The 67,589-nt window shown below is 42.3% G+C and overlaps 7 protein-coding genes across 16 annotated transcripts in view; 3 read left to right on the top strand and 4 right to left on the bottom strand.

The window, feature by feature from the left end:
* The window catches only part of LOC120787501 (regulator of G-protein signaling 3-like), a 39,788-nt gene extending 35,409 nt beyond the window's left edge, over window positions 1-4,379 (top strand). For 3 of the 5 annotated variants that reach the window (XM_040123184.1, XM_040123182.1, XM_040123183.1), the window contains exons 20-27: window positions 343-509; window positions 611-1,208; window positions 1,685-1,908; window positions 2,432-2,478; window positions 2,554-2,652; window positions 2,937-2,998; window positions 3,117-3,283; window positions 3,373-4,379. In XM_040123184.1, the coding sequence (XP_039979118.1) occupies window positions 343-509; window positions 611-1,208; window positions 1,685-1,908; window positions 2,432-2,478; window positions 2,554-2,652; window positions 2,937-2,998; window positions 3,117-3,283; window positions 3,373-3,606 (1,598 nt within the window). In that variant the 3' untranslated portion in view covers window positions 3,607-4,379. Of the gene's footprint in view, window positions 1-342; window positions 510-610; window positions 1,209-1,684; window positions 1,909-2,431; window positions 2,653-2,936; window positions 2,999-3,089; window positions 3,284-3,372 lie in introns of all 5 variants that reach the window. The other 2 variants (XM_040123186.1, XM_040123185.1) reach the window with 2 other exon arrangements.
* A 2,751-nt stretch (window positions 4,380-7,130) lies between these two features.
* Window positions 7,131-7,953, bottom strand: LOC120787499 (myosin light chain 1, cardiac muscle-like). The gene has a single exon (XM_040123181.1). The coding sequence runs from the start codon at window positions 7,928-7,930 to the stop codon at window positions 7,337-7,339; it is 594 nt and encodes a 197-aa protein (XP_039979115.1). The 5' UTR covers window positions 7,931-7,953; the 3' UTR covers window positions 7,131-7,336.
* A 2,334-nt stretch (window positions 7,954-10,287) lies between these two features.
* ak5l (adenylate kinase 5, like) lies at window positions 10,288-21,868 on the bottom strand. 3 transcript variants are annotated; one of them, XM_040123169.1, is made up of 9 exons: window positions 21,700-21,868; window positions 14,471-14,679; window positions 14,091-14,233; window positions 12,871-12,987; window positions 12,405-12,577; window positions 12,216-12,329; window positions 11,639-11,848; window positions 10,991-11,075; window positions 10,288-10,784 (listed from the first exon to the last, which is right to left on the bottom strand). In XM_040123169.1, the coding sequence occupies exons 1-9, from the start codon at window positions 21,730-21,732 to the stop codon at window positions 10,711-10,713; spliced, it is 1,158 nt and encodes a 385-aa protein (XP_039979103.1). In that variant the 5' UTR covers window positions 21,733-21,868; the 3' UTR covers window positions 10,288-10,710. The 3 variants fall into 3 exon arrangements, with proteins under 3 accessions (XP_039979103.1, XP_039979101.1, XP_039979102.1); XM_040123167.1 differs by lacking the exon at window positions 21,700-21,868 and adding an exon at window positions 15,891-15,999; XM_040123168.1 differs by lacking the exon at window positions 21,700-21,868 and adding an exon at window positions 15,891-15,999 and having other exon boundaries at window positions 11,657-11,848.
* Window positions 19,185-28,007, top strand: gpsm1a (G protein signaling modulator 1a). 2 transcript variants are annotated; one of them, XR_005706939.1, is made up of 5 exons: window positions 19,185-19,393; window positions 24,013-24,433; window positions 24,846-25,043; window positions 26,027-27,686; window positions 27,812-28,007. XR_005706939.1 is itself a non-coding variant. In XM_040123170.1 (4 exons), exons 2-4 carry the CDS (start codon window positions 24,077-24,079, stop codon window positions 26,237-26,239), a joined length of 768 nt encoding a protein of 255 aa, XP_039979104.1. In that variant the 5' UTR covers window positions 19,185-19,393; window positions 24,013-24,076; the 3' UTR covers window positions 26,240-28,007. The 2 variants fall into 2 exon arrangements, 1 of the variants encoding a protein (XP_039979104.1); XM_040123170.1 differs by having other exon boundaries at window positions 26,027-28,007.
* Window positions 28,008-28,591: 584 nt separating this feature from the next.
* Window positions 28,592-38,849, top strand: LOC120787514 (transcription termination factor 1-like). 3 transcript variants are annotated; one of them, XM_040123207.1, is made up of 11 exons: window positions 28,592-28,686; window positions 29,661-30,353; window positions 33,251-33,375; window positions 33,473-33,658; window positions 34,116-34,194; window positions 34,335-34,459; window positions 35,398-35,593; window positions 36,434-36,526; window positions 36,884-36,949; window positions 37,340-37,425; window positions 38,358-38,849. In XM_040123207.1, exons 2-11 carry the CDS (start codon window positions 29,755-29,757, stop codon window positions 38,531-38,533), a joined length of 1,731 nt encoding a protein of 576 aa, XP_039979141.1. In that variant the 5' UTR covers window positions 28,592-28,686; window positions 29,661-29,754; the 3' UTR covers window positions 38,534-38,849. The 3 variants fall into 3 exon arrangements, with proteins under 3 accessions (XP_039979141.1, XP_039979142.1, XP_039979143.1); XM_040123208.1 differs by lacking the exon at window positions 28,592-28,686 and adding an exon at window positions 28,711-28,970; XM_040123209.1 differs by lacking the exon at window positions 28,592-28,686 and adding an exon at window positions 28,711-28,975.
* A 1,861-nt stretch (window positions 38,850-40,710) lies between these two features.
* Window positions 40,711-48,278, bottom strand: endog (endonuclease G). Its single transcript, XM_040123200.1, has 6 exons — window positions 48,065-48,278; window positions 45,706-45,899; window positions 44,669-44,810; window positions 43,762-43,871; window positions 43,589-43,670; window positions 40,711-43,501 (listed from the first exon to the last, which is right to left on the bottom strand). Exons 1-6 carry the CDS (start codon window positions 48,233-48,235, stop codon window positions 43,304-43,306), a joined length of 897 nt encoding a protein of 298 aa, XP_039979134.1. The 5' UTR covers window positions 48,236-48,278; the 3' UTR covers window positions 40,711-43,303.
* Window positions 48,279-49,597: 1,319 nt separating this feature from the next.
* Window positions 49,598-65,283, bottom strand: LOC120787508 (netrin-G2-like; the record flags this gene model as incomplete). Its single annotated transcript, XM_040123199.1, has 11 exons — window positions 49,598-49,719; window positions 49,808-49,897; window positions 50,097-50,240; window positions 50,510-50,677; window positions 56,773-56,783; window positions 59,102-59,284; window positions 59,528-59,766; window positions 60,022-60,167; window positions 60,929-61,187; window positions 64,840-65,073; window positions 65,189-65,283. Coding segments are annotated over 11 exons (1,691 nt in total), but the record flags the coding sequence as incomplete, so codon positions are not given.
* Window positions 65,284-67,589: the final 2,306 nt, after the last annotated feature.

Below are 67,589 nucleotides of genomic sequence, written 5' to 3'. Positions count from 1 at the left end.
TTACTGCCAGGCTGTTGTACAAGGTTCTTTCTGATTGTGAGGAGGAGTTTTCTTTTTTCTTGTACTTTCTGATGACTCATATTGCGAAAGTTAGATTGCATTGGATGTGCTGATGTTGTTACATCTTACCTAGACTTAATTGTTAAAATCAGTTGAATGAAATCTTATGTGAAAGCAGTTTGCTGATGTTTGCCTAACACCAGACTAAAATGTCCAGAGTTTAAGTCAACTAAAAACTGACCAAAAGTAATGTGTGTTGTCGTTGTCATGTGTTTTTGTTGTATATAACATATGTGTGTTGTTGTTCTGGTATATACAGTAATGTGTTGTCGTTGGGTTCAGTGTCGTCGGAGCCGCTCCACATCTACTTCGTGCAGACCTCTCAGACGTGTTGCCGTTTTGTCTTCAGTCTGGAGTCTTTCAGCATGGAGCAGAAGGTCAGAGTCCGTCTCTGTCTCCATGACAACATCCACCAGCTGGTTGCCACGGAGACCGCACACAGCAACCAGGTACAAGAGAGGTTTGCTTTAACTCTACACCTGTGGGCTCTTTGAGACTCTTTATATTAATGTGAACCCTCCTTTCCCTCCTCCCCCCTCCTCCTGCTCAGCTCTCAGACCTCCCCTCAGACTTTGGCCTTCTCTCTCTTGGTCAGTCTGACCTCCTCTATCGTCCCTCCTCTCCTTACTCCTCCCCTGATCCTCCCCTTGTCCGCTCCTCCTCCCCCTACTCCTCCCTCTGTGAGGCCCTCAGACCTCCCTCCCCCTCTCCTTACTCCCTCAGCTCTCCCTTCTCCTCCTTCACTCCTCCTTCCCCCGCCCCCTTCTCTTCACTTTCTCCATATGCCTCCTCTTCCTCCTCACCTCCTTCCAGGGCCATTACTGCTCTACCTCATCTCCTCCCCCCACCTCCGCCATCCTCCTCTTCCACCCAGAGGAGTCCGATCTGGAAAGAGAGAGGGAGAACAGAGGATGAGGAGAGGAGGAAGAGGAGGGAGGAGGGGGAGGAGGTGGAGGAGCGGCAGCAGGGGGAGGGGGAGAGTGCCTCAGAAACATCAGAGAATGTGGGAGGTGTGGGGGGGCGGGGCATCCTGCTGAGTCCCCACCACTTCAACACGAAGGAGGAAGAAGAGGAGGAGAGTGGTGAAGGTGAAGAGGAAGAGGAGAGAGGAGGTGCCGAGGAGTTCACCTCCGCCTACAGACCTGCAGGTCAGTCTGAGTGTGCACTGCTGAAAACCTGCAGCTGAACAATGGAACAATGGAAAGAACGTGTCAGTTCAACTGACAGGAGTAAAATGAGTTAAACCGGTCAGTTAAACCTTCAATCACTGAAAGCAGTTGAAATGTCAAAGTGTAAGAGATAAATCAAAGTGGAAATGTCAGTTTAAGTTCAATTCCTGAAAAAACAAGTGCTAATTGTTTTTCGTCATTCAAACCGGAAGATCTGAGACCTGAAAGACTTTGAAGTGTCAGCAATGAAAGCAGCTGAACTGTCATTTAAAGAATAAGAGATCTAAACAGTTGAAGAGAAGTTGAAAAGGAAATACAAACACCAATAGAAGTTGTAATAGAAGTTAAAACAGAAGTTAAGTGTCATTTTAAATGTGAGTTCTCAGCCTAGAAATATCAGTTTAAGTAATCAACTCAACCCAAACTCATTGTTTGTCTCTTTATTTGATGTTCAGTTCTGCGTCGCTCGCTCTCCGAGGGTTCTCTGCTGCAGGAACCTCGATCGCCCCGCTTCCTGTCCGACAGCACCATCCACCGACTCACCCGCCCCATGACCTTTGACCTAGGCCCTGGCTCGAGCCCCACCCTGCAACCCCTTTCCCCCCACACTCTGAGGAAACAGCTGACTAGAGAGGGGGGGTCTCTGCAGCACATGCTGCTGCTGCTTAACGGCACCAAGGTAGAGACCAGTAGAGTCCATTATGGAGCAGGACAGACTAGTAAAAACCAGAAGAGAACAATACAGAATAGAGAAGAACAGCAAAGACTAAGGACAGAGCAGCATAAACCAGAACAGACCTGGACAGAGCGGTACAGACTAACAGAGAGCAGTATGGAACCAGTAAAGACCAGTACAAAAAAATAAGAGAGCAATCTCAAGTGAACATGAGTCCAGGAGAGACCAGGAGAAATGTCAACAATAAAGCCAAGTAGAGCCCAGTAAGGACCAACAGCAATAGAGTTTAGATGATTCCCATAGAGTCCAACAGACATTAACACATTCAAGTATAGACCTGTTGAACCCAGCAGAGAGCAGTAAAGACAGTAGAGTCTAGCAAAGTCAAGTAGTGACCAGAAGAATCCAGTAGACACATGAAAGTCCAGTAGAGCTCAGTAGAAAGCAGATTAGAGACTCTGTTAAAGAACAGTAGAGTCTATGGGAACCAGGTAGTGTTTGACAGTTTGTTATTTTGTTTGTTCAGGACTCGGAGCTCAGAAACCTTCAGCTGAGGAAGAAGACCAAGAGTCTGTATGTAAACACACGTTTGTTTTTGTTTTTGTTTGTACTTCCTGTTTCTCTGACTCGTCGTCTTCATCTCCTCAGGGCTGCTGATGTCCGGAGTCGCCTGGCGTTTTTACGGCGACGGAAAAACAGTAGCTGTTTCCACGGTAACAGTTTGGAGAAAGCTCTGAGAAACAACAGGTAGGAACACACATGTCGGTACTGTCATACTTGTGAGCACCTCACTGAGATAATACATTCCTAGACCTTTACCCTGGACCGGAAGGACTGGTTCTAATTTGTGTATATCGAGTACCTGAGTGCCAAGGTCTGCTGGATCCTGCTGGTTCCAAAAGGGTCCTACTGGTTTCATGTGGTTCTAATTGTTTCCACCTTTGTCCTACTGGGTGTAGCAGGTTCTTACTGGTTCTGTTTGATTCCTGCTGGTTCAAATGTGTATGAGCTGTGTTTGTTTTGTCTTTCAGACCATCTCCACAGGAGGTGCTGAGGTGGGCGGAGAGTCTGGAGGCTCTGCTGACCAATCAGTGTAAGACAGTCTACTTCCTGTTTGTGTTCAACCAGTAGTCAGTGAGGGGAGGAGCCTACATGATGACACTGTGTTTTTATTGGCTAAACAGTCTCCCTGCTCTCCTCTCATTGGCCAGACGGTCTGACGGTGTTCCGTCACTTCCTGAGGTCAGAGTTCAGCGAGGAGAACCTGGACTTCTGGTTGGCTGTAGAGAGATTCAAGAGGATACGCCCCCTTAGCAAGATGGCTGCCAGAGCTGCGAAAATCTACGACGAGTTTATTTCTACCAATGCAGCGAGACAGGTGCCTGCCTGCCTGCCTGCCTGTCTGTCTGTCTGTCCTGTGATTAGTCCAGTGACTGGTCATGTAATGTTGCCTCCCTCTGTCTCCAGGTCAACGTGGACTCATCTGTAAGAGAACTGACAAATCAGAGCCTGCGTCTCGGTGTTAACCCCGCCTCCTTCCAACTGGCCCAGGATCAGATTTTTGGCCTAATGGAAACCGACAGTTACCCACGATTCCTCAGATCCCGCCTCTACACCCAGCTGGCCAATCAGGGCACACAGACAACCACCGTGTTGGCCAGTCAGAGCGGAGCTGGGTCTGTGCCTGTCAGCCAATCATGAGTGAAGAGGAGGGGGATGCGGGCTCAAGTGGAGATACTGAAGCTCAGCCAATTGGAAGCTCTGATCAGATCCTGGCCTCCGATTGACTGGCCGTCCGGCTTCTGTCATCTATTCAGATTTAAAAAGGCCCAATAAAAGACACTGTCTATCCAGGTTTAATCCTGGTTTTAATCAATCTCTCACAACAACTTCTACTTCATATTTTTTAATATACTTATTGAATCACTTTAGTGTTATTTAAATAATCAATTTATAAAAACTCATGTTTATCCCACTGAGTGAAATGTTTGTTTGTATTTTACTGAAGCTAAGTTCAAAACTCTGTCAGATTTCAGGCTGATCTCAATCAGATTTTAACTTATCATTTATTTCAACATGAGAAGCTTGATGTGAACGTAAATAACACCAAGACATCTTCTGTTACAGATCTTTGTTCTTTGAAAATGTCTGAAGTGGTTTAGAAGTTATCTTTTTAGTCGGTTTGTCACTTTGGTCAAGACTGAAATATCTCAACATCTACTCGGTGGACTGGAAAAAAATCAAACAGTCATGTTACCAGTCGATGAATTCCACTGACTTTGATGATCCTTTCACTTTCCTTCTAGCGCCATCATCAGGTCACATTTTTATTTTTCCAATACTTTGCTTCACAACCAGATACCTGCAGAATTAATGATACTCCCATCAGCCTCAATTGTACGCTGTGTTTACTGCTAATGAGCTAATGTTAGCATGCTATCTAGCTAAACTAAGATGGTGAACATGGTAAACATTATACATGCTGCTAAACATTAGCATGTTTGCACTGTCATTGTGAGCAGATTAGCATGCTGATGTTAGCATTTGGCTCAAGTACAGTCTCACAGAGCTGCTAGCATGACTGTCAACTGGTAGTCTGGTTAATTTTTGTATGCATGTCGTCAGACACTATCACACAGAACATCCAAGGTTGAAAAATAAGTTCATTTTTACTTACTCTGCATTTCCTGCATTAAAATCAGGAGTAGAACCAGCCGACGTCTTGAAGCTCGGATGTCTGAAAATGAGGACTCTGGTTTTCGGAAAATAAATAACAACAGTTTGTTTTTCAGTAAGTTTTTCAGATATTTTCATTTATTTTAATACAGATTTTAACACAAAAATAAGTGAAGTAGATGTGTGTTATCGGAGGATATGACTCAAACGGTTGTTACTGTAACAAAAGATTACTTAAAACTGTAACTGAACCTCTTGAGGTTTGTCTGCTCACCTGTTGGTCAAACAGAAAACATGATAAAGTCTAATTGTAACTGTTTTACAATAAAGAATGACTTTGCTGGACCTCCTGCTTCTTCATAAGTTTTATTTGCTTTAGCACCAGTGCTTCATTAGATACTCACCGTCCTCCAACAGGAAGACTGAAAACCAGCAGGTGTTGTGAGTTTACAGGTGAGACAGACATACAGGATGTTTTTAAATGAATGTATAACCTGAAATTACATTGACCAGAGATTAGAAATCCAAACAGGTGTAATAAGGTAACAACAGCAGGTGATTTAAATGTTTCTGTAAGTTTATGAATCAATCTGAGGTGGAACAGCTGAAGAAGAGTCAGATTTTTTTCAAAGGGCTTAATTTAGTCTTTTAAAGACTTGGCAGGTTTCTCTGAATTTGACTGCTCTGTTAGCTGAACTGAATGTTGACTCTCTTCTCCTGACTTGATTCACAAATAGCTCAACATCTACTCGGTGGATTGGCAAAAAAATGTGGTCCAAACATTTACATTCCCAATCGATGAATCCTACTTAATGAATCCTACTTTGATGATCCTTTGACTTTCCCCTCTAGCGCCATCATCAGGTCACATTTTAATTTCTCCAATCCTTTGGTTCATGATCAGATACCTGCAGAACTAATGATATTCCCATCAGCATCAATTGGACGCTGTGTTTACTGCTAATGAGCTAATGTTAGCATGCTATAACGCTAAACTAAGATGGTTAACATGGTAAATATTATACATGCTGCTAAACATTAGCATGTTTGCACTGTCGTTGTGAGCAGATTAAGAAAGTTTTCTCAGAAAGTTTCTTCTTCATTTCACAAATAAACACTGCTTGTTCTGTTTAACCTGTTGTAAGATGCAGTGGCACCTAGTGGCTCCTCTGGATATAGTATAGAAGTTCAAGTGCTGACCCGTTACTATGGATGATACGTTTCATTAATGAACGTACTTGTTTTGTCCGCACTTATAAGTTGAAAGGTGACAGGTCTGTGTTGAGTGTGAAAAAATCTATTCATCAATGGGCAGCAGATTGAGGAACGCATTCAATTAAAATAGACAGACAGACAGATGCATAGACGGAGAGTTAGTCATCTAACCTCAGACTTAGGAGTCACTTTTAGAGCTAAAATGCTTTGTGAATCACTCTCAGACCAAAAACTTAGGTATGTTACAGTAAGTACTGACTTGCCCTTATTTTTAGGAGTTTCTTCTAACTCTGCCATTTAGTGTTAAGGTGCAGTCAGCCCAAAAACCCCCGGAGGGCTATACTGGCGTGTTGTAGTTAAAAGCAGAGGGGAATAGGAAATATTGTGGGTAGGCTTGTAAACATAAGCTGTAATAAGTAGCAGTCCTCAGAGCTGTAAATGAAACAGTGTTTAATATAACGTACTGTCATTAAAGTGGAGGGGGGGCAACTTGCAGTGAATGTGTCTCACCCTGTTTCACACAGACATGAATGGGAATTGGATTTTGTTCTGACTGCATCATTAGGATGTTTGTTGAACACTGCCCCAGATTTATGTTTACCACACTGCAATATATTCCTGCCATCAACCATCACCTAAAAAACCTTCAAATCCACAGCAAATCACTGCACACAACTTCTACAGAAAGGCACGGATGACAATACAGTATTAATGGAGTTAAAACAACAAATCATTTTCGATGAATTGTAATTTTGACAAACATCTAACAGTTTAGTTCATCTATGTAAAATAATTCTGTTTATTCACCATTTTATTGTTAGTTGTGTTGGTGAAGGTGTCCCACTTGAGTTTTCTAAGTGAGATATTTTATCATGTTTACAGATGTTTTTCATGTTAATTTATAAACCCCGCTATTTTCAGTTGCTCTCGTTCCCATTAGAGCAGATTTGTTAGAGACTGTATTTAATGCACCTGCATGACTTGCCTATATATCACTGTATCTGGCAGAGATCTATGAATATGAAGGTCATGATTGTTAAATAATTAATTGTCTATTTGTAACAAGTAAGTCTGTCTTCTTTATAGTTTCATCCTTTCTTCTTGTCAATAAACCTGTTGGCAAACACATAACTGTCCTCAGACTCCTGATGCGGAGGTGTTCAGCTGCCTCTCAACATAAACACAGCATTTGTAAAGAGGACATCACACGGCTGTTTTCCTTTCCCCGTATAGTACTGAAAATTAAAAGATAAATTGTAAACATATTTCCTGTTAGAAAATGAACCAAAATGGGAAACTCAAGAAAAATAAAACAGGGTGACATGGACAAAACAAACAATTATCACCAATGTAAGATTTATTCTGAAAATCGTTTAAATGAAAACACTGAGAAGGACTGAAGATAATTTATAAGAGAGTGAGTGAAGAGAGACATACAGGACGAACATTCGAAACAAGAGAGAGATCTCAAATTGACCCGGGTACACTCAGTCCATCATATAAAGAAAGTGGAAGCAGTCGAAATCAGTGTTGGTGTTTTCTACCCGGCCAGGATGTGTTTGACAAACTCGGTGTAGTTGATGTGTCCGTTGGCGTCCTCCTGTCCCACCATCAGTCTGTCCACCTCGTCCTCTGTCATCTTCTCTCCCAGCGTGGCGAGGACATGGCGGAGCTCAGCCCCCATCACCGTGCCATTTCCCTCCTTGTCGAAGACCCTCAGACCCTCCACGAAGTCCTCGAAGTTCCCCTGCTCTTTGGAACGCGCCACGTGCTGCAGCATGGGCAAGAAGCTGTCGAAGTCCAGCAGCTTGATGTTCAGCTCCTCCGCCTTTGGCCTCCCCAGCAGCTTCAGCACCTCCTCGTTGGTGGGGTTGTGACCGAGTGCTCGCATCACGTCTCCACACTGGGCGTAGGTGATCTTCATCTCACCTGTGGGTGTCTCGTCAAACAGCGTGAAGGCATCTCTGAATTCTTCGATTTGGTCTGGAGTAAACTCCACCACGATACTCTTCAGGTCCACCTCCGGAGGTTTGGACTCTGGCTCTGCAGGTTTGGGAGGTGGAGGAGGCTCCTCCTTCTTTACCTCCACCTTCTTCACCTCTGTCTTTTTCGGTTCCACTTTCTTTGGAGCCATGCTGCTGCAGAGTGGAGGACGGACGGAGGTGGGCGTTTTATAACAGCCCGAGGTGGGGCGAGTGAGGCAGGACAGGACGACAGAGAGAGAGAGAGCGGAGAGAGCAGCCGACCAAAGATGGAAGAAAATTGGAATAGAAACACTCAAAGAGAAGATAACAGACAGAGGATAAGAAGCTTCCAGAACCAACTGAACCAGTTTGTACCAGAACTGAGAGTCAGCCTGAGTCCAGTTAGTGTGCTGGCTCAGAGGCTCTGAGTCAGTGCCTAAACACTTCCCAAACCCCATCTTTTTAAATGTTTCTTGATGGGGGAAATACATTCTACATTTCAAAAGTTCAGTGATACTCACAATGAGTTATACTGAGAAACAATGTAGGCTGTGGAAAGTTTACCTTTGACTTCACAGATTTCCTCTTCATATGTGGGTCATCCATCGTTTTGCTTCATGGAGGCAAAAAGTCAGGAAAAATCTGTCACTTCTTGTTTTCTGAGGATTCAACTTGATTATTTAGTGAGTTTGAGCAGATCATGTTGGGGCACTGCAAATTGTTGGAGTTCAAATAATGCAAGTGATTTTAAGTTTGAGCCACTGAACAATCTTTGGAAGGCTCTTTCAAATCCAAATTCATGCCCATAGGTAGACGCAGTATTGTATTGTTACATATCATATAAGAGCATTAAATATTCTGTTAAAACTGGCAGAATGGAGTCAGACATGTGTAAGAGGGCTGGTTTAATATAATTAAACTTCAAACTTAAAATATTTATGAACTGTCAAAATAATTAAACAATCAGATATCTTCTGTTAAATACTCAAATGTCTTGCTTGTAGATTACATAACTGGTAATGTTTTATTTTACAGGTCTGTTTCCTGAAATGTTTCCTGGTACGTACACTACCATTAGTTGTTAATTACAGATATCGAGACAAACATCTGAGACATTCGCTACTTTTAAAAATTGTTATTACTTTTTCAGTTATTTCCCCAGTGTGTGTGGGGCCCCTGGGATGTGCGTGACCCCTGGTGTGTGGCCCCAGGGAGACAGTGTACTCAGAGACGAAGGAGGAGTCTCTCAGCTGCACTCGGACACTGGGAAGTGGCTGTTACCAGGACGACCATCTGTCAGTCACACCGACTGTTGATGATGTCAGCCACATTCAATTTCTCTCTTTATTTCTTTCATCTCTCCCTGTCTGAAATCTCTACACATTGAAGCGCTATATTTCATGTCCTCCATTTGATCTGAGTGTAAATGTTTCTAGTGCACATTTCTCTGAAACATTCACACAACAGAATACAAATGTTAGGGGGGAGGGGTCTCTGTCCTCAGGTCTCTTCAGTCTATTTCAGTCTCTTTATCTCATGAGGTGTCGGTCATAACATCAGTGTGTCATTAACATTCCCCGCTGTGATAAGGACAGTGATTATCTGTGATGCTCTGTGTGTCCTTCAGTCTTTAAATACACCCAGCTTCTACCCCCTCACCCCCCTCTCACAGCCTGATGGTCTCCAGACCTGCAGGGGTTTGAGTTTAAAATAAAAACCATCTGAACAGCAGACCAAACACAAAGTGTCCTCATACAATTCTAACCTGTCCCTTAAAGCTGCTGAAAAACAAACCCACCGTTCAGTCTGACTTTGACTTGAATATCTTGTTACTACACTCATCAATACTAGCTTATTATTTTCAGTTTGAGCTCTTTTCTAACAGAACTATTTTAAAAAGGAGGAAAGGATCTTAGAGACACTGAGGCCAAACTTTCTCATTACTCAATTCTCTAATAATTGAATAATTATTTATTTGAATGTTTGTTTTATGTATGTCGACTTTAAATCTCTTGCTGGAGTTTTCGTCTGAAAAAGTTTCTTTTTATGTTCAGTGTTTCTCACTAAAATTCTAACAAACACGTTAAATGCGTTTCCTTCATCAGAAAAACATTTGGAAAGACGATTTGTAATTGTAGTACAATTTGGTTGTACTGTGGGGGTGCGTCATGGATGGATTATGTGAAAATCGGCCCCTGGACACACACAGGTAAAAACCCCTCCCACCCTCCTATATAGTGCCCCTGAAAGAAAGAAAAATGACGACTAGATGACTAATCATGTCATTTGTTGTTGTGGTGAGTCTCTTTGTGGAGGTTGTTTTCTGTCTCTTTGGGGTCGTCTATTTTACTATCATAGATAAATGAAAACCTGTTAGACTGACTATGTCTGTATCTGGTTAAATGATGAGAAATGATCAGCTGATCTCATGTCAGTTTAAGTTATCAGATCAACATTGAATGTGATCAGTTTCATGGTTTTTGGAGTATTTGTGGAGCAGGTGAAGTTCAGGAAGCTGCAGCTTTTCATTTAATCTGTCACATATATTTTATCTACAGTTCAGATCTTTTGCTTCTCAGCTCAGTTTCAGGTTGTCAACAGTTAAAACTGGAGAGTTTCTGATTCTCTCACAACCAAGATGATCTGTGACTTATTTTAGACTTTACTTACTGACACATGTTGGAAAGTTAACTCATGAGATTCAACAAGTGGTTTTAATACTGGATTCTGACCAGCTAGACTATTCCCAACTGGTTGCTTACATAGGTTGCTGTATCATATTTCACATGCATGAAACATCCAGTTGAACATTGCATCATCAGACAGACTGACCATGACACACATGATTATTATCCAGTAGGAAAAGACTGCTAAGAGGCTGCTCTGGGTCCATACTGATCACTGATTACTTCATGATTCTAGACAGTTTTACAGAAAGATAAAATGTATATTATTGATTAACAGATCTGATGTTAAAGGGGACATCAGGGACAACACTGCTGCATTCTGGGATACCGACGGGATCTGGAGACAGAGAGATAAATCAATCAATTAATCAATCAATCAATCAATTGGTGGTTTAATTGTCTCTATCATAGAAACCACTGACCATCTATTATTATAAACAGCTGACTGTGTTCAATACAGTGACATATCACACTCACATTACTGTAAAGTGAAATCAGAAACAGTTTCATAACACATCACTCATATGGAGAACTGATCAGTACCTGACCGATCCTTCAGCTGCAATTTTTCTCTTATGACTGAACTCAGATCAGCAAATACCTCATCCTCGTCTCTGTCTGCATCCACCTGCACGCACACAAAGGACTGATTGTGACTGTGAATTCGCTTGAAGTCAACAGGTGAATTCACCTCAAAGTTCATTAAAGTTAAACCTGATGTGAAACATACTGAATAATTTCATTCTGTGAGTGAATCCATTGATCACTGAGATGAGATTCGAGTCAAGACTTCTGTGGGAGATCTGACTGTTTTAAATCTGTTTTAAATGCTGCCGTGACCTTTGGAGACACACCTGTCATACCTGTATGAATAGGTGTATCTGTGTCGACAGGTGTACCTGTATCAGAAGGTGTATCTGTGTGAATAGGTGTACGTGTCAAGTGGTGTACCCGTGTGAACAGGTGTATATATGTCAGCAGGTGTACCTGTATCAGAAGGTGTACCTGTGTGAATAGGTGTACGTGTCAGCAGGTGTACCCGTGTGAACAGGTGTATATATGTCAGCAGGTGTACCTGTATCAGAAGGTGTATCTCTGTCAGCAGGTGTACAGGTGTGAACAGGTGCACTGGTGTGCATATGTCAAGTGGTGTACCTGTTTGAACAGATGTACCTGTATTAGCAGATGTACCTGTATCCGCAAGTGTACCTGTGTCAGCAGGTATGTCTGTCTGTAGTATCTCCTGATGGAGACGATGTCTCTCCGAAACGTGTCCAAGCGTCTCCGGAAGGTGTGGTTACTGTCTCCCAGGAGACCGAGTCGAGCAGCTCGTTGCTGCAGACGGCAGTTCAGCGTCTCATTGGAGCAGAGCAGCAGTATCACCAGGTCAGGAGAGCCCATCTGATTGCAGGGAGGGCAGGGGTGATGGTTCCACTTATCATCGTCACTGCTGCATTTCAACATTACTGTGTATTGTTTAATTATTGTTTATAATGTTGTCCATTAGTTTCCCACTGGGGCTGGTCTGTTGTGTGGAGCCCCTGCAGAGTTGAGCGGTGAACCCCAAACTGAGTTACCAACCTATTGTCTGCTTGTGGTTGATCTCAAATAAAGTTTGTTTTCGTATTTCAGGTTGAGGCTGTGCGGGTTCAAAATGATTCAAACAAATGACCTGTATCTTTAAAGAGTAACAACCTTTCTACAGATATGTATGTACAGAAATCTTGAGTCCTGCTGAGGTACAGACTACTCTCTGGTTAGTCGGTACCTGCTCCTGGAAACTCAGAGCCTGGTGGACATCTCGAGGAAATCCATCCACGATGAACCCTCTGATGTGCTGCTGACCAATCAGCTGCCTCCTTAGCTCTGAGATTGTCTCCTCCTGCAAGCACAGATTTCTTGACAGTCTCGGGGATGATTTCAGGTTCAGGTTCAGGTGAAATGTTTTTGGACTCACCTGTGGTCCCAGCTCTCCATGATTCATCATTTCTGAAACAACCTCCCACTTCCTGCTGGGGGAGGCATGGCTTAGCAGCTGCTTCCTGAGCAGGTTGTCCAATGAGACGACTCTGAGGCCGAAGCAGTGAGCTAACCTCGCTGTCTGACTTCCCTTCCCACTTCCTGGTCCACCTGTGGACATAATAGATACCAGTGACCCCCGCTGCCCCCCCAGCATGCACCGCAACATCCTTGCTTTGTCAGCAAACATGAACAGGAGGTCAGAGTTCACAGAGGTTAATAAACATCATCATAAGGTTTAATTGAGTCTTGGTCTAAGAAGTTATTATCAAACACAGGGATAATTTTTGAGACAGGGTTCAGAGCTCTTACTGGTTCTGGTGCAGACCTCTTACTAGTTCTGGTGCAGACCTCTTACTGGTTCTGGTTCTGGTTTGTACTGGTTTCGTGTTTTTTTCTCTCACCAATGATGAAGAAGATGAGGGGGCGTGGCCTCTGGGGAGGTAGGATGCTGACTTCCTGCAGGAGTCCAGAACTCTCCGTCATGTCAGAGTCCGAGTCTATGGAGAGCTGAGACCGGACTGGAGGAGGAAGAGGAAGAGGAGGAGGAGGAAGACCAGGAGAGGGAAGACCAGGAGGAGAAATACGGGGGTGTGGGGGATTCAGCAAGTTTTTTTTTCTGCCTCTGCAATATATCTAAATCTAAATGTGTGGTCAGAAATAACTGAGGTACTGCAGAAACAAAGTCCTGCAGAACTTAAGTCCTGGAAAACCGAAATCCTGAAGATTAGGTCCTGGAGAACCAAAGAAGTGAAGTCCTACACAAGAGAAGTCTTGCTGTCAGATGTATAAAACTCTGTGTAGATTCAGGACTAAAACTGTGTGTTCACACTAAGACAGAAATATACAGACACGTTCTTTCCATCAGATTCATAATGCTGTGTGTGTACGACTGGTTCTGTTTTAAAAATCTCTGAAACACGGTCCCAAGCTTTGACAGAAGTTATATAGTAACTCTCTCAAACATCTGTTTGCATATCGATACCTGTGCTCCACTGCTCATTAGACCTTTCAGTGAGAAGAATGACAAAGAAGAAGAAGAAGTGCAGTTTGCAGTTTTGACTGTTACATTGGTGAGGTTCTCCAACAGAACATCTGTCATTACAGATATGGATATTTATGGCATCTGTACCAATGATTTATGACATGTACCTGTAAACTATCACCGCGGTAACTTCTCAGTCATCATTGTTAAACATCAGGGAGACGATATATGATTCATTTGTAGAGCTTATACTGAAACAGGCCTCTCAAGAACTGAGGATAAATGAAAAGATCACTGATGGAGAGATGACATCTCCAGTGTAAATAAAAATAATGATGAGGCTCATCGTGAAATTTTGGTTGAAATTGTACAGATTTCTGTGCAGATTCACAACCAGGGGAAATGTAATCTTACTGTAAACAAACAGTGTTTTACTATAAGTTTACGTCTCATCTTATATTTAATCTACTCATCATTTCACCGGCAGATATCTCCAATAAACTGTGTGTACGCTTGTCTGAGGTCAGTTTGAGGTGTCGCATTCTCACCCAGATGCTTCTTTATATACATGTATATTTGTTTTTTACATTTGACCCCTGGACCTGGTCTTTCTTGACTTTTTCCAGAGAAATCTCTTACCCTCTGAGCTGACAGTCTTTGTGTCTTCTTCCTTCACCTCAGCGTGGACAGGAAAGGGGACAGGTGGAGTTCCTGTAGGTCCAGGTGGAGCTGGGAGGAGGACCCTGCTTGCAGTAGCTGTTTGGGGGGTTCCAGAGGGTGTTCTATCGTGGATGGAGGAAACTGAGGTTGTCAGTGGGGGTAAGACAGATGTTTTGGGTTTAACGGAGGGAAATTGTGGCCCAGAATGTGTCAGTGGGGTGACTGTGGATGTTGGGGCTACTGGGGGGATTATGGGGGGTAACATGGACAATGTTTGAAATATTGAGGTTGATCTTTGGGGTGTAGTGGGTGATTTTTGGGGTATTGGGGGTATTATAGGGGGTGTTGTTGGGACTAACATTGGTGTTATAGTGGGTACAGATGTTGTTCTGGCGGGTCCTGGGTGTGTTTTGCTGGGTTCAGGTCTCAGCTTGTCTCTGTCTAGGTGGATAAAGGTTTCCCAGGTGATGACCTGCGGACCCCCCAGCTGTCTGGTCCTGATCAGGCAGCTCTGCAGGAAGCTGATGGGGTCCTCAGGACGATGATACAGAAGACCTGTCAACAGACTCTGAGAGACAGATACAGTCAAACACCTGTCTCACTACCTGTCTGTCTGTCTGCCTGTCCTGCTGTCTGACTGCCTGCCTGTTTGTCTATCTGTTGTCTGACTCATGACCTGTCTCTCAGCCTGCCTTCCTGTCTGTCTGCCTGTCTCTCTTTCTCACTGCCTTTCTGCCTGACTGCTCGTCTGTCTGCCTGTCTATCTGTCTGCCTGAATTTCTGTCTGCCTGATTGTCTGTCTGTCTAATTGCCTGTCTGCCTACCTTTCTGTCTGACTTTCTCACTACCAATCTTTCTCTCTGCCTGTCTGCGTGACTGCCCGTCTGTCTCTTCATGATAATTTATGATTCAGGTTATTTCAGCTGATTACTTGACCGGATGAGATGCTCTCATTCTCTCTCTCTCTCTCTCTTTCTAGCTCTTGCTCTGCAGGTCTCTCGCTCCCTGTCCACTTGTATCATGTCAAGTGCTGTTGCCACGGTAACCATCTACCATCATGTCCGTATGTTAAAACCAGCCTCAGATAATACTACTACTGATGACATGAAACTGAATGAAGGTCCTGGTCTGTCTCAGGAACACTCCACAATCTGCATCAATTTTCCAGGTAAGAATACCTGAGAGATCCCAGAGGTCTAACAGAAGTCTTGAGAGTCACCTGAACAGGTGCACCCAGACACACAAACACCCTCCCAACCTCATTAGATCCTTTAGGTATAGTCCATCCTTCAATTGCTGTAATCACAGTAAAATATATGCAGCTCCCAGTTAAGCTGTGCGCAACATATTTTCCAGATCACATGGAGCAGATGTAATATGTATAAAGTAAAACTGGTCGTTGAGCAGTTGGAGCGTCGAGCGATGAAGATCACCTGAACATCCAAAGTCAAACAGCACAGCAACAGACTTACACTGCAGCAGTAACAACAGAGTCTAACTCCAAACGCTTACAAAAATACCTCTGCACAGCGGAACAGATATTGGACAACGACATACAGGAAATGACTGGTATGTTCCTGGGAATCAGTCATCAGAGCAGTAAAACCTTCAGACGGGCCACAAGTACAACGTGGCATCAAATGGAGACAAGCGAGTAAAGTACAAGTACCTCAAATCTGTACTTAGAGTGCACTTTCCACCACAGCAGTTCATGTGATATCACAGCTTCAGCTTCAGCTGGTAAACAGCAGCTGTGAAATAAAACTAAAACTGTCTCACCTCCAGCAGCTGAGGGACGAGATGGTCAGACAGGTACTCCTTCACTTCTTTGCTGCTCATCTTCGTCTTTTCTTCCTCTCTTGTCCTCTTGTCTCTTCTTCTTGCCTCTTGTTCTTGCCTCCTTCTTCCTATCTCTGTCAATTGATCTATCTATCTGTCTGTCTGTCTGTCTGTCTGTCTGTGTGGCAGCAGAGTGATGGCGCCTGGATGACTGACAGTAGCATCAGGTGGACAGCGCCGTTGCCGTGGTAACATCAGTATTTATATCTGTTGTTTTTGTGCAAATGAGGCTAACGAGCTGCTGAGTGTGATATCAACACAGTGACCCCTGGTGGCAGTCCAGAGAACTAAACACTGGACTACAGACTGGACTGTGACCTGCTGACTGTCCCCAGGAGATGGTCCGTGATTGTTCCTATGGGTTTCAACGGTGCAGGAAAGTAACTCAGTACATTTCAAAAGTCCTTTACTCATGTACAAATTTGAGGTACTTGTACTTTACTTGAGTATTTCCATGTTATGCTAATTTATACTACTTATCTACTTTTCATAGAGAAACATTTTTCTTTTTACTGCACTACATTTATCTGTCAACACAAAAATCTTAAATACAAATCCCCAGACAAAAGTCAGTGTGTAGTTGTGTCTCCTTGTCACGTTTCAGTCTCTGAGTTGTTTTCAGTTCATTTCTCCTCTAAACGTCTTACATGGTTTCACTTCAATAATTGATCAAATGATCAATAGTTCACTAAAATCAAAGATCAGAGAAAAGTCCAGCAACTGAATCCAGATCAGTGGATCAGAACTGTCTTTCTTCTTCTGTCCTCTCCCATGAATCATCTGACGACCCCTCAGGTTCACCTGGCGACCCTCTGGAGGGGCCCGACCCCCAGGTTGGGAACCAGTGGACTGAACTCTCTCCCTGTCTATGACGTAGCTAAAAGCAGCTCCACCTGGAGCAGCTCCACCAGTAAAACGCTGCCGAAGCCTCCGTGACTCAGGATCAATGATCTGATCACGTCAGAGAGAATCAGAGACCAGTCACAGCACACAGGTCCCTGCACAGTGAACTGTACTTCCTGAACTACAGGAAGTACTTTTACTGTGATACTGGGACTACAGGAAGTACTGGTACTGTGATACTGGAACTACATGAAGTACTTTACTGTGATACCTTTACTACATGAAGTATTTTTACTGTGATACTCTAGCTACATGAAGTATTTTTACTGTGATACTTTAACTATATGAAGTACTTTTACCGTGATACTTTAACTACATGACTTTTACCGTGATACTTTAACTACATGAAGTACTATTACTGTGATACTGGAACTACAGGAAGTACTTTTACTGTGATACTGGGACTACAGGAAGTACTGGCACTGTGATACTGGAACTACATGAACTACTTTTACTGTGATACTAGAACTACATGAAGTACTTTTACTGTGATACTGGAACTACATGAAGTACTTTACTGTGATACCTTTACTACATGAAGTATTTTTACTGTGATACTCTAGCTACATGAAGTACTTTTACTGTGATACTTTAACTATATGAAGTACTTTTACCGTGATACTTTAACTACATGAAGTACTATTACTGTGATACTGGAACTACAGGAAGTACTTTTACTGTGATACTGGGACTACAGGAAGTACTGGTACTGTGATACTAGAACTACATGAAGTACTTTTACTGTGATACTGGAACTACATGAAGTACTTTTACTGTGATACTGGAACTACATGAAGTACTTTACTGTGATACCTTTACTACATGAAGTATTTTTACTGTGATACTCTAGCTACATGAAGTACTTTTACTGTGATACTTTAACTATATGAAGTACTTTTACCGTGATACTTTAACTACATGAAGTACTATTACTGTGATACTGGAACTACAGGAAGTACTTTTACTGTGATACTGGGACTACAGGAAGTACTGGCACTGTGATACTGGAACTACATGAACTACTTTTACTGTGATATTGGAACTACATGAAGTACTTTTACTGTGATACCTTTACTACATGAAGTTCTTTACTGTGATACCTTTACTACATGAAGTACTTTACTGTGAGACTTTAACTACATGAAGTACTTTACTGTGATACTTTAACTACATGAAGTACTATTACTGTGATACTGGAACTACAGGAAGTACTTTTACTGTGATACGAACTACATGAAGTACTTTTACTGTGATACCTTTACTACATGAAGTACTTTTACTGTGATACTTTAACTACATGAAGTACTTTTACTGTGATACTTTAACTATATGAAGTACTTTTACCGTGATACTTTAACTACATGAAGTACTATTACTGTGATACTGGAACTACAGGAAGTACTTTTACTGTGATACTGGGACTACAGGAAGTACTGGCACTGTGATACTGGAACTACATGAACTACTTTTACTGTGATACTGGAACTACATGAAGTACTTTTACTGTGATACCTTTACTACATGAAGTACTTTACTGTGATACCTTTACTACATGAAGTACTTTACTGTGAGACTTTAACTACATGAAGTACTTTACTGTGATACCTTTACTACATGAAGTATTTTACTGTGATACTCTAGCTACATGAAGTACTTTTACTGTGATACTTTAACTATATGAAGTACTTTTACCGTGATACTTTAACTACATGAAGTATTATTACTGTGATACTGGAACTACAGGAAGTACTTTCACTGTTATACTGGAACTACATGAAGTACTTTACTATGAGACTTTAACTACATGAAATACTTTTACTGTGATACACTAACTAAACGAAGATAAAAATAAATGTGTCCGATTATTTAAATAGGATTTTGACTGCTGGACTTTTACTTGTAGTAGAATATTTTTTTTATCTTTGTACTGGTACTTTTACTTCAGTAAAGGTCCTAAGTACTTCCTCCACCAATGAGTACTATGAATACACTCTGAACACACAAAAATCTGTATGTGTGTATGTCAGTGTGTGTTTTAGTGTATCTGTGAGGCCTACAGCAGAAGAGCAGCATTCTCTAGGTTCAACTGAATGGATCTCAACAATGCAGGAATGTGTGTGTGTGTGTGTGTGTGTGTGTGTGTGTTAATGCGTGTGTTTGGATAGAGGGAGGCAGGATTTGGAGCCTCTCTTTGGTTACTATAGTAACCGTGATGTAAGCCCAGAGGGGAGTTTGCCCTCTTTCTCTTTCATTGTGTCGGTGTGTTTCAGTGTGTGTGTGTTTGTGTTTCAGTGTGTTTCAGTGTGTGTGTGTGTGTGTGTGTGTGTGTGTGTCTGTGTGTGTGTGTGTGTGTGTGTGTGATTGTGTGGTGTGTGTGTGGGTGTGTTTCAGTGTGTGTGTGAGCGTTAACCGGCCGATAGAGAGATTTCACTGAACGAGACAAGAGCGAAGAACTGAAACGAGAGAAAAAGAAGAAAGAGAAGAGAAGCAGTTGGACTTGAAACGGAGAGAGAACGTTGGAGGAACGTTGTGATGTGGAGGTAAAGTAAATTAGACAGAAAACTGTTTTACTCAAACTGCAGCAGAGTCAAACTGAGTTTATTCAAACTTTCTGTCTCGTCAACTGTTGTTTTGTTGGTTTGTAAACAATGATCAGAGTTTTAGGTTCTGAGTTGGAGCCAAACCGTAAAGAGGTGAAACTTTGTTAGGAAACATACATTGTAGGATTCATCTAATTAATTATTGAGATTAGAAATTGAATTTTGGACCTGCGGAGCTTCTGTATGTGTCGACAGCCCGTGTGTAGTTTCCTCTACTGGTGACCAGATGGAGCTAAAGGGACATTAACCTTTAAAGGAGAGGAACGCAGTGACACTGATCATTAATGCATTCTAAGTGTGTGTGTGTGTGTGTGTGTGTGTGTGTGTGTGTGTGTGTGTGTGTGTGTGTGTGTGTGTGTGTGTGTATCTTTTCTGCTGTGAATGTGATTAGACTCTGAGCTTTTGCGTTGTTGTTGACCTACTTCTACTGAAGCTGAATGAATCCAGACCAGAGCTGGTCCTGGACTAACTGAAACCAGACTACTTTATGTCCAGTTTGCAGCTACTGTATAAACTTTACATTTTTACAAAATTCTCCATAGTTTTCACAGTTTTTGTCGTTGGTGTAGTTTTTTTCTTTTTCAAAGAAGCAAGAATAAGGCAGAAACTACCGTCTCAATGCCCCCCCCCCCGATTAGCAGTGTTAAGACAGACTAAATAAACCTCACTGTACTATACATGCTGAGAAACCTGGGCAAGTGGTCAGATTTGACCAAAATCACATGGACTACTGGTCAGCCCCTTCACAGGACCCATGGGTTTGGAGAACAGTGTCCCAGGGAGGTTGCAGGCTGCAGTTCAGTTGATGGTCCCAAGTCCCCTCATGAGATAAACCAACCCCAGCCACAGACCCACTGAGCACCCAGTTTTTGTTGCAGGAGCTTGGAACACTCCTGTAAACAGACCATAACAGTAGCAAAACCACATACACACTAAACACATCTAAAAGTTCTTCCATATAAACTTTTATGGGAGCCACTTAAGGGCTGTGGTTCACAGTCGAATGGAAAACAGATACTTCACTTCATGGTTCTAGTGGTATGGGTCCTTCAGTGGCTGAGAAACCACATCAGCCAAACTCTGGTCTGCCTACCTGGTGCTGGTACTGAAGCTTGGCTATACATATAGATAAGATGAAATGTTACTGATCCCCACAGGGGAAATTCAGTTGTTACAGCAGCTCAAAAGTAGAGGAAAGAATGAGTGAGTATTAAACAACTATATACAATATATACACTTATCACATATACAGATATGACCTACTGGTAATACACATGTTGCGTAGCATTGCACTAAAATATTGCAGTGGAGACTGGATAATTGCACAAAGAGAGAAAATTATATAAATTCGTATTGCACAAGGGTGAAACATAAGATAAATATGATGATAAATAAATGACAAAATAATAAATACATAAATTTATACTACCCGGGATGTATTGTGCTAAGTAGCTGTGATGTTATAAGTGGTGGTTGATGCTGGCAGAGACAACAACAGTGCTACAGTATGTTGCTGTTAAAAAGTCTGACTGCCATCGGTAGCGCTCCTTCATACACTGTGGGTGTAGCAGTCTGCTGAAGAAGCTGCTTAAGGCCCCCACAGTGTGATGCAGGGGATGAAAGGGGTTGTCTAAGATGGACGACAGCTTGGCTAACACCCTCCTTTCATTTACCTCCTCTATACAATCTAGATAACAGTCTCGGACAGAACAGTCCTCTTAACCAGTTTATTGAGTCTTTTTTCTGTCTCCATGCTTCAACCTTCCCAGCAGACCACTGCGTAGAAGACTGCTGATGCCACCACAGTGTATTAAAATATTCTTATCCTGCAAACTCCAAAGGACCTCAGTCTCCTCCACAGATGGAGACGACTTTGGCCCTTTTTTTACATGACATCAATGTTGTCTGCTCAGTCCAGTTTATTGTTTAGATGAACGCCCAGGTACTTGAACGCTCCCACCATCTCAATATCCTATCTCTGGATGTTCACCGGTGTAGTCTGGGGCATTTTCCTGCAGAAGTCTATTGCCTTGTCCTTTGTCTTTCTGGCATTAATGTGAAGGTTATTGACCTCAAAGCAGTTGACAAAAGTCCCTGATGACCTCCCTGTATTCCTGTACATTCCCTTCTGAAATGCACCGAATAATGGCTGTATCATTGGGGAACTTCTGGAGATGACCAGTGACCCGTGTTATATCTGAAATCTGGTGTGTACAGGGTGAACAGAAAAGGAGAGTGCACTGTACCCGGTGGGGCCCTTGTGCTGCAAACCACCACATCAGATAGATGGTCCTGGAGCCTCACATACTGTGGTCTGTTGGTGAGGTAGTCAATGGTCCACACAGCTGGCCAGATGGCAGTCCACTCCTGCTCCCTCTAGCTCCCCCCTGAACACTGATGGCTGTATTTTTTTTTTTCCCTGCGACTGATAAAAAAACACACCAAATTGACTTTTCTTCAAGAATACAAGCATCCAATCAATGTTTCATTGCCTCTTAAAAAGCACACTGAATCCAAGACTGTAGTGACCTTATGCACCAAAAATCATTCCATCACAGTAGTAAAGTATTATGACAATAAATCCATACATATCCATCCTTGTGGCTTAAAAACAAAACAGCTAAAACTTGAAATAAAGGACTACTTGGAATAATTACTGACTTGTATCAGAAAGAACTTTTTTCCACTGAAAATCTTGTATACATCCCACATTGATGGTCCTGCATCTATACCCTACTGTTTCCACAATACCACAAATGAAACTTCACTTTGATCATGGCTTATTGTGTTGAAGGCATTGGAAAGTCAAAAAACATGACTCTCACAGTGATCCTAGGTTTCTCAAGGTGTGAAAGGGATCTGGGCAGTAGGTAGGTGACTGAGTCATCCACCAAGTTATGGCCATCGGTCATCGGTCAGAAGTGGTTGGGCTCCCTGGGGTGCACAGTCTTTGGTACTGGACAACCACTAAGGAAGTTGTCCAAATGACTGGAACTCTCTCCAGACTAAGGGTCAGATTGAAAATGTGCAGAACCACCTTACAGAGCCAGTCTGCACAGTCCTTGAGCACTCTGTAGTTGATGCCACCTGGACCTGTGCCCTTTCTTGCCTTGAGCTTCCTGAGTTCTTTCCTCACCTGGTCAGCTGTTAGGGGAGACTAAGGGGGGAAGTGGGGGCTGGCCCCAGTTGAGGGAGACAGGGGGAGGGGCATGTAATTTGCTTGAGTGGAGTGGTGCGAGGAAGGTGTAGTTGATGGCCTGGATGCTTGTTTCATTGCAATGTTTCATTGTCCCTGGTGTAGCATTTAACATACTGGGTGAAGGTGGGGAGAGTGAAAGACAGGGAAGCATGGTTAACATCTCCAGGAATGTGGAGGGGGTATTGTGGGTGCTTACAGGCTTCAACAGCATTGGTCAATTGGGGGGGGGGGGTGTACACTGTTATCACGATGATGTGCGAGAACTCCCTCAGTAGGTAACAGGGCCAAATGCAGCACCAACAGCTAGCAGCTTGAAGTCCTTTGTACAGAGTTTTTCTTTAACACTGATGTGCTCAGAATTGCACCATCTATCGTTCACAACTATCACTTTTCCCTCACCCTTCCGCTTACGACTCTCCCTTGCTATCCTGTCCACTCTCATGTGCTGAAAACCATCCAGGGTTACTTGTGACTATGAAGTGAGTTCATTCAGCCATGTTTCTGTGACGCACATGATTCTACAGTTCTGATACGCCCTCTGTAGTCTGTTCAGCACCGTTAGCTCCTCTATCTTATTTGGGAGAGATCTCATGTTGCCAATAATAACAGAAGGTTGGCATGATTTGCCTCTCTTGTTGTTGTGCTCTGGATCTACATCCCCTCTTCATTCTCCTTATTTCCACAGAGATCTCAAACTCTAATGGAGAGTATCCTTGTGTACCATGGTGCTGACAGTTGTTCTTGGGTGTAGACAATAGAGCTGTGATTGAATGAGTCTCCCAATGCAGTTGTAAGAAGTCCAAAAATAAGCAAATTCAAACCACTAATCTCACCCATCCATAGTTGAAAATGGATGAAAGATTAGTGTAGAAAAGAACACAAAAATACACAAGAAAATACACTAAATAGTTGAGCTTAAACATCCTGCATGTGTTGGAGCTTTCTATTATATCAAACGGTCTTCCTCAGCTATTGCCCTTCTCATGGAATTGTATTTATCCTGATTTCCATTATTCCTGTGCACTTTAAGGACTTCTTGTCCATGCTGGCTTGAGAAAAGCTGGAATTATTCTTGACCCTTGAAAATGGCTTATAACAAGATAGTCTCGCCACAAGATCCACTCAGTAGCTGTTCTGGAGGATTTGATTGTACAATGTTTACAAGGTCAAGAAAGGAAATTCCAGTCTTTTCAAACTTTTAAGGCAATATGCACTGAAAGTGCTCGGTAAATGTGGTATGATTAGCAACTGAGTGGTCATGCACGCAACCAAGAATTCAGAGAACCATGTTACCTATTCTGCAACTTCACCTCCAGGAGGGGCTATGTCTAACTTCCTGCTCTACCCTCTTCCTGTCCAGGTTTAGCTCCTCCCATTAATGACATCGCCAACACTGGCCCCACCCCCAAACCAACAAATCCATCATGGCTGACAAAAATCTCTCTGGTTTACCTCCTCCTTCCCTGTCTTCACCTTCTCATCAGAATGGGAGGTTTGGGGGAGTGGTGCCAAAAGGTTCTCCAACCCCTCACCAAAATGGTGGGCTGGACACAGGACCGGGACACCACAGTTCAAGTAACACCAGTCCTGTTCCCCAGTCTCACTCTGTTCCCAGCGGCAGGACCTCGGTCTCCACCTCACCCCTCAGGACCCTCCGAGGTCAGGTGACTCCCGTACAAGGGTCTGGTCCTGAGGACAGCTCCGGCTCCACCAGACCCCGGGGTCAGAGCCTTGGATCTGCTCTGAGCTCCAGGACCAGAACTACAGCTACCAGGAGCAAGGTAACTCACCTACTACAACAATAAAGTCTTCCCAGTTTTTTCCAGGTTCATAAACAAATGGGTTTAAACTGCTGAATGTTTGATTATGTTTCTACAAAGTGTAATTCAGCAGGACATGTAACACACTTTGAAGCTCTGTAATTGGATGTTTATAAGTGAAATGCACTTTGGAAGTTGTAGATGACTTCACTCCTGGTTTTATGTCCACAGGCTTCTTGTAGCTTTGACTTTATATCAAAGAGACTGATATTTTCAAACCCAGCAATTCATCTTTTGTTGTGATGATTCAACCAAAAGAGTTTCGTGTCCTCAACAAACTGTCATTCAAATGAGAACATGGACCGAGAAATAACTCCTCTCACTTCATGACTCTTTGCTGTCTAACAACACTGACTGGTCCCTGCTGTTGTAGCGCAGGAACAGCCAGCAAGAGGAGCCGGAGGCCTTGTTGGACCTGATCTTAGAGTCTCAGGGTCAGAGATTGGACGATCAGAGAGCCAGCCTCAGTTTGCTGCCTGATCCGGGACCATCTGCACTGTGTGGGGCCTGCAGCCCCGACCAGCTCCACCAGCCCAGTCTGGACTTCTACTACATGCTTATACACTATCAGGTAGCAATATGTGATGTAAATATTCTGGGTTAACAAAACATGTTTTTAGGGATGGAATGTAATGACACTGTCATGAAAGTTGTCCTCAGCATTTCAGACAAAACATTCAGAGGTAGAAGTGTGTGTGTGTGTGTGTGTGTGTGTGTGTGTGTGTGTGTGTGTGTGTGTGTGTGTGTGTGTGTGTGTGTGTGTGTGTGTGTGTGTGTGTGTGGGGGGGGGTTCTGGGGTTTCCAAGAGTTAAAAAAAACATAAAAAGCACAGACGTTACAATCACAGTTCAGGATCGAGCTACAGACAGGGTAACCTAGACGTGCTGGCCGAGCAGGTTGAATTACATAAATTTTAGTTGTTGGTAAACAAGTTTACAGTTGGCAACATGAAGAAAGTCTCTAAAAACCGCATAGGTATCAAGGAGGTTTATAAAATAGGGTACAGACAGGAACAGTGTATATAGAACAGGTAGGAAGAGGGTACAGGGTAGGAAGAGCCCATAGGGTACAGGATACAAGGCTTGGGGTTAAAGAACATGTAGGAACGAGGTATGGGGTATGGGAGGATGTATTTTCAGGGTACAGGCAGAGAAGGGGCACAGGGTAAGGGATGGAACAGGGTACAGAAACTTGCAGAAAAAGGGTACAGGAAGACACTAGGTACAGAAAGTAACTGGGTACAAGGTGGGTACAGCGCATAGGATACAGTATAAAAGAACATGTAGTAATAAGGTACAGGGTAAAGACAGGAACAGGGAACGTAAACTTTGAGGCCGGAAGGTCTAGACATAATAACAGTCTGATGATAGGGTAGAGCACTCGGGATATGTACTGGTTTAACTGGTTTACGGCATAATGAGAGAATAAGGGACAGGTGGGAAGAACAGATCAGGAAAAGGTGAGAAACTTTAGGAGGAAAATCCTTGACCTGTCCACCAATTGTCTGTCTGTCTCTCTCTCTCTCTGTCTGTCTGTCTGTCTGTCTGTCTACAGTCTGACAGGATGGAGGACCAGAGGTGCCATCTTCCTGATCTTGATGATGTGGCTGGATCAGTTCCTGAAGGTCAGGAGGATTTCTTCAGTTTGATCCAGAGAGTTCAGTCCAGGAGGATGGATGAGCAGAGAGCCTCACCGCTGATAACACACACTGAGGACGGTGATGACGCAGACTCCGCTGGTTCCTCCCTCCATCACCATCATCACTGATGAAGATAAGAACAGGGAGAAGGGTTTTACTGAGTATTGTTTCTAAGTGTCAGACAGAGTCTGGATCTTGTCATCAGGATTTTTTTTGGATGTTTTTGTGAATCAGTCCGACTGCAGTATTCAGTCTTAAAACAGAAACCAGACTGTGTTGATGTGGACACTTTGACGACTCTCTTGATGGTTGACTCCGAACAGAAACCTGAGACTGTTTGGAGTTCAAACAGCGTGAAGGTTTGATCTGAGAACAGCCAACTGTGTACTTACCGTGCAACAGGGTTTCTCAGCAATTGCTGGCATAAGATCTGGCTCTGACCCTGGGAGTTAAAGGTCTCCTGCTGAGTCCATGTTTTTGTGAGTGAGTCCATGTTTTGTTTGATCATGAGCATATGGGCCAGGGTGTGAACTACAGGGAGCCAGGGGGAGATTGGTTCCTCTTTATAAGACATCAACTCCCTTGAAAACGTGATTTATGAAAATAGGCTATTATTGATGTACGATTCAAGCATGAGGGTGGTTCTTCACTAATTCAATTAATAAGGATACCGGCATATATACAATTCTTGCCATCTGCATCAAAGTGTGGCAGTGCAGTATCATAAACAGTTTATGATACTGCACTGCCAGACAGAAAATAAATAGTTAACTAATGTATGAACCATAGCACTCAGGAATACGCAGGTGTAATTATTCAACACAGGAGGTTAGATTAGTAAATGCTCTCTCTCTCTCCTCTCTGCTCTCCGCACAGCAGGAAGCAGTGGCTACTTTTCGCCTTTTTTCTTATTCTTATTGATAGGCATAATAATAAATAAAAGTGAAATTAAGTATTTAATAAATGTTGTATCTGTTGTTTCTGACCACAAAAAGTGAAAAAAGTGAGCTCCCCCAAAAGCCATAGTATCGTTGGATCACATCGCCCACTGATCCACATCCTGCTGCAAGTTTCACATTATTCACTGAGAAACTGAACAAGTTTATCATACTGTTTTCACACAGTGTTGCTGAAAACATTTTGGTTTGTAAAACACAGAAAAAGCAAAGCAGAATCCAGAACCAAGACCTTACAGGGTCTTACAGGTTCAGGTTTTGGGAAGCTCCAGGGCGCTAAGTTCCTGTGGTGGAAACGAAATGCAAGAAAAAATGGAGAAATGAATACATGTAATTTTACAGTAAAACTCATCAGTCAAATGGAAGCAGACAACTTGTTCTGACATGATCTCCTTTAAAAATGTTTTATCATCAGGTCCAGGGTCCTGGACCTCATTTTGAGAAACTGTGAATCCTGCAGCTCACACTCTCCTGGTGTCTGGACTTTAAAATTAAGAACAGGAAGACTGAGAACCTGAGATGATCCGACAGAAACAGGACTAGTCCAAACCTGATCAGACCTGAACCTGTCCTGGGTCCAACCTGCTTCTGTTCTCCTTACTTCTGTCCTGGAGTGAACGTGAATGAGTTTTTAAACTGTAGCATCAGTAGAAACTTGCACTTTTGATGAAGCTGTCACATATTTTAACATGGTTCTGATTTTTAAATATTTATCTAACACTGTCAGTGTCTGTTTTTGTTCAGATAAAGAAATTCATGATAGAAGAGGCTGGATTCAAACTGAAGGTCAGCACTGAGTTAGAAGAAGCTGAACATATAGAGTTTAACATCACGTCCTGCAGCGTCTGACCTGATCCTTGCTATTCCATTTCCTTTCACAATATGACAAAAGAAGTTTTTTTAACTTGTAAATGTACATTTCTGCTCTAATAATAATCACATTTTCATGGAAAGATATATATTTTTTAATAATCAGTGATGGAACAAATATTAAGGATTGTTCACTTAAGTTAAAGTATCAATAAAATACTTTCACAGTACAGATACAAGTCGTGCGTTGAAAACCGTAACTTCAGTAAAAGTACATGAGTATCATCACCAGATCATACTGATATTGATATACTGTATAAGTATGAGAAGTACTCGCTCTGCAGTAGCATGGCTCCTGGGACTGTTGATTATTTTAGTAAAACACATTCATTTGACTGTGTGTTTAATCTGTAACACTGTCTCATATTTTAACTCATCAGATGTTTTGTTTGTCAGATAAATTTAGTGCAGTCAAAATATAAAGCAACGTAAAGTGAAAATACTCAAACACAGTACAAATACCTTATACTTGTACTTCAGAATGAACTCGGTTACTTTCCACACGTACTGGCATAAACAGAGACGCAGATCTATGTGTTCTCACCTGGATGAGTAAATGATCAGACAACTGAAAACACATGAACGCTGCGTCTGTGTAAACGGGACCAGGAAACTCATTCAGAGTGACACCTCTGTTCCTCACCGCAGTCGCTTTGAGGCGTCCCGCGCATGCGCCGATATCGAACAGGAAGTAAATACGCAGCGTACCGCCTTCCGACCCGCGTGCAGCAGCAGGGCGGTGAGAGACGGTGAGTCGGTTTAACGGGGGCCCGGGTAAGACTTTTGGAACTGTTCGGGTTTACAGGTTAAAACCGAAGCCCAGACCGGCTCTGTTAGACCTCGTTGCAGCAGATCCATCAAGATATTCACCAGAAGAACTTGGATAAACTAGTGCCTGGTACAGCTGCTGCTGCTGGAGGGTTTCAGAGAACCGGATGCGGAACTCTGAGACTCGAGAACAATAATACATGAGAGGAACGTGACTGCATGAAGCTGTTGTGGATCTGAATGCTGATATCCGCTCCTGATCTGTGTTAAGTAAAGAGGGGTTTTTTTTGGTGTGTGTGTGTGTGTGGGGGGGGGGGTCGGGGTCGGGGTCGGGTCGGGTCCTCGTCCTGCCTGTGCAGACACAAGGCAACGGCCCATTTTAGCTTGAACGCCGCATCATCAGAAATCCATCATGCATCTGAAGCCTGGTAGGCAGAATAGAAGCGACCAGCCCTGTACACGTAGTATCTCTACTACTGTAGTGTTTCTACTACTACTTCTGAGGACTGTCCACACTGCTGCCAGCTGACTGCTGTGCTTATCGGTTGGGGGGTGAACATGACCTTTCCTCGTAGTTTTGGGGGAGGGTGTCTGGAGGTAAGTCAGGTGTTTTGTCTCTAGACGACAGAATTGCAGGATTTTGTCTGGAAAAAGGAAGATAACTTGTTGTAGTAAACACAGTAAGACGGACCCAGGAACAGCAGATTGTGGTAACTAACTCTAATGTACCCATTCAGAAAGTGGATTCAGTGTGAAGCTGCTCTTTAAAGCTGTTTCTCAGCTTCAGGAACAAACTGGACTCTGTCAGCTGTGTTTGGTCCAGCAGCAGCAGCGGGACAGGTGGACTCCCACTGGAGTTTGAATAATCTCAATGATGATAAAAAATAATCCCGTTTATAATTGGAGCTGTTCGTGTTCAGACTGAAATGACTGTTTGTTGTTTCTTCTGTTTCAGCTTCAACAACAGCTGATCAACTCTGCACCTCCACCTTCATCTCCTCCTTTTCCTTCTCCTACTCTTCCCGTCATCTCCTCCTCCTCCTCCTGTCATGAATCCTCCTGCAGACTCCATCTCTCCCTCCCTCCAGAAGAAGAGGAGGAGGGGGTCAGAGAGTTTGGAGGAATCTCCCGTTCCTGTCGACATCAACACACCTGAGAGAGTAGAGGAGAAGAAGAAGAAGAAGAAGAAGACGAAGATACATGATGAAGAGGAGGAGGTCAGTCTTCCTCTTCCTCCTTCTCCTGTTGATGGAGAGACTAACAGCCAGAACAAGAAAGAGAAAAAGAAGAAGAGGATAAAGGAGAGGCAGAGGGAGGGAGGAGCAGAAGAGGATGTGGAGGAGGTGCGGGCCGGTGCAGAAACCAGCGAGACAGAAAAGAAGAAGAAGAAGAAGAAATACAAGAAAGGGAATAGTGAGGCCAGCGCCCTCACGGTAACTTACAACAACAACAGAGAAACGGACTGCTTGGTTTCCATGGAAACAAACAACACCGGGATGGAAGAGGTGAAGAAGGAAGACGAGAGTGTGGAGGAGATGATGTCACAGGAAAGTGAGACTGTGGAAGAGAAGAGGAAGAGGAGGATGAAAGGAGGGAGAGAGAAGAAGAAGAAGGAGATGGTGACAGGAAGAGCAGGTGTAGAAGATGAGTGAGTTGTTCTTTTCTGATTTATTACCTGCCGCAACAGTGTGGCTGGTATTGTTTCACCTTTTGCGTGTGTGTGTGTGTCTTTGTCATCATGGCAAATGTGGTCCTGGAGACACCTACTGTAGCAGGAACATCAACAGAGGGGGTTTTGAGGACTTCGGCAGGTGTTTATATGTCTGTCCTTCTGTGGAGAAATTTGGTCACAAATGTGCACGAATCTTTACAGGTGTGTAGTTGAGATCAAAATGAAAGCTGAGCTCCAAGATGTGTTGTCATGGGTTGGTACGTCAGCATGTTGACAGGCGTTGCGGCTGGTGTGATCCCAGACCAAGGTGGTCTCTAGTTTCTTATTATGTGAACGTGTGGAAACATTTGGTAAATAAAATCAAATATCTAGAGAGTAGAAGTAGTAATATTATGACAAAAAAATCAAAAGTTCAACTTCATTTATTTTTTCTACAAAGAAATGCTTTGACTTGGCTCAGTAATTAACAAAAACAGCAATATCGAGATTGAAGATAAAGACTGTGGATCTGCTGTGGAGAGGGAACGTAAGAGATAAATGAACCGGGGTATCAATAAAGTTATAAGATGTTGTGAGTCTGGAGTAGACATAGATTGAAGCAGTAGTAGAAACAGCGCAGAGATGAGTGCTGGGTGTTAGGAGCCGTCACACGATTATTCTCTCTGGTCATTAAATTGACCACTTAGGTGAGTTCCATATTTCAGATGTTATAGCTCAGTGGCCTGATGACCTGGTCAAAGAAACTGTCTGGAGTCTGGAGGTGAGCAGTCGTCTGTTGGCAGCATGGCCAACAGTGTGAGTGGATGCGTTCCTTGGTGATCTTTCGAGTCTTGCTAAGTCAGCGCAGATGATAAACGTCCGGTATGACGGGGAGTTTGTTAACCGTGATGCCCTCTGCTGTCTTCACGACTTTCGGAGAGCTCTGCAGTCCTGGACTGACCGGCTGCCAAACCGAACTGTCAGGATGCTCTAGATGGTGCATCCGTAAAAAATTATGAGGATGTTGGAGTCAATGCCAAACTTCAAAGTCTGCCAAAGTTGCAGACCCTTTCAGCTTCAGCGTCACGGATGTGAATGGGGGTGCGTCCTGATCCTTGTCACCTCCTCCAATTCACAATTGTCCCCTTTGTTTTCTTGACGTTTAAAAAGAGGATGTTGTTCTGGCTCAACTTGGCCTGATCCTTAACCTCCTCCCTGTAGGTGGTCTCTTCGTTGTTGATGATGAGGCCCCAGGATGGTGGTGTTCATGGGTGAACAGCGAGTACAGGAAGGGGCTGAGGACATAGTCCTGGGGTGTCTGAGATGAGACTGCCTATGCGCCCCACCTGGGGTCGGCCCATCAGGAAATCATGGATCCAACTGCAGATGGAGGGGTGAAGTCCGAAGTCCATGAGCTTAATGATGATGTATCAATGAACAGAATTCTCACATAGGTGTTGCTTTTCCAGGTGTGAGAAGGCAGTGTGCATTACCATGGCGACAGCGTTCTGTGTGGTTCTTTTAAGCCTGAATGCAATATGAAGGGGTGGAGGCACTGACCATGGGTTTCTTGGGGTCAAGGACAATGACAGCCCTCTTGACACAGGTGGGGATCATAATGGGAGCATGAAGGCTGGTGAAGACCTCAACTGGCTGGTCAGCCTATGCCCTGAGGATGCCTCGTGTCACCTGCTAATGGGGTTCATTTGCAGCGCTTTGCATTCCCCCGGGCTTCATGTCAGGTGTGGTATTGTTCACTATGAAGCGGGCGTAGGAGTTGTTGGGCTCGTCAGGAAGTGAGTCGGCGGGCTGAGCAGCATCCTTGCTGCTCCCCTTGTAGTCTGTGTCCAAATGTAGACCACTGCACATTCGTCTGAGATCAGAGCTGTGGTAGTCAGACTCCAATTTGTCCCTGTTTTCCCTCTTGACTGGCCTGATGCACTTCTGATCAATGACTTTGCATGCTGATGAATAGTTGTCTTAATTTGTGTACCTTATTTTCTTATTGATTTAAAGATTAAAAGTGGCTCGAGACTTGATATTTGCAAAATATTTTAATCTGAACATTAAGTTTCTCTGCCATGAGCAGAAGCTGACAAGATGGGTCAGAGCCAATACTCTCATCTAACTGCTGAAGACTGAAAAAACGTGGGGAGGGGCTCAGTCGTTCGGGCGATGCATTGGTCCCTGAAGGTTTTTTGTCTTTCTGTTTCAAACTTAGACTGTGTTGACCCGTAACAAGTTTAGAGTTGCCTGCAATGGATGGGCCACATTACCCACAATACACACACAGAAAAGCATTCCCCTCGTACCGCAACAACGGGTACCGCGTTAGCAACTGAGGTTCAAAGTAGCACTTTTTCTTCTTCACTGGCTCAGTCGGTCTCTCCCTGCAGCTCCACTCTCATCGTCAGTTGTGTCTGAGTCAGGACGTTTCGTTGGCTCTCCCTCTCCACCAGCCTCCTCCTCTCTCTCCTCATTTTGATTTTGAAAATAATCAGCTTCGTCTTTGGATCATGGTAGCAGCGAAATTGTTTTTTTCACGTGGGTCATCATCAGTGGGTGTAGGAGCGTAGGTAGGGAGATACCGACTGAGCCAGTGAAGAAAAAAAAGTAATATTTTCAACCACAATGGGTAAGGCAGTACCTGAGCCAGAGGGGCGGCGAAACAGCCTAATGATCATCACGAATGCGACCATGTGAAATTTTAACTTGCACACAATCTGAAAATGGTCAGATCTGCGACCAAACTGGTCGTGATCTGAAGCCCTGAAATCTCTTATGATGATGGTGTTACGTTATAAGATAAAAGTCATAATGCCATAAGGTTAAAGTTGTAATGTTATAAGATGAAGTCATAATGATATTGGATATTGTATATTGTGTATTGGCAGGTTGGACTGGGCGTTGGTGGAGGAGCTACAGGAGTTTGTTCCAGACGTCAAGCAAAAATCAGTTGATCAGATCAGTAAACTGCTGAGATATGACCTGCAACGATTCAAGAACTTCAAAAAGCAAGGTACTAATACTGCAAACACTTCAATCCACAAGGTAGTAATACTGCAAACACTTCAAACATCAAGGTACTACTACTGCAAACACACCTGTTCCTCCAGGTGTGTCTCTGCGTCAGGGACGATGCTCTCAGCAGGAGAATCGGGGAATCATAGAGAATGTTTCAGACTTCCTGGCTCTGACAGGCATCAGCTCGGCCAGTCAGCTTCTGTTTCCTCATCGGTACAAAGAGCAGGAGGGTGAGATCAGGAGGCTGAGAGTACGACATCATTTCCTGGAGAGCATCGGTACGTAAACACATCATCATCATCAGTGGTCAGTCTGGTCAGGTGCGATGGTTCTCCTGAGGGTCCTGTTTGTGATGCTCTGGTGTGGGGGTGGATGTACCGTGCTGCTGGTGGTTGGAGTTGGAGTGGCTTTCTCTGAGAGTCTGTCAATTGTCTGCTGAGGAAAAGCCGTAGTGTTAAAATACAGTTGTAAACGTACAGTTCAGTAAAAAAGTTTAATGGAAAACGTTGTAACGTCACAATGTGCACAGATCCAACAGCTCAGACTCCAGGACAGTCTGAGGAATTCCTTCTGCTGCGGCTTCCATCCACCTTCAGCCTCCAACCACCTCCATCCACCTTCACAGACTGTCAGCAGCCATGAATGATGAATTCTGTCGCTGATGGAAATTACTTTACTCTTTGATTCATCTGTCTGCCCCCCCCACCTTTCTCTCTCCATCAAACTGTCTCTCAGCGGAAGGGATCCCTCGGACATGTCATCAGGTTTACACCAGAGCCAAGAAGATTTTTGATGACAGGAACCACATGGGAAGGTCAGAGGTTAAATAATGTTTTACTGTTCTTTTTGTTCTACCTGTGGAAACCTCTGTATCTTTATGTTCTACCATCGGGACTATCTCTGTCTTAATGATCTCGCTGTAGAACCCTCTGAGATATGGCCGTCTTCTTTCAGGTTCTCAGAGGAGGAGTTGCGTTCTTTGATCAAACTGCAGAACCTTCATGGTAACGACTGGAAGACGATCGCTCAGAAGATGGACCGCAGCGTCTACGCCTTACAGAAACGCTTCGCCACCATCGGTAAACACCCTGAAAAGATTGTTCTTACAGTTTGTTCTGTTCAGGTCTGAACAGGTTGCAGATTAGAACATCAGAACACTTCAGACATATTTAAGATTCACACCGGTGACTTTACTGCAGTTTTAAGGGTCCTCAGATCAACTTTTAAACTACATTTTAGCCCCGCCCACCACAACCATTCAGTCCACTTGATTGGGCGCTGCTGTCACAATCTGATTGATTGACAGGTACGTTAACACAGGGACTAAGAACAGACAGAGAGACAGAGTTATTGATGATCTCTTGTGGTAACAATATACAGTATAACATAGTTTAAACACGTAGTGACGCTGTCAGAAGCCTATCAATACAAGCACTGAAAGTCTTGGAGGACCAGAGTCAGAGTTATAACTCTGAGAGTTAAACTCAGACTAAAACCAGATCTAGCTCAGACTAGGACTGAGAGTTATTGACTTTCAGCAGGGCAGCAGTTGGAGAGAGTTAGATGTCTCTTTTTTAACTCTCACTGATGTTTTGTAGTTCTCTGACAGTGGTCAAATTTAAAATGATATATAGAAAAATACTTTGTTCTAGCCACACAGTAAATGATCAGACTCAGCTGAGGGAAAAACTTCAACCTTCACATGGTTTTACAGCTTGTAACGCCTGTTTTCCTCTGCATCTCAAGCCAAGTCCGCGCTTTGTTTTTCATCAGACCTCTCTCGGTCTGACCTTCTGCAGCTCCTTGTAGGTATGGACTCCTCTGCAGCTCAGACCGAATCACTTCAGAACCTGACAAAATGTTTTGACTGCTGCTTATAACAGTAGGAGCCAGTTAGGACTGATCCGGCTCTGAGACCCTTCATAAATACGAGACCAGGACCTATTAAAATCCAGAGCTGGAGCAGAACTCAGCTGAAATCCTGTTTGTGGCTCTATGTATGTGTGTTCATGTGCAGCTACAGGTCGTGGGTCGTGGAGTCCAGATGAAGCGTCCAGATTAAAGTGGGCTGTGAGGGCTCACCTGGAGGTCGTGGTCCAGCAGAGTTCTAATGGTCCGTTTCTGAGCAGAGACCAGCTGTGTAACAACCTGCCCTGGAAGGAGATCAGTCAGCAGGTCGGAACCAGGTCCTGGAACCAGTGCCGACTCAAGTGGTCAGTACACCTGCTGGGTCTGATATTGGCACTGGACTGATACTGGTTGTGATATTCTGGATCACATGTCTGATATGCGTGATGATTCAGAAACTTCATTACATCATTTATGATACTAGTACTGTTTTAAGAATTTTACTTCTGATACCAGAACACAATACTTCATTGCAGCAGGGAGCACATCACCCCCACCCACTAAAATCGTTGCCCCCCAAATAAATCTGAGATTTTCCCTTTTTAGTTTGCATCAAAACATTTTCATCCTTTTTCATGAATCAAACCCAACTGAAGTGAAGCATCAGTGGAACAGATCGTCATTCAGTTCAAATCAGTTCAACAATTCAACTATATTTATATCGCGCTAAATCATAACAGAGGTTGTCTCAGGGCGCTTTGCATATAGAGCAGGTCTAGACTGAACTCTCTATAGTTATAAATTCATGTGTGAACAACAATCATTACATTTAGGTCTCATCACACAACAACAGAAATAAAGAAAAATAAGTAATTAATTCATTGAAAATAAATAAGGAAGAGAAACTTCAGTCACCAAAGAAACAAACTGCCCTCAGATACAGCTAAAAAAAAAAGGATAAATCTGTGTTATTCTTAAAATAAATAAAATGCTCAAAGAAAAAACATTGACACTTATTGGGCTTCATCTCCACTGTATCACATAACACACCTGAAACTGCATCTCCACCGACTGCTCTATTTGATATTACTTTGACAAACAGAAACTGTTTCTCTACCAAACTCCTTTTTTCACTGAAGAAAAAAAAGAAGTGAAGATATAATCCAGGTGTTCAGGTGTACTCTCTGTGTCTCTCTGTGTTTCAGGTTCACTCTCCTGAAGTTGAAACTGTCTTCAGGTTGCAGCACCTTCAACAGAGGAGCTGAAGGACTTCAGGCTAAAATTCACCTCATCAACACGTAAGATCACATGACACACCTGAACCAGGACACAGCTGACCTGACCTGACTTGACCTGTACCAACATTAAAGTCCAACAGGTAGACAATGGACTACTGTTTGTTGTTGTGAATGTCAGCCGCTCCGCATAGAGAGAAAATTCACACATTCACACTCAGAGCGCAGTTGCATGGTCACGTGGCTGCAGTGTTGAGGTGTCCATATACTTTTGGCCAAGTAGTGTATTATCCAGGCAGAAATATTCTCTGGATTCTTTAAAGTCCAGAAACGGAAACTGTTTAACAAAAACAGAACCGCAGTAAACACCTTTAGCACATTAAGAATAATAACAATAATAATAATGTGTGTGTGTTTCAGGTTGTACAACATGCGTGTGGATGACGCAGCAGACATCGACTGGGACGAGGTCGCTCAGAGTGTCGGGTAAGGTCAAAGGTCACAGTGACCTGTCAGCTGTCAGCTCAGACGAGTCAGGTGGATCCCGGTGTTCGGTGTCAGAGCTGGAAACAGATTTGGCTCTGGAGTAAGATTTATTCTGCCTTCTGAATCCTCGAGCCACTCAGCAGCCCAGAAACCAGACACCTGTCTGCTGGTACACGGATGGAGTACTGCTGGAGTACTGTGGTGCTGCAGCAGTGTCAGAAGTAACACAACTTGTAGTACTAATGACCATAAATTAATAGTAGAAATGCAGCAGCAGCAGCAGGGTGTTCAGCGAAGAGATCCACAGTTTAATGTTTGTACTAATAGTTGTACTAATGTAGTACTTCTAACTGTACTGTAGTACTAACTGTAGCACGGTGTGTGTTACAGTAAAGTGACTCCTGTGTGTGTACAGAAGAGTTTCCACAGACTGAAAGTTTCCAGAGTTCCCAACTGGACCAGTTTATCATACGGAGGTCAGTGCTCCAATCTTCAACCTACTGTTATCAGTACTGCAGGAATTTATCTGTCAGTTCTTTGCAGTACTTTTTCTGTCAGTACTGCAGTACTTATGGTACAGTGCTCAGCAGAGGGCGAAGTGTCTGTGGTGAACATTGTGTGAAGACCCCGACAGTTTGACTGTGGACTTGATTCCTTCCGATCGGCTGTAGACATGACAGACACCTGACTGAAAGTCACGACAACGTTACGTCAGTTTACTGTTTTCTAAATGTCATCGCGCTGCCCGCGTGCTTTCATAGTTCGTCTCAGCTTGTTGTTGCTGTGTCTTGTCTAGTTCTCATTGGATTGTCGATGAGTTCAGTCCATAAATGTAGTTCTTCAGAGAACATCAGTGAACATTACTGACAGAGAAAAGACGTTACTGACTGGAAGATGCTTCTTAAAACAGCCCAAACAAATAAATCTGCTTTTTGAAATGAAAAGTTGAAATGCTGAAATGAATTAAACCTGAGACGAATCATTCAGATGAATCAGAGCAGCAGAAGGTCAAGCTGGTGGTGATTTTAAAGAGCGCCCTCTGCTGGGCCACAAGGGGCTCTCTGAAATTACAGAGGGTAAAGTTTGAATTCAAACGGCTCATTGCAGTTCACATATTTCACTTTTTCCCACTTTCAAACAAAACTTTGAATTATGAACAAACACAGCTGTATGAATATTTTTGGCGTTGAGGAAACTGTGATGTCTGACTTTTCAGTAGAACAGTAATTAGCTTTTTCTTTCACATCATTTCGTTCAGGGTGTCTGCAGGTCCTTAAAAGTTTTTTTAAAAAGCACTGATTTCAGTCCCCCAACCCCCCTTAAAAAGATGAGACAAATAAAAGCCCCCCAACTCAAATAATGTTCTACCTTTGTGGTGGTTTTGAGTCTGTCTCCCTCCTATCCACAGAGATCATTGACTTCCTGCAGCAGAGCGAGGTTCCTCTCCTGAAGGAGAAACTGAGGAGGTTCCGTAGACAGGATGTGCAGCAAGAGGAGCAGGAGAAGAACAAGTACCTGGTGTCTGACATCTTCACCTCTCAGGATGAGGAGGACCAGGACTACGAGGAAGTGGACAACAGTTAGCTGACCTTCAGCCAATCAGGACACAGAAAGATGTAAAGACAGACGTTCCTTAAAAAGACTGTTTTAAAAAAGAATGGGCCCCACCCACCTTAACTGTGATTGGCTGTCCCCTGGCACCTGTCATCTGTCAGCGGAAGGACTTCCTGTTACTAACTTAAACATGCTGAACCAAATTTATTTTGACAGCTGTTAACCACAGGAAGTGGATAAAATGCAAGCTTTTATTTTGATGGCCCTAATGTATTGATTATTATGTTTGTACAACTAGATGTATGATGTTTTAACTTTCTAATGAAATTAGTTTTGTTTCATTTCATCTGTCTGAGCTGCTTTCATCAAACAAACCTGCTTAAAAATTAATCATGTTACTCATGTTATTGATCAGAAGTTATTAAGGTGAAAGGATAGTGGTTTACTGTAGGGCTCTTTTTTATTCACATTTAATCAGATTTGGACAAATTAATGGAAACAATACTGGGTTCGATTAGGATTAAGGACCTTAGTTTAATTAATGGATAAATTAATTACAAGATTCTGATACAGACAAATATATGTAAAATCTTGTAACTTTAGATATATATATATATATATATATGTAGACGGTTGACAAAGGAAAAACCAACATAAAGTGTCTTAGTGACGTGTTGGGCCTCCACAAAGCGCCAGAACAGCTTCAGCGCTCGTTTGCATTGATTCTACAAGTATATATTCATACATATACATCAGCTCGTGTGTGTGTGTGTGTGTGTGTGTGTCTATATATATATATATAATTTTTTTTTTTTACAAAGTGACACTAAGATACCCTTAAAGACCAGTTAAGGTGGACTTTCACTTTGGAGTTAATTAAGGGATTAATGAGTGGATTATAATATTTTAAGGTGGTTTTAATGGGCTATCTGCACAGTTTTAAATGAGTTAAAAATCAGAATGACATGACATGTAGGTGTCTGAATTTTCACTTTAATATAAAAATTAAGGTTATTTTCATTTTCAAACTAAGGGAGAGATTTCATGTTATGTGGTGAAATTTAAGGGTTTTATTCCTCAAAAAGCCCTTAAACTGAAGATTTTATGTAAAGTTTACAGATTTGAGGCAAATTAAAAATTCAAAATATTAATTGATTAGAAAAATATTGAGGGGTTTTAATGTATTATCGGCATGGTTTAAATATTTTTAAGGGGTAACATTTGTTACAATTACAGATACCCTGTACTTTGTAGGTTAAACGAACCTTATTTTTTAAATCCATGTACAAAGGCAGAACTTTGCCCTAAAATTAGGGGTTAATTAATGAATAGATATGTGTTTTAAGCGTAAACCCCCAATAACTTTATTAAACATTATTAACACTATTAGTAAATTTTCACCAGGGGGCTGAAAGAAAGAGAGTGCAGATTTAAATATTTTAAAATTGTAATTCGTTATCATTGAAAATAACATAAAGACCAACATGTCAAATATTTCCTTCACAGAAACATGATCAGTCTACAGAGCTCAGCTGGTGTCATTTAAAATATTATTCTCGAGTTCCTTCATTCCTGTATACAAATTAACAGAACATCTGGTTCCACTGTAACCTTGGTTCTCTGCGCGAGGGCACCAAGATCAAAGTAAAGAACGTAAAGTTAAACCGTCAGAAAGCATCGATCTGCCTCAGCTGACTGGATTTAACAGACTGTTTTACCTTTAGCACTGCACCAGATTTTTTGACTTCTCTCAGATATCAACTTTGATGTTCCTTCATTTGAGAGAAAAATGATTCTAATTCATCTTATTTTCCTGCTGAGCTCTGCAGTTTCTGATCCATGTCTCCTCACACTGCTACACCTTTACTGTAGCCCAGTCAGTAGTTGGGGAATCTGGGTAATGCAGTCCATTCTCTTCCTCAGCGATTCATCACACAACCCTGAGAGGAAACATCCAAACTTGATACTTTCAGCCGTTCTTCTGCAGCAGGTTGTACATTTAAATATATTTTCACCATCGACAGCTGCGTGTTTCTGCCACCATGATAAAAAAATATTCGATCAGTTTGTTGTTATGATGTGAGAGTGTTTTTGATAAGAAAATGTTATAACAAGAAAAAGATCAGTTGTTAGAATGTGAAAAGTTATTCATTAAAACTCATGTTATTATGACAGATTTTCTTTGAGTAACTAAAGAAATGATTCAGTTTTTACAGCAATCGTTTCTTGTTTTAACAAAATCTCCGGATCTCATTACAACATTACACAAATTTTCATGTTATAAACTGAACAAATCATCATTTCTGATGGTGGCAGTAACATGCTGCTGCAAACATCCAACATTTAAATCCACCGACTGATTATGTTTCAGTGAAGAAAACGTCACAGTCTATGGAAAAACTGAACCTGGACTTTGGTTTCATTCTGAGGAATATCTAATCACTGCAGCCTGAAGCTCCACTTTGCTCCCATCATATTAAAGCTACATTCGGTCACAGAGTTCAACATCAGTTTTTCTTAAAAATAATCACCTAGCAGGTGGTTTAACAAACACTTCCTTGTTGTTGTGAAGCTTTACTCCAGAATCCTCACAAACTCTAATAAACCCTGATAAACATCTGAATAAAAACATCTTCTGTCTGCTGCAACATAATCTTCTTCTTTATCACTTACGACTCCTGATCCAAACAAAGATGTTAAGTGGAAGTTGCTGAGCTCAGGGTGTTCAACATGAACAAAACCTAAGTTCTGACTATATTGTGACTCTCCAGGCTTTTCAAACACATGGAGTCCAATAAAAAAACTTTAGCAATGCTGTGTCTGTATTAGTAATACACCAACCCTAGTCTTTATATAACACTCCACCCTTTACTGCCTTATAACTACTGTCTTTTTAGGGTTAGGGTTAGTTTGAAACACTGGCTGAAATACAAATACAAATTTAATTGTGTGATTGCTGCCAAAGGAGCATGCAGGCCGTAGTAGCTGTTAAACAGCTTGTCGATCTCTCATAAAGTTAATAAGTTATTACTTTTTTAATTAGGAATGCATAAAATCTATCTATCTCAAAAACTAAAGGCTACACAAATGAAACTTGACAGACAGTTGGCCACTGGTGAAATGCTTCACATAGTCAAAAATTGTTGCATTAGTACCAGTTATAAAACAATTTTGTATCATTTTTAGCCTTTCCTAAGTTTGCTCCTGTTATGGCTGTCCAGGGCGATGAGCTGCATTCCTGCATCACTAATACAAAAAGACTGGAATCGCCCTGAGTAGTGTCGGCAGACCTCTCAGACTGCAGATACAGCCTCCACCAATCAGAAGCTAGCTTAGTGAACTGCATGGAACCTGAGAGGCAAAACCCAGGGCAAAGACAGACTCGGTATTACTCTTTAAAGACTGATTATCAGTGATGGAAAGTAACAAAGTACTTTTGCTGCAGTATTGGGCTTAAGTAAAATTTTAGGTACTTTTCCATTTCTTTACTTTTTACTGCACCATATTTATCTAATATCTGTATATTTACATAAATATATTACATATGGTGCAGTGTTACAGATTAAACTACTCAACTGTATATAACAACCACACAAAACACTACTCATGCATTTAAGCAGCAGAAATAATAATTGAATAGTATAACATGTAACACTTTTGAACAGCGTGTAACACTCACAGGGGAAAACCTTAGTATTTTTACTTTTTTTAGTACTTTTACTTTTGATACTTTACAGTTTGCTGATATTACATCTGTACTTTCGCTTAAGTGACATTTGCAGTGCATTACTTTTACTTGTAATAGAGCTCATTTATATTGCAGTATTGGTACTTTTACTGATGTGGAGGATCTGAGTACTTCCTCCACTGCTGCTGTTTAAACATGATAAATGGGGGGTTACAGGAAAGTGTCACCATATAAACACAAGTGTTTTTATCAACTCGTCTCTGAAGACTGAGATAAATTTCAGACCAACAGGATAAGATGTTACACCTCCTGCTGGGTTTTTAATCTATCACAGGTTATTTCTGTTTAGACAAACTGGTGCTGAGCTCTGAAGCTGAACGTGATGTTGAAACATGGGAGGAACCACCTGGATCTGATCAGACTGAAAAAATAACTTCAGATTAGGGGTCTGGACCCAATCTGAACAGGGACCCGTAGAAAACCTAACTGAACCCGATATGCACCACCTCCGATAAGAGAGACCTGATCTGAAGGAAACTTAGCACAGCCAGACCGTACCGATACTTAGACCGATTCGAAATACAGTCGACCAGAGAGACAGAGAGAGAATAACAACAAACCAACACACCAGCATCGTGATGAGTGGTCAGTTAATGCGGTAAATTAACAAGCAGCCGTGGTGGAAAAGAGCAGCAATATATTAATGATGCTAATGTCCTAAGAACGAATAAAAAAAATCGGAAAGTAAAATATTTTGTTTAAATGCTTAAAAGAAAATGTAATATAAATAATGTAAAGTCCTGTTTCCTGTTTGGATCACATTGACACACAGACCTGAGACCAGCAGCAGTAAAACCAGACCCTTCTCGATTGGATTAGACTGAGCAAAAGTTGGACTCGGCCCAACTCGGGTCCTAGGTCGGGTCTCAGTTTTTCAGAACCAAGTGGACCCGTGAAGACCTCTTTTTCAAATATACAATCTGCTGCTGGACAACAGGTAACCACGTAAACTAAAGGGAACTTTGAATCACTGAGGAACATACAGAGAACTGTGGTCAGAGATAGAACATGCTGTAGTTCATCCAGCAACAGAGGATTCTGGGTACTGTAGTTCATTTATTGGTGATTGCCTGCAGGCTGCTGTTTCTCTTCATGATGTTCGGAACAAACAGAAGTCCCGATGCTCTCTCGATGGTTTCTATTGGAACCAGGAAACGCTCCAGAGGAACCTTCTCATCTATTGGTTCATTTGGTAAAACATATGACCGAAGCTCCACCCCCCTGCCGTCCACCTGCTCCAGGATCAGCACCTGTGGAGACACAGGACAGGAGACATTCACAGCTGACATAGAGACAGGTGACATCATCATCATCCTCATTGCTGGGTGAAGACTCACCTTGAAGAAGTGCGTCGGCACGGCGACGTGGTTTCGTCCAATAACCTGATAACGAACGTAGAGTTTCCCATCAGCTTCCTGCCTGAAACACATACACCCATCGAATTATGGCATCCTGCTTCTTCTCACCCTAAGCGCTCAGACACCACAGAAGAAGAAGAAGAAGAGGTTACCTGGGCAGGTAGAGTGGGCCGGTGCAGACATAGACGTTGAGGTAACGTTTGGTCAGAGAGCGACACAGTTTCTCCAGATTGTTCCAGGTGTTCTGGTTCAGGTGAGGGTTCTCAACACAAGAACACACAGAACAAAAATACATCCAAACTCTGTTTTATAAAGGACAGAATGAATCTGCTTGATAAAAAACTTTCGGAAACATGGAGGATAGTTTTACCCAGGGTTAAGATTGATTACTAGAAAATATTGAGTAATTATTTTACCGCACACTGAGAAGAAACAGCCTATAATTACATGTCCAGAAGACTTCTGAAGCTCTGTTAGAGAGACTGCTGGATTCTTGGGCCTTGTTCAGACTGCCAGCTCAAATCAGTTTTTTGACATATCCAGATTTGATCCAGATTGATTCTAGAAAGTCTGCACAGCACAAACCACATGAAATGCGATTTTTGCAAAACCACATTTGGAGGTGCTTTGAAATGAGATTCCAATCAGATCTCTATAAATGCGTCTCAGTCCAGACGCTCTGACCGCCAATCTCATATTTCAAAGCGTCTTTCGGGTCACTAGCAAGGCGACGCACGACGACGACGTCAAATCCAGAGCGACGGTAGCTACGTTGTTACTGACACCTACGTCGTTACCACAGCAACCCATGCAGAGAGGTTGGTGATGTCGGGACGCACAAATCCAATCTGATTACTTGCAGATAACGGTGTGGACAGTCTCCTTGGACCTCACGGTTTGGTTTTTGTCTAAACATGTGAACTGTGGGACCTAACATACACAGGTGTTTGCCTTCCCAACTAGGTCCAATCAGTTCAATTTAGCACAGGTGGACTAGATAATTAAAGCAAAAAGGAAGCAGGTAAACACAGATTTGTTTTCCTGTGTGTGTATGCTTACCTGTGGAGAGACATTGCTCAGGTAGAATGTGTCTTCCATGGCTTTCTGACTCCACTTATGATTGGCTGCAGCAGCCAGGTGACCTCTGTCAAATCCACTCCCTCTGTAGTCAGCATTGGTCGATCTGTGAAACACGTGTACACTGGGGGGGGGGGCGGGGTTAAGTCAGTTCCTGCTCCATAACAAATACCTGCAGCTGTATACGGTATTTACTACACACTAATGTTTACAGTGGACTGTTTTAGCAGTTAGTAAACAAACAAATCAACATTACTGTTCATACTGACAGGAAATTATACAGTTAAACTTTAAATCAAAATTCCGACCAAAGGTTTTTCCAAAAACATTCGTTTTACTCAATGTTTTCTGAACTGTTCTTGCGTTGAGCCATTTCTCCATCAGCCACAATTTATTCGAATATTTTCCAGTTTTAAGCAGCTCCTCAATCTCCTCTGCGCCTCAAAAGTCAGCCATCAGCAGTTGGTCTTCATGCTGACTGTTTTAAAAGAAACTTTATTTTCGCACATTTCCAGTGTGAACATGTAAACGTGCTCAGAGTCAGAGTGAGGTTTAGGACAATTCAACAACTGAGAGTCCATATTTATAGTTTAATGAAAACTAATCAAAACACAGACTGTTTGCAATTAAAATGTTTTTATTGATATGTTATCTGGATATAAAATGCTTTTATTAGAGTTCAAGCCCCGAAGGGGCAGAACCCTATTGTTTTTGTGTCGGTTTATTATCATTGGTTGAGCTAGAAACATGAAATTGGGCCTAATGACTGGAAATTATGTGCCAGTGTTTCCCGAGAAACAAGAGCCCAATCTGCCAGATGGCGGCCTTCGGAAAGGCCATGCCCCTCACACCTGTAACACCTGTAAAAACTTTCAGCTGAGTTTAGGGTTTATAAACTACTGTGTCTGGGCGGTTCAGTTCAGTTTGGTTTACTTCATGAATATTATTCCCAGATACACAATAAAACAGGGATTGTCCTCTTTACCTGTCTCACATGTCGTCCTGTTTACTCGTCTCACCTGTCATCCTCTTTGAAGTCACAGTACTTCCTGTCTGACGTCCCGCTCAGGGAGGCGGGGTTTAACCTCTCTATTACCCAGGATGCAGTGCGTGTCCGGGGGTCGTAGGAGGTGACGTAGGACTCTCTGGTCTTGATGTTGGCCAGTGAGGGGAAGCCGTACTTCATCACAGTTCCTGACCCACCTGGACTCACCTGGATGACCAGCAGATTGTTAACCAAATAGAGAGCAGCTTGTTAACCTATCAGACAGCCAGACTGACTCACAGGTGAAGGTGTCTTAACAGAAATCAGACTGTAATGATGTTCAAATTCTGAGGAATAAAGGTACAGTCCAACCATTCTTATTTATCATCTGATTCTCATTAAAGGTCCATTTCGACATTTGCATGAGACTGAACTGATCCAGATTCAGTTTGATGAACAGAGAATAAAACTTTTTTTGTCACATTTATCCACTGAGACATTTGTTACATTAAATGTTTGAGAAGAATCTGCTTTTATTTTCCTGCAGTAGAAAAAAATGTTGAACATCATGACCGTGAGGATTTTAGAAACACAGGAAGCATCCGCACACTGAAATCTATAAAAAAAAATAAATCATTTTTTAATGTGCAAGCTTTTGGTCAGAGACCTTCTTCAAGGTCTATTGCCACCTTCTTCATTGATTTTGATAATTTTAGCTGCAGCACCTCAACTAAATATGATATCGGGTCAGACTGTGTCTTTTTTCTCTATTTTTTTTCTTTACTTTAGAAACGGTTTCTTTAAAAACTGAAAACGTTCCCATATCTAAATATCTTCGCAAAATCTTTTTTTTAATCTGTCAGAATTTAATCTACAAACCAGCTGGATTTTATGAACACGGTCGTTTTACTGATACATATCACATCATGCAGCTGCTTTAATAAACGACCTCGTTTTTATTTACTCTTCTTTCTTTGTGCCTTTTTCTTTAACTTTTTAGAATTACTCCTTCTTCTTTTATTTTTTATTAATTTCACACATTTACACACATAAACATGTTATAAAACCAGATTATTATGATTTTCGTCACTACTCGGACCATTATCATAATTACTGTTACTATTTCGCTATTATTAATAGATATTTACCATATTTACTACCTCTGTTTTTGCAGGTGTACATATTATGTCTCTGTAAATTGTATCACTGTACATTTTGTTGTATTTGTGAAATCTTTGTTCTATGTTTTGTCGAGATGCAACGATGAATCAATTAATTGATTCCTCAATCTACAGAAAACCGATGGGCATTAGTTTGAGGAACGATTTCTTCTTTATGTCATTTTTTATGCAAATATTCAAACCGTAAGTCTCCAGCTTGTGAAATGTGATTATTTGATGCGTCTTTAGTGGTATGTCACAGTAAACTGAATATTTTATAGTTTAGGTTGTTAGTCAAATAGAACTAGCAGTCTGGGCTGTGTGCAGTTTTATCAGGCATTTTTCACTATTTTCTGACATTTTATAGATGAAACAGTTCAACAGTTCGTCAACAGATTGACGGATAACGAAAACAGTTTTTTACTTAGTTGTAGTTTCGGGGCGGCTCTGGCTCAGGAGGTAGAGCGGGTCGTCCACTAATCAGAAGGTCAGTGTTTTGGTCCCCAGCTCCTCCAGCCCGCATGTCAAAGTGTCCTTGGGCAGGATACTGAACCCAAAACTGCCCCCGATGTATCATCGGTATGTGAGTGACAGAAAAAGCACTGTATGTTTAGAAACAGCGCTTTAAGAATGTGTGTGTGTGTGTGTGTGTGTGTGTGTGAATGGGTGAATGTGGCAGCTGTGTAATGCAGATGTAAAATGCTATATAAGTGCAGTCCATTTACCATTTAGTTTCAGCTGTATTGCTTTGTCCTCTGATATATTCTATTTGCTCATGACATTCATATTTTCCTGTTTGCTGAGTTTCGTTTCACAGTAAAAATATGTTGGTTTCTTCTCCTGTTTGTCGTCTGAGTTGAGTTTGTTTTTAATTTGTTTATTAAATAAAACTGAAGGTTTAATGAAGAAAATTAAATATAATAACGCGTAAATATTCACATTTTAATACAAACTTCAGTAAAGTCATTGACCTGAACACATACCACTTTTACTATATTCGTGGGGACCCGTCATTGAGCTAATACATTCCCAAGCCCCTTACCCCAACCCTGACCCTGACCTAAACCTGATTCTTACCCGAACCCTAAAACCAGGTCTGAACCCTCAAACAGCCCTTTGAAGGTGTGGGGTTCAGCATTTTGGTCACCACAAAGCTGTAGGACCCCACACAAATAGTGGGCTTCTAGTTTTCGGACCCTACGAATATAGTAAAACAAGCCCACACACACTCACCGTCAGCTCGGAGGCCTGAACTCTCGGTACCGGGACCACCGGGACTCTGCTGAGCAGACCGGCTCTGTCCTCCTCCTCCTCCCCGCCTCTGAGGCTCAGTAGGCGGCCGACAGCGGCCCCGAGTCCCGCTCCGAACGCCAAGGTCGCCCCGGTCCGACACCACCGCCTCATGCTGCCTACGGACCAGCTGCTCGTGACGCGCTCTGATTACGTCATATGACGATATGGAAAACCAACGTGGCTTTTTAAAAATTAGATATATTTAATTAATTTTACGAGTATTTTGAATCAGTGGGGATTTTCAGTTAAATATCTTAATCTTCTTTTCTTATTTGGATGACATTTTATTCATGAAATGAAATGTTCAGCAAACAAACTTTTAGTTACGTGTTCCAAGAATAATTGAAATATTATCTGATTTAAATACCTTTTAAAATATGTATCAGTATGGTTGATAAATATCAGAACCAAAAGCCTAAAAAATAATTCAAATTTTTAAAAATGTGATTTATTTTTGTATGATATTTCTGTGTTTTGGTTTTAACTGTAGTCAGAAGATCCAGGTCGTCTCTGTGTATTTATGGTTCAAAGTGACTCTGCTGCTTTAAACACACTTATTGTTCACATCTCATGCACGCATTCCTGCAGCCGATCAGAGAGAAGCGGCAGTGTGTGTGTGTGTGTGCGTGTGTGTGTGTGTTTACGTTTGTGTGTGAGCAGACAACTGATCATTTCACATCTTTATTTCCCCCAAGTGGTGAGGTTATGATTCTTTGACCTTTGACCTTTACATCTAAAACAAACATCAAACACACAAACTGCACTCTGGCAAAAAAAAAAAAAAAGGTCATGTACTGTCACACTCTCAGATGGTTTAGCATTTCACAGAAGCCTGATCATATCCGTGATTTTGTCCAGACCTCCGATCTGTGACGTCACATTTGGAGGTAACGTGAGGCTTCAGCAGTCAGGATTCAATCCAGTGAAGGAAGCAGCGATTTCACAATAAAAGACTGTAACTCAGACTGCTGAAGCCTCATGTTAACTTTAAAAAAACCTTTAGAGTGAGGACTTCATCAGTAACACTGGAGTTGCTTTGGGGATCTTTCTGTCATCAGAGTAGACAGCAGAAATTTTACAGTGAGCAAAAACTGTTTAACTGCTCACATGTGCACATCAAGATTGTGTTAAGACAGACTTCAGAATTGTGAACTTGTCAGACGTCCTTTAAAGGTAAACCTCAGCTTGAATTGGGTCTGAAGACTACAAATCTGAAAAATCAAAAAATCTGGGAGTGTGGAGGTAGAAAAAAGGGAGTTTACCAGACCGCTGTTACAGCCCATCCAGCCGCAAACACACACACACTACGATGTCATATCCTGTTCTAACAGATAACAGGAGTTCAGTTTTAAAAAAAAGGAACAATATAGAGTTGGTAAACAATAAACAGGTTCTCCTGGGTTTTATATTCTGTTAAATATTAATCGCTCTGTGATGTCATCAGTGGATATGGCCTCAGGTCGGTGGGCGGGGTCAGGAGGTGATCAGACTTAGGGTCAACAGGTAAAGGTGTAAGGTCAGAGAGGAGGAGGAGCCTTCGGCGTTGTTGAGGCAACCACCCTTCTTAAGACAGATGCTCTGCTCACAGAATGAACCTGCACACACAATAACATCATCAGATGCCACCAACAACACCTGACCCATGAAATGAACCGGCCCCGCTCACGCCAGGTGGGTACTTACCTGTGAAACTGTCCGGACAGACGCAGCGTTGGAAGTCGACACAGGTTCCTCCGTTCTGACAAACCAAACGCTCCTCGTCACAAACGTTCACTGAGGGCGGAGACAGGAATTATTGATTATAATCAATAATTAGTAACATGATTGATAACACGAGGAGTGGTTTTATATGTCACTGTGTGACAATACAGGTCATCTGGACACAGGTGATTCTGTAGGCAGCTGACACAGGTAAACCCACTCTATCAGGTCCTGCGGTGTTACTGAAGCCCCGCCCCATCACTGTCTGTACCTGTGCAGCTGGCCCCGCCTCTTCTCCGGGTGTATCCAGGCAAACAGGAGTCACAGCGCCTCCCTGTGGCTCCATCTCTACACTGACAGAGACCAGAGTCAGAGCAGTGAGGAGAAACACTGCCGTCTGCATCACACTCACACTCTGACAGAGAAAAACAGACACTGTTATTGTTATTATTATTATTATCATTAATAATATTATTTTTGTTGTTATTTCTACTACTGGTATTATTAAATTATTTGTATTATTGTTATAATGTTAGTAGAAGCACTGAATTTTTATAGATTTAATGATATAATCATGCTGTTTTTGTTTGTTGTTTCGATTCATTAAGGTCTGTGTGTGTTGTGTGTGTGTGTGTGTGTGTGTGTGTGTGTGTGTGTGTGTGCATGCGTGTGTGTGTTACTGACCCACACAGATGTTCTCGTCGTCGAGTGACAGTGAGGTGTTTCTATAGTAACCGAGGCGACAGTACTGACAGTTCTGTCCTCGTGTGTTGTGTTTACAGCTCACACATGTAACCACGTTGATGAAGTCAATGTAACTGCAGCGGTTGGAGTGACCGTTACACTCACAGTCTGACACAGAGAGACAGAGAGAGAGTCAGAAACACACAAAGAAAAAGACCTGATATCAGTCCTGCAATACACAAACACACTTGGCACAACGCCTGGAGATAAAACTATCTACTGAATAACGTAGCGTGAAATAGTATGTTGTAATGTAATGTAACACATAGTACAGTAACATACTGTAAAGTAACATGATGCAACATAACGGACATAGTGTAACATAAATTAAGTAATGTCACATAATGTAACCTCTTATGAGAAGTTGCATTAGTTACAATATGTTGTAACATAACCTAAGAAATCATAACGTAGTGTCATATAACAGGAAGTAACTGAAGTAACATATATCGTATCCTATTGTGACAAATCACATTGTAACATATCCCATCCTATCGTATTGTAACATAATTGAAGCAAGGAATCATAATGTAACTTAAGTAACACGTCGTATTCTAACATAGCTAAAGAAATGTATCATAATGTAACTGAAATAACGTATTGTAACATAAGTAATGTATCATAACTGAAACAATGTATCTTAATGTAACTTAAGTAACATAACATATTGCAGTGTAACTGAAGTAATGTAATATAACTAACACAATTGAAGTAACGTAACTAAAGTATCGGCTCATAATGTAATGTATCATCACATAACTGATGTATCAGTTCCTATTTGTTGGTTGTTTGATTTGTTCCTTCTGTTCTCCCTTTGAAGTGGGGACGCTTATAACAAACTATTTGTAACAAACAAACCAACTTTTGACAGTTGACAAAGAAGCTTCAAACACTGTACATAACCCTGTCCACAGCTCCAGAGCACAGCAAGGAGGAAATAAAACATTCGGACGGGTGAGACAACATGAACATTTATGGAGATGGCAACAGATCTGCGGTTTTCAACCAGTCACAACCCAGTTCAGTCTGACCGTGATGATCCTTTCTATTGTGGCAGATCACATCGTTACATAAGTTTGTGTACATTTTTATTTCTTGCCGGTGACCCTGACGCTGAAAGTGACCCAACTGTAGTGAATCACAGCAGGAGGAGGAGGAGTTACAAAGGGAGAGGAGCTAGTGTCCAGACATCTACTGTAACTTTGTTGGATGTTTGTGGAAAGAATTAACAGCGATGACAAAGTGTCCGTAGACACCTTCAGTTTATCTAGGACTGACTATTTATACATGGGAAGACATATCTGTCAGGGGGCAGGGCCAATACAGGTGAAGGAGTCAGCTGGTTGGAGGCAGTCTTACCCTGGAAGGTGACATAGGCAATTTTGGACAGTTGACTGAACTTTGGTCCTCCTGGAATCAGAATCTTCTGGGTCGCTTTGGACACAAAGCAAAGTGTGTAACTGTGGCAACGGGCAGGTAGCAGCTAACCCTAATTCTAAATTCAGGGGTTAATGGGGGTCACCACTGAACTAACTACCAATAACAGCTCTGAACTACAAATGAGAAGTGAGTGGCATCAGATATATTTATAAGAAGCACAGTTTCTACCACTGCTACTAAAGCTACTACTCCTACTAATGCTGATACTGCTGTTACTAATGCTAGCCAGTAGGTGGCAGGTTTACGGCTATTTCTACATGTTGTACCTTTTTTCTCATAGCCTTTGTCTTCTTTCTCCTTCTGTCCTTCCTCTTTGGTTTCTTTTTTTGTTTCATCTACTGTTTCCTTTTTTGTTTCCTCTTTTGCCTCAGCAGCTGTTGGGTTGAACAAAGCAGTAGAGGATTTAAATATGTATGAACCCTAAACAGAGTTTATTTGAGGGCTAGCTACAACACATGAAGCTGCCGCTTATTAAACAATCTGTCCTGCAGCTGCTCTGATAGAAACTTTACACTTTACACAGTCTTTCAGCTTTCTGCATATCAGCTGTTTGTAAAAGACACTTTCAGACCTTCAAACATTAGGCCTTTTACCTAATTTATCCTCCCAGTTTACTTGCTGCCAGTTTGCCATATGTACTTACATCCTCTAAAAAACATGGAGGCACCAGCAGCAATTTGGAAGTAGAAGGGCAGTAATGAATCTAGTTTCCTTTATAAAAATAAAGGTGCACAGACTTGAAACCTGCTTGATGTCAGTGATCTATCACAGTGAACACCATTTACTGCCGTAAAAGATCATTTTGTTGTTTTGTTTTGATACAGCTAGAAGTACCTAGATGTATTGGCAAGAAATTCTCAAGACAAGGACCCACTTGTTTCTGAAGCTTTCAGTCACATCTTCTTAAATCACAGGACAACTTTATGACAACTGGGCAACTCCATCTACTGAGGCAGTTGAAAACTTTTGAAACAAGTAAGTTGCACTATTTTTATGGCTTTTTTCTGTCAAGCTGCTCTTTCCAAGGTCAAAAAGAAATGTACTAGCTTTACACAGCTGTAAAAGTACACTAGGAAGAATCTCTGAATGTGCAGGCAATACTATTCTATATACTGTACACTACAATCTGGATAAAATCTAATCTGACCAATCACAGCTCTCCATTTTGTACCTTTCTCCTCTTTCTGCTCTCCTGTCTTCTCTTGTTTAGAGTCTTCCTTTTCGTTAGAATCTGACCCTCCTGATGGTCCACCAGCAGCTGAATCTTTTCCAGACTTTCCTTCCTTTTGAGCTGCAGAAGGAAACAACCCTACTCCTGGATCATCTACCACTGGAGGAGAATCTGGCTCAGATTCTAGACCAGGACTTGCACGATCTGGACTAGGAAAATCTGGTCCAGTTGATTCCGGTCCACTGTTTTGTCTCTCCCCTGCGTCTGGTCCTGCTGAGATGGAATTCAGTCCAAGATCAACTGACTCTGATCCAGGAGCATCAACAGATCCACGAGAATCATCTGGAATGATCCCAGGATCACTGACAGGCTCTGGACCAGAAGCTTGTCCAGAATCTGGTCCAGAGTCTGGTCCAGGTTCAACTGAGTTGGTATCTTCTGGAAAAGGGAAGGTGAAGTCCACAGGGGCCAAATCACCAGCAGAGTCAGAACGATCTAGGGTGGTGGAGTTTGTATCTGATGCGGCATTACCTCTTTCTTCTTCAAAGGGAGGTGAAAAGGACTCTACAGGAGCATCAGGAGCTGGAGGGGGAACACCAGGAGGAAATACTTCAGAAGGTGCTCCTTCAGGAGAAGGTACATCAGGAAGAGGTACATCTATCAGAGAGTCTGGAGTCCTAGAGGATTGCACTTCTGGAGAAACATCTGGAGGCGGTACATCTGGAGGAGGTACATCCGGAGAGAGTACATCAGGAGAAGGTACATCAGAAGGTGGTACATCAGGGGAAGGTATATCTGGAGGAGGTACATCAGGAGAAGGTACATCAGCAGATGATACATCAGGGGAAGGTACATCAGGAAAAGGTACATCTGGAGGAGACACATCAGGAGAGGGTACATCAGGAGGTTGTACATCTGGGGGAGGTACGTCTGGAGGAGATAAATCAGTAGATGGTACATCAGGAGTAGGTACATCCGGAGAAGGAAGATCAGGAGGAGGTCCATCAGGAGATGGTACATCAGGAGGAGGTACATCAGGACGAGGTAAATCAGTAGATGGTACATCAGGAGTAGGTACATCTGGAGAAGGAAGATCAGGAGGAGGACCATCAGGAGGTGGTACAGCAGAAGTAGGTACATCTGGAGAAGGAAGATCAGGAGGAGGTCCATCAGAAGGTGGTACATTTCGAGGAGGTAAATTAAGAGGAGGCCCATCAAGAGGTCTTGTATCTAACAGAGTGTATGGAGGATCATCAGGAGAAGTTGTGTCAGCTCTTGCTGTCAGTGAAGTATCTGTAGTCTGAGTGGTTGGGGCTGATGCAGTGGCTGGAGAATCTCCAGATGGAGCCCTATTACTGGGTGGGGTTATTTCCGGGATGGTCGTTAGAGGCGGGAATCCGGTTGATGTTGTATCATCAGCAGATAGGGAAGCACTGGTGATCAGGTTGGTTGTATCAATCTCAGAGAGGGCGGAGTCTGTGCGGACTGGTGAAGTGGTGGAGTCAGAGGGTGGAGTCACTGGGTCAGAAATAGACACCTCAGAGTCAGTACTGGAGCCTGGGATTGTGGGGCTGTTGGTGTTGGTGTTACTGGTGGGACTGGAGGTGCTACTAGTGGCACTTGGAATGACGGTGTCTGGTACTGTGGAAGCTGGTTTCGTCAGAGTGTCTCCAGTATCCAGTGCTGGACCACCGGATGGAGCTGTGTCCACTGTAGGTCCTACTGTACTGCTTAAGTCGGGAAACGCATCAGAACCTGTAGTACTAACAGTACTACTGGCAGCAGTAAAAACTGTGGTACCAGTGTCAACTGTTGTAGCAGTAGATTCTACACCAGCTTGAGGAAAGTCATCAGTATCCCTAGTACTAGTGAAGTAAGTTGTAAAACTAGTATCAGTCATGAAAGTACTGATAGTAGGAACACTGTCAGTGTCAAATACAGATGTAGTATCACTACTGGTACTTGTTTCTGCAGTAGTAATACCCCATGTGTCAGTGGTAGTAGAAGTACTGGCTGTATCTGTAACAATAAGAGGACTTCCTGGGCTTGTATAGACTGCATCAGTAGTAAAAATGTACATAAAAATAGTTGTTTTACTATCTATAGTAATAGTAAGGTCAGTAGTGGAAATAGTAGTGCCAATAGTTACAGCAGTGCTAGTAGTAGAAATACTGTCAATAGCGGTATTACTGTCAGTTATAGTAGCTTCAGTTGTGGTAGTGTCAGTAGTTATAATACTGTCAGTAGTAGATGCAGTAGTAATACTATTAGTGGTAAGAGACTCAGTAGTGGTAGCACTGGTACTGTCAGTAGTAGTAGTGTCAGTCACTCCATCTGATGAGGCAGAGGGTTTATCAGATGCTGCTGAGTTAGAGTCACCAGCCGCTGTCAGAGAAGAAGAGTTACGTCTCTTTAGTGAATCTCAGTTTTCTGTTTTCTACAGACACTGATTGAACTCTGCAGAACATTAAACACTGGGATGTTTTTACTTTAATGACATGATAATAAGAGGAATCCCATAAACCCGCCTCCCAAATCCCTCTCAGGCCCACAGGCTGACAGTAGACAACAAAATAAATGAGATGCAAATATCAGATATATGTGGATACCTCCAGCAAGGCCAGATATTGACGAAAATGTCGAAAAATGCCCTATCTTGCAATGTTAAGGATGTAATAAAAAAATCCTGGATCCACTCTTTTAACCAGTTCCACACCAAAATTTAATGGATTCTTCCAAGGGGCATGCCCCATCATTCCAATTTGGTGCAAATTGATTCAGTACTTTTTGTGTAATCCTGCTGACAAATAAACAGACAGGTGGTATTACCACCACCTTCTTGGTGGTGGTAATAATGATGCATTATTACCATTATTTTCTTTTTAATCATGACAGTGACAAACTCATTGTAGAGAAGAATGGTGGAAAAGATAATCTTCCACCCCTGATGTAAAAGTAGTATAATTCTACTGTCCGATCCTACCAACCCTTTGGTAAAGAGTCTGGCAGAAATATCAGAGAGCACAAGGATCCCAGGTTAGAAAATTAATATTAATAGTGCTGGGCTTGTCAAACTGTCATCAGTGACATCTTTAAAAGGTTGTGTTTACTTTTTTCAAAAGTAAACATGGATAGCAACAGCAAGTGCAGTTTCAAACAAATGGAGGAATCATCATGTTTTCCTACACGTTCTTTCAGGAGTGATTGCAGCTGCCTATCTTTATGCACACAGCTCTTTTCTCCTGCCGTCTGAGTTGGTGATGATGATGATGATGGTTCAACTTTTTCAAATTGCTGCCGTGGCTTCCCAGGTTACCACGGCAACTACAGGAATTACAGTGGGGGAAACGATACAGGAGCTGATTTTACTGGCCTCTGAGTCTTTCAATATATCCATGATCTCAGTTCAATGAGATGTAAGCATCTTCACCGTCAGAGAAATGTCAGTTTCAGAATCTCGGCTGGTCTGGCCCAGTGATGTTGGTTTAATAAAACCTGCTATATTATTCAATTATTTATTTAAAGCATCTTTAAACTACATCTCCACCTGAACCTCCTACTTCCCCAACATTCTCTGAACGTTTCTGCCTACTCACAGGAAACCTTCCAGTTCACACAGTCGCTGCAACAATAAATCTCAATGCTGTTAAGGTCAGCAGTAAATTTACATCCTGCCCTCTCATCACACTCATTTATTCTCCATTTATTTAGCCTCATAACCTAAAGCTGGAATTCTGCTTCTCTGGGCATGTAGGCAAACGTGGACAGTGGTCACCCAGATAACGTTTATGTGGCCGTTTAGTTTATAATTGTATGTAGTACATTTACTTTTGTTCTCGTCTTTGTTCCAAACCCGGGTCCTGACTGGTGGTGAATCAACCATTGAGCTTGCTTGATGTGCAGTTCCACAAAATGCGTAGTTGAGACCAGGAGGTGTGTGACCTACAGTGCTCATGTCAGTGTGCTGCCTCTCTGATAAAATAACTATTATAGAAACAAACATGACACTGTTGTTTTCTGAGCTAACCTGCACAAACTGAGGAAACCAAACATAGAGCCTCCTTTTAGTGGTCAGTTCATTAATTCACTTATATACTCAATTTAGTTTGGAGTCTACTGCAGCCGTCACTTTACCGCCTCAAAGTCACCTGAACCCAACTAACCAATCACATCTCAGAAGGTAATAAAACCCAGTTCTGTTCTGCTGAGAACTTTACTGGACTCTAATGTTTCTCTAATAGCGACCAATTCCACACACTGCTGGGGAAATTCCAATCCATGTTTTTACTTTGAACAGTTTCCTGCCTGCTTGTGTTTCAGTTTTATTTTTGCAGGAGGTGAGACAAACTTTTAATAATTTAAAGCTAAATAAACTTTCATATCGGAGACTTTGTGTCTATATCTGACCAGAGGTGTGTGGATACTGTCTGTTACATCTTCTCTATAACACCTAGAAATCACATTGGTCTACAGATCTTGCTCTTTGTTCTATTTGTTCTATTGTCTACTCTATGGAAAATGTAGGACATTTTGTTCAGTTAGAATCAGGTTTAGGTTAAAGTCAGGGTGAGGTGGTTAGGGAATGCATCATGTCAATGAGTGTCTTCACAAAGATAGAAGTAAAAAGTGTGTGTGCATGTGCTTGAGTATGTGTGTGTGTGTGTGTCTGTGTGTGTGTGAGGCGATCGCCAAGGTTAAAACAGATGATCACAGATTAAACACACATACACACACCATCTGTCAGTATGTTAACTAGCTCTGAACCACAGATTAACGTTAAATTTCCTCCCAGAATGCAACCCAATGCTTAACTGAACGACTCATGTTCGACCATGTGACCGGTCAGAGTGATTAGTAATGATGTAATACAACTGATCAGTCTTCATATTGATTTAATTTTAATTTCAACTGTTGCATGTTATTTTAAATCTGAAATAACTAACTAACTAACTAACTAACTAACTAACTAACCGACTGACTGACTGACTGCATTAATCAGTTTTGATTTGATTTGTTTTGGATCACAATGAGTGAAACTGTTGTGTCTTTTATGAACTACTATGATGTGATGTGAAACACATCAAATACACAGTGATGTTAAAAAATTTCCAGGACTCAAAGCTCAGATTTGTTCCCATGATGCAACACTGACCATGTTACTACCATTTCTATATCTGTGACTATAAGACAGGAGGGGCTGGGTGGTGGTGTGACTGAAATGAAGGACAGACAGGTGAATAGACAGACAGGTGAGCACTACTTACTGGCTGCTGTTTCTGCTGCTTCACCTGAAAAAGATACAACATGTCAATCAAGTTTCATCAATGGAGCTCAACCTTTAATTGAATTATGAGAAAATGCTCAAAGTAAAACATGAGTGAAGTCTTGTTTCCCTCCACTGCTGCTGTGTGATTATGAGCTGATAACCAGCTGGTGGAGCTGATTCTCCAGTAGCTGCCATTTAACCACCACAGAAGAAGAGGACGTAGGGAAACGAGGTCATTAAAAGATCTGCAGTCAAAGCTCAGATGATGGAAAACCGTGTGGAGAAAGTGATGGAACCTGACGTTTCTGTTGGTTTCCTGTGTTAATGTGAGGAAGGTTCCAGTCCATCATCACTCAACACAGATTTGATGTTTTCCTTTGATGAGTACAGTGTTTATTCATTCAGTCTGTTTCACTTTGGCTTTTATCTACACAGCTACTGTTACACCTCAGTCAGCAAGAAACACGTTTTCAACTGGTTTAGTTTGTTTTAAATTTCCATCATTTCCACTCAGGTTTTTTTATGTATAAATTGAAAGGCGTTGGCCCTCCCGTGTTTAGCCATGCATTTGTTCAATGGTTGTTTAGTTTCACCAATACATAATGTGTAACGTATCTACCTGTGAGTGTGTGTCTATGTGTTTGTGTGTGTGTACAGATACGTACAGGTGTTGGCAGTGCCTTTGGGAAGGGGTAGGTATGATCCAGGTCTCCAGCTGCGGGATTTGAACCCTCGACTACAGCGCTGACAGTCCTGTCCTGTCGTATTATGGTCACAGTCACACTGCAGCGTCGCATCTCGTAACACACACTCAGATGCATGCAGGCTACACTTACATCTGCAGGAACACACCCACACACACAGGGACACATGTTTCAGGTGTCAGTATTCTTAAACACAGTGCCCATCGTATGTCTGTCTGACATCAGACTTTCTGTAACAGACACTCTGACGTCACATCGTCCTCACTCAGTGACCGGTCAGCTGTGTGGAGCTGTTAGGTCATGACTACTCTATCCTGGTTAGACATTACTAGTTTGTGGATGAAGTCACCTGCCGGCTGTTAGGTTAATTTTATTACCTGGCTGGTATGTCAATGTTCGAGATAGCGTAGAAGTACTTCAGCAGGTTGTCTCTCTGGACATAAGTCCCTCCCAGTGCTGGACGGAGGAGTCTCAGACGGAGGTTCGTGAAGGTGAAAAAGTCTCTCAGACCCTTCATGGTCTCCATCCGGGTGTACAGAGCGTCCATGTTGATCAACTTCGGACCTGCAAACACCCCGAACCGAGCACGCACCTCAAACACCACGATCTTCTCCTCCTAATGGTCAAACAGTATCAGTCAGTGAACCTGCTCTGCAGCTGTTGGTCAGGTACAAAAACACTTGTCCTATTAATCAAACACTGCTGATTCCCACTGTTTCCCAGATAATTTAAATAACAGTAAATACAAATCCGTTCGCAGATGAATTTTTTACACCAGTGTTACAGTATCCCTGGATACAGTATGTATCATTAATGTTTGCAGTATACTATCTGTTTCCTAGTATGACCAGTATAAGGCCCAGTTACCCACCTTGGCTCCGACCCAGCGGGAGTACTGCTCGGTGCAAATAACCCGGGTTAAATTACTCGGTGCTAAATCAGAGACTCTTTTAGGCGACATGCCGAATGCCTCCAGACAGTCATCAGCATAGTACTGATATGGCTGCCATGTCACACCTGAAAAGAAAAAGACAGATTACTTACATCTATTATCCTTCTATAATTTTTATATATATAGATATGTAAGGTCTTGACCTTGCTCTGTAAAGTGCATTGAGATTATGGATGTTATGGAGTGCGCTTCATATATTCTTCTTCCCTCCCTTTCTTGTTTGCTTTATATCTGAGGAAGCCACTCTGTATTTTGGCTGTTCCCTCTCTACGTAGTATCTCCAAAGTGGAGTTTGTTAATCTGACCAGACCAGGTACCAGAGTCCTTGGTCTGTATCCAGCTGGGGGCCTTTGCTTGCATCTCCGTTCACCATCATTTCTAACAACTATCTGTGAAAACAGCAGCAGCTGATGTAAACCCATCAGCCGCAGCTGAACACAGCTCTGACCAGGAAGCAGTGAAACAAGGCCGATATCTAAACATCTGTAGAAAGTAAGTTTGACCCTGATGAAGTCCACAAGTCCAAACATGCTGGTCTCACAGTAAAGTTGTTGTTTATACTACAGGTGTTCCTGGAGTTTTGCCTTGATCAGACTAATTCTATTCTCTGTGCAGTTTGAAGGTTGTTTAACTTTTCTCATATCTGAAAGTACAACACAGGTCAACCCTGAAATAAAACAGGATAATAAAAAAACAGAGATTGGTGTGACAATCTCTTGCTGTATTTGTATTATGTTTATTCATGGTTTGGTGCAGTTTGTACAGTTTGAGATGGCTAACTAGGGGAAAAGCTGCATCTCCCCACCCCCCAGCTCAGACCAATTACCTTTGTCCATGGACTTCTCCAGCACCATGCTGGTCGGTCGGCCGTACTCGAAGGTGACAGTGATGTCATCGACCACCTCCAGACTCTTGTTCCAAGACAGAGTGATGTTGGCCAATAGCGGCTCAGGATACCGGGACCATGTGACTGTCTGCCAATAGGTGATGAGGCCCCCCCTCTCCCTGTCTCCCATCAGCTGAGGGGGGTGAGATAGGTCAGGGCTGGACGCATCACATTCATCACTGCACAGGTACGGGTTCTCCTGAGGACACATAGAACCAAACTATTTATGTACTTAGCTGTCGACTACATTAGACGTTAGAGGATATAAAAATTTATTATAATTTTGAGCAACCAGATCACGTAAATTCAGAATGTTTTTCAGAAACAACTTTTATAATTTTTTATAATTTAATAATTATAATTTATCATCATCTAAACAAAAAATAAATAAACAAACATAAAAACACATAAAAGACCAGTAGGCAGCTGTAATACAAATATTTAGATACCCTATGATATTCATGCCAGGTAAACCACTTTATTTATCCCCAAATATTATGAGACTATCACATTTTTTACATACATATACACTCAAACACACATGTGCACATAGATACAAATACCTGTATATACACACACATAACTGAAGGGTGGGAAGACAGAAACTAGACTCCTGGTAATGATATCTATCATTGGACATAATGAGCTGACCCTGTGTAGCATATTCATCCTGCCCATGGAGAGTCTGTGGCACAGTTCCGGATGAAACACGAGACGCTACTTTTGCTTAAAAGAAAAGAGCCTACGATGAGCCCTGGAGACCAGACATAGCCGTAGCCTCCAAACCTGCGCCTTCATAAAAAAGCAGAATATCGAGTTATTACCAACGAGTCTTATGTGTTTAGAGGTCCTATGTGTGTGTGTTTGTCCCACTGACCCACACACACACGTGCAGTGATGGATTAACACTGATGTTAATCTGATTAGTGTGTGTGTTAGAGGTTTATCCTTTAACTTCAGCTGCTGCTGCCAACTGTCACACTGCAGCTGAAAGACAGTCTACTACTAAACTACATTTAACCAACCATGACTAACCAACACAAACTAACACTGACTGACTCTAACCATTGAGATTCCTTCATATCTGGTAAAGTAAGTATGTCAGTATGAGGACAGCAGGTTAGTTAAAACTCCCTAACTGGATCTGTACAGTAACAGAAAGGTTCGAAAACAATCACAGGATTTCTGCTACACACAGTCCAGGATCTGAAAACATTATTTAGAACCACCTGTTTTCACCTGTGTCCTCATAAACATTTTGAGTTGATACGCCAGTCCGAAAATGTCAGACTGAAAAACAAGCCTCTTCCTGTGTATAAAAGTTTAATGGAACAGTTGTTAACATATTGTTAATGAACGTATCAGTAAATTGTTCACTGTCAACATTATCCTCCAGAATATCAGAACTTACAACACAATATCAGCTTGTAGTGACTACAGCATTATAAGCAAGTATTTGTCGGTGTGGGGGTCAGTGGTCGTCAGGAGTAACAGTGTGTGTGTGTGTGTGTGTGTGTGTGTGTGTGTGTGTGTGTGTGTGTGTGTGTGCGCGGTTGGGGCACACCACACATTTTTACTGAGTTTTACATGTATTTGTTTATATTTAAAGAGGTGTATAGTTGTTGTTTAAATCTCACAGTTTAAATATGTTTGTGATGTGTTTTGTGTATTTTGTCATTTTGAATCTTTTTCTGAGTTTCATTTTTGCTTCATTACAACTGTTACATTTATCAATAATTCAGACACGATTTCAGTTTCCCAAAGGAACAATTAGACAAACAGCAGGAGAGTGTGTGGTACTGTGTGTGTGTTAGTACAGTAGATGTGTGTTCAGTGGTACCAAACTGATATCACCTGATAAATGTGAGGGCTTGTGAGATGATTGACAGGAGAGAAGAAATTTTGATCTTTTTCTGTCATACACTGATTATTGGCCTGAATATGAGACAATATAATATTCTGAACATTATGTTTGAGACAGTGGAATTTTTTTTAGGATTTCCCAACACCAGATAATCTGTCTGAATGGGGACAGCCCTGCTCAATAGAGAGTGAATTGTGGGACCTTGGTAGCCTTAATGTTTCTAGGCTAACGATTGTCTGCATGTCTGTTTACAGTGAGTCTATCATAGTCAGTCAGCATTAAAACTTTGTATTTAGTCCAGTTTTACCCACAGGAGTTTGTGTTTTAGACTTCCAGCTAGAGGTCCATTTTCTGTTCCAGGTGCAGAAGCACTCTAATCTGGGAGTCCCAGGAAATTGACTTGATTTTAAGGCATAACTACAGTGACCGTCAAAAGGCATCGGTCATATTTCAAACAACACTAAATGCAACAACGAGAAATATGCATAAACCTCTGGGTTCCTGACTGTGGCCTTGTGGAAGTACCAGGCAATATTATGACCCGCTCCACACTGCTGCACATTTCTTCTCTCAGCCTCCTCATCTTCGCTCTCAATATGGCTGGCACAGGCAGCCTCTCGGTGGCAGTAAGGAACATCTGACAGTCAGGTGCACACCATGCACGTAACATAGCTGTTTCTTGGGCAGCACCAGTCTGCCAAACTTCACCATCACCGATGCTCCATCTGTAGTGCTGCAGATAATGTGGTCATTCATGTTCAAGTTGATGCTTTGTAGCTGAGAGTCCACCAACTCTTTCACTATCCCGGCTGGCATGGTTCCTTGAGCCCTGATAATGCCAAGGTTCCAGTATGTCTCCAAAACATGTAGATTCACGCTAATGAATCTTTTGTTCTGATAAGAAGGGTACTCATCAATTGTAAGAGAAAAGTGTGCACCACACTTCACCAAGTCTTGTAACTTCTCCGCCTTATCTTTTTCTCCCTTAGCTCTAACTTGTTGTGAGATTTAAGATGGATTCTTTGGGAGATTAGGACTGTCTTTCTTCAGTGCTGCTCTGAGATAGGTGCATTTCACCATACTGTTGAATGTAAATCCGTCATATGCTGCCATCTCTGCCAGTACAGGGAAGTGTTTTTGGATAAGGCATGAATCCCGTGTTCTTGCACGCTTTGGTGGGCTTTAAGTTTTGGCACGCTGAGATTCCAAAGGTTGCTGCAAATGGCTTGTTGAACCTTCAGCAAATTTTATCAGTCATTCACTTTGCATCTTTGTTGTTAACTCTTTTAAAGTATTTCCATGCAAGGCTGTTGGCTGACATTTTGTTGTAGGCTATTTATGTTGGCTAAAAAAGTTTTGGATCAGTGCTCACTGCCGGCTCCAGCAATTGCATCCATGAGGGAGGACGTAAAGGAATTACGATTTCAGAAAGGAATAGGGATACGCATAGCTTGTACATATCAGCCTTTTGGGTTTATGCTTTAAATGTAACTATTTTTTTCCCCGTTTCCCGCTATTATATATCCTGAGAACTGGCAAATAGATTCCTGGGAATCCCATTTCCCATGATAAAACACTACTGAGGATCATGAACTGAAACTAAAGTTTAACAGGAGAGAGGAGAAAGACTAACTCATCATTATAGAACATGTACCTCCAAAGGTCTGATGCTGAATCGTTACAGATTCGTGTCCAGTCCGGGCCCTCTGTTGCATGTCATACCCCATTGGTCATTCTGTCAACTCAGTAAAGTATCTGACCACTGCAGGACTCAGTCTTCATATTATTCGAATGAAATAATATTCAGAGAAAATCAGCGCTGACATTTACAGACCTTTACAACCTGAGACAACAAGTCAGGTGTACCCTTCATTTTGATATGTCAAAGGGAAAAAAGCCTGAGAGATACTAAGGAGTTATAAACCTGATTGTTTCTGTTTCTATCTGTGTTTCAGTCTGTTTCTATCTTCAGGTGTGTGTGACTGACCAGTGTGCAGAATCTCTCAGGTGGGTTTCCACAGGTGATCCCAGGGGGGTCGACTCTGATCTGCATCACCTCCTTCATGTTGGCAGGTGGAGGCTGACAGGCGTAGAACTCCCAGCCTGGCCCCGCCTCTGAGTCGCGCAGAGACCGACACACATCAAACTGACCTCCGGGCTGACACCGGCCGAACGCTGGCAGGAGGACGAGGAGGGGGAGGAGGGGGAGGGACATGGTGGACTGACCGTCACACAGATAGGAAGATCATCAGGAAGTCACATCTCAACAGGTTCAGTTCTGTCGACTCTCTTCAAACATGTGGTTGTCATGGTTACATAGTTGTTGCCTTGGTTACCGCCCATCCATCAGGTGGTCGCATCACCTGAGGCTCTCTCAGGTAGTCATACGAAACTTTCCTGAAGAAGTCAGGCTGTCTTAATTCCAGACTGTCTGAAACAAGACCACAACAGCAAAAACCATCAGTGACACATTCAAGTCATTATTGGGCTGAAGTCCTGAACCTGATTCTAAACAGACTTGTGGAAAAACCCAGACCCGACATGCAGAAAGAAACATAAAAACACAATCTAACAGAAAGCTGGTCCAGACTCTGGTCCTTAAAAGACCTGAATAGACCTGAGCAGACCTGAACAGAACTCAGCAGCCCTGAACAGACCTAAACAGAGATGAACAGACCTGTGCAGACCTGATCGGACCTGAACAGAGCTGAACAGACTTGAACAGCAGGCTAATGCTCGACCAGTCCAGTAAAAGTACATTTAAGGAAAAGTTTAGTAACAGACTGATGAGTCTGAAGGTTTCTAATCCTCACAGAGAGAAAGTTTCCACAGAGACAACTCTCATCTTTCAGCACAGTGATCCAGAGGTCAGCAGAAGGAAAACAGCCTTCATGTACCATAGTCATCTACCAGGTATGTTTACCTGCATGTATCTGATCAGCCAATGCAGTATCTTGCTGGAAGATGTAATGTTGGGTTGCAGTAAAAGCTGATAGCGGTTCAGTGTTTCGGTTGACCACAGGAAAGTCTTAAATCTGAATCTCATGTCTGAATTCATGTATCCAGACCAAACCTCGGCTTGGACCTGTGAAGACCTCTAACAGAAACATTCTGTGTAACATTAACGATCAATCAATGAATCATCATCAACAACCAATCAGATTTTCTTCGGGTTTTCTTTGTTGTCACAACAAATGGAAACATAATTTGGTTTAAACTGCGGAGACTTAATTCATTTTTAATCATTATAAATATTATTGACAAATCAATCTTACCACAAGGTCCACTCAGTGGCTGTTCTGGAGCTTTCAATCATATCACATGATCTTCCTCCAGTAGTCATTGGATTGCAGATGATCAAATTCCCATTTTTTCTGAGCACTATAAGGTTATCTGTCCATGTTGGTTTTACCCATCTACAATTCAAACACAGCGGGACTACTTTGACGCTAAGGAAGCTCATGTGATAAGATCAAAAGCTCCAGTACGTCTACTAAGTGGACCATGCTGGGAGATTGTTATCAACTAGTTTAAACTGCTTCAAACATGATGTATTCTAACAGATCTAAACAGGTTTAAACAGGTGTAAACCCAGGTATGAACTTTAATATAAACAGGTAGAAGATGCTGAGTATCCTGCATTCTCCAGAGAAATAATCACAGATATGAATAAGACTTGTCCTGTTTGTTTGTTGGTTTGTTTGTGTCTGAACCGATAAGAGAGATGATTAAAGTGAGACACTGAGGACACAGACTGTTCCTCTTCTTTATTAAAACATCTGCTGTTTCTCCTCCGTTCACCACACTGACTCTGTAGCAGATTCACGCTCTGATCCTCCACCTTCTCAGATACACCTAATGACGCAATCTGTGACCTGACGACTCTTCCTCTAAAACTGGCGCTGGATCAGGATCTAAGAGACACTGAGGTCCAGAGTCCCTCCGAGCGAAGTTTTTGACTTAAGATTAAAAATCTGTAAATTGTCTTTATGTTCACATTTTCTACATGAAGCACCCAGTGACCATCTGTCCCAGTACAAATGGTGCTAAAACACCTGTCTAACACCTGTTGGTACTAAATTTATAGTGTAGAGTTTCTGTTATTATTGTCACTTCTGTTTATCACTGACCTCAGTCTGTTTGTGTGAAGTGGTCCATTAAATGAACAGTCACGTTCAGAGCAAACCTGAACCACAGCTGTCTATCTCTCTACCTGTCTGTTACTCACCTGTCTGTCTCTCTCTCTCTCTCTCTCCGTGTTACTCACCTGTCTCTCTCTCTCTCTCTCTCTCTCTCCGTGTTACTCACCTGTCTCTCTCTCTTTGTTGCTCACCTGTCTCTCTGTCCTGATAAGCTGATTAAACAGATGACAAAACATTCATCCTCCTCCTGCTGCTTACAGTCTCCGTTTTCTTCTGCTCTTTTTCTTCTTTATTTCTTCTCTTTCTCTGTCCTTTCTTCTCGTTTTCTCCTCTCCTCCTTTGTCTCCTTTTCCCTGTTTATACCCCTCCTCTTCTTTTTCTCCCCCAGCTCTCTCTCCCTGTTGATAAACTTCTCAGTGATCTGTTCGTTCTGTCGGCTCAGTCTCAACTGACTGTCTCTCCATTGTGAACTCTACCTTCCTCTACCTCTCTCTCTCTCTCTCTCTCTCTCTCTCTCTCTCTCTCGCTCCACTGTGTAACTGTACCTCGCTCTATCTCTCTCTCTACACTGTAAACTCTACGTCGTTCTAGCTCT

Source organism: Xiphias gladius, unplaced genomic scaffold (genome assembly GCF_016859285.1).
Source record: "Xiphias gladius isolate SHS-SW01 ecotype Sanya breed wild unplaced genomic scaffold, ASM1685928v1 HiC_scaffold_1480, whole genome shotgun sequence".
NCBI lineage: Eukaryota > Metazoa > Chordata > Actinopteri > Istiophoriformes > Xiphiidae > Xiphias > Xiphias gladius.
Note: the sequence above shows the minus strand (reverse complement) of the source record. Positions and strands in the feature narration are given on the sequence as shown.

What these genes read in the sequence shown, in the direction of transcription:
- LOC120787499 (XM_040123181.1), bottom strand. Translation starts at nt 7,930, where the DNA reads ATGGCTCCAAAGAAAGTGGAACCGAAAAAGACAGAGGTGAAGAAGGTG.
- ak5l (XM_040123167.1), bottom strand. Translation starts at nt 15,950, where the DNA reads ATGAGCAGCAAAGAAGTGAAGGAGTACCTGTCTGACCATCTCGTCCCT. An exon ending in GTACCCACTATAACACCAAT is followed by an intron (nt 14,234 to 14,470) that starts GTTAGTCCCAAC and finishes CATCCACGATAG; the next exon opens with AACACCCTCTGGAACCCCCC. An exon ending in AGGTACACTTGCGGATACAG is followed by an intron (nt 11,076 to 11,638) that starts GTACATCTGCTA and finishes GTGTGCGTGCAG; the next exon opens with GTGGATGCAGACAGAGACGA.
- gpsm1a (XM_040123170.1), top strand. Translation starts at nt 24,077, where the DNA reads ATGGCTGACAAAAATCTCTCTGGTTTACCTCCTCCTTCCCTGTCTTCA. An exon ending in CTACAGCTACCAGGAGCAAG is followed by an intron (nt 24,434 to 24,845) that starts GTAACTCACCTA and finishes CTGCTGTTGTAG; the next exon opens with CGCAGGAACAGCCAGCAAGA. An exon ending in ACATGCTTATACACTATCAG is followed by an intron (nt 25,044 to 26,026) that starts GTAGCAATATGT and finishes GTCTGTCTACAG; the next exon opens with TCTGACAGGATGGAGGACCA.
- LOC120787514 (XM_040123207.1), top strand. Translation starts at nt 29,755, where the DNA reads ATGAATCCTCCTGCAGACTCCATCTCTCCCTCCCTCCAGAAGAAGAGG. An exon ending in AACCAGTGCCGACTCAAGTG is followed by an intron (nt 35,594 to 36,433) that starts GTCAGTACACCT and finishes TCTGTGTTTCAG; the next exon opens with GTTCACTCTCCTGAAGTTGA. An exon ending in GACCAGTTTATCATACGGAG is followed by an intron (nt 37,426 to 38,357) that starts GTCAGTGCTCCA and finishes TCCTATCCACAG; the next exon opens with AGATCATTGACTTCCTGCAG.
- endog (XM_040123200.1), bottom strand. Translation starts at nt 48,235, where the DNA reads ATGAGGCGGTGGTGTCGGACCGGGGCGACCTTGGCGTTCGGAGCGGGA. An exon ending in GACTTCAAAGAGGATGACAG is followed by an intron (nt 44,811 to 45,705) that starts GTGAGACGAGTA and finishes CCCCCCCCCCAG; the next exon opens with TGTACACGTGTTTCACAGAT. An exon ending in TGCCGACGCACTTCTTCAAG is followed by an intron (nt 43,502 to 43,588) that starts GTGAGTCTTCAC and finishes GTGTCTCCACAG; the next exon opens with GTGCTGATCCTGGAGCAGGT.